At 27.6% G+C, this 68,318-nt stretch overlaps 1 protein-coding gene across 1 annotated transcript; it reads left to right on the top strand.

Moving 5' to 3' along the window:
- The first annotated feature begins 8,360 nt into the window (after window positions 1-8,360).
- LOC129958656 (uncharacterized) lies at window positions 8,361-30,533 on the top strand. The gene is made up of 3 exons (XM_056071271.1): window positions 8,361-8,520; window positions 21,533-21,616; window positions 29,644-30,533. Exons 1-3 carry the CDS (start codon window positions 8,475-8,477, stop codon window positions 29,802-29,804), a joined length of 291 nt encoding a protein of 96 aa, XP_055927246.1. The 5' UTR covers window positions 8,361-8,474; the 3' UTR covers window positions 29,805-30,533.
- The last annotated feature ends 37,785 nt before the right edge of the window (window positions 30,534-68,318 follow it).

Genomic DNA, 68,318 nt, shown 5'->3' with positions numbered 1-68,318 from the left:
ATCCCATATGTATTGAGAAAGAAAAACATAGGCAAAAGGATTTGTGAGCCTAATCATGCTTCAGCCATACTCCTGACAAATTCCATCTCGAAACAGACTCCTCCAAATAATCAGATAATGGCCCAGAAAAAATAGTCGTATATTTGGCAGACGTTAAAGCATCATCAAAGAAGAATGATTCAATTACTGCATTCTTCCATTTTCTGTCAAGAACATTCACCTACCAATGCACTTGGTCCTATATCGTATGCTAAAAGGATTTCCTAGCGACCAAATGTTACTATTATTTAAACTTCATCTCATAAAGATTTTCTTAGCAGAAAAAAGTTTGTATTAAGTTCTTTATGTCTGAAATACTCTAATATTGAAATATCAATATTTCAAATAAAATAAATTCCTGGAATGCAAAAAAAAAAAAAAAAAAAAAGACGAAGTAGTCGTTTTCCCAAAATTCAAAATCTTCATATTAAAATTCTTAAGCATATTTTGAGTTCATATTAAGTGTATAGAACTCTTATGATTAGCGTGTGTAAAAGTGGAAGATTGTAACTTCATATTTTTTCTTTTCAAACAATAAAAGATAAAGTCTTCTTAATTTATTATATAGTTTTTTTTTTTGTAATGTAATCCATCGTTTGGTAATCACATTAAATGTAACATAGAGTTCAGTAATTGGTTGAATTAAATATTTATTTTCAATTCTTAGAAATACCGTTGTTATGCGTATGAAAAATGCCATGAGATTTTTTTAAAAATTTGTTTAAAATGAAGTAATAAGTATACTTACCAGTAAACATTCTGAGGTATTCTTAATCTTCAGGGTCAGTAATGAGCATGCTTGTCATTTCCAGTTTCGCCGGAATGGACAGTAGTGAGCATGCTTATTATTTCCATTTTCGCCGGGAAGGGCATTAGTAAGTATATTTTTTTTCCAGAATTTCATAAATTAATAAAGTAACTGGAAAAAGTTTTGTATTTTCTTTTGCTAATATATCAGTGTGTCATAATAAATTTCAACAAAAATTTTTGGAGTTGTTCCTGAGTTACGGATAATAAAGCATTAAACAAAATTATTAAAATATGAGACATATTAATACCCTTCTAAATAAATAGTTAAATATCAAAATTCTATTCGAAGTATTGGTACTATCTCTTCATGCTAAATGATCGAAGGAAATCTAAACATAATATCAAGTTAATACATAATTTCCATTTGCGAGATTTTTTTTTTTGCATAATTTTTATTTGCCAGATTTTTTTTGTATAATTTTTGTTTTTCGAGATTTTTTTTGCATAATTTTTATTTGCGAGTTTTTTTTTTGCATAATTTTTATTTGCGAGATTTTTTTCCCGCATAATTTTTGTTTACGAGATTGTTGCATAATTTCCATTTGCCTTTTCTTTCAGTGATCCTTTAGAGGAATTTAGCTTTTAAAATCGTCTAAAAGAGCAATATTCAAAGTTTCAGAACTCTGTGATTTTAATCGTTGAGAAGTGGATTTTTTTTGTTTAAAATGTAAGTTTGGCAAAAATATTTTTTTAAAATATAATTTAATCAGCTTTACCGGACAATTTTAAGTACAAGACAATGGAACTTTTTTATTGCATGCGCTATGTAATCAAAACTTTTTGACTGAATATTTCTATTAAAATCGGAGGATAGCATAAAATTTTAATAACTTTTTTTTTCAAAAGTGCATTTATTGATTCAAACTTCATAAAATTAATTTTTTACTTCAATGAAAACATTTTTATAGTAGAAAGTCTATGTATACCTTCAACAGTTTAGAAATTAGCTGTTGTACCACGACTATAGTGATCGTCCTGTGTATTATTATTTTAATTTTTGTATTTTGACCGGGATATATTCTTATCCCTCGTCAGTTGACAGAAATATATCTTTTCATAACAAAGTTAATGTACATTTGAGCCTATGGATTCTAATTATTGACTACAGAATTATAAAAATTCATCTTTTACTGTTTTTGTTTATTTCATCTTTCCTGCTCTGCACTTAACTTAAACTCTACACTTAAAACCCGAAACTCCTTGCCAGAATCAGCAGAAAGCAGTAAATTATGTTCATCAACAAACTCATTATATTTTCATTACATCACACGAATATTAGAAGTTTCATCCCGAATTTGGGAAAAAATATTTTCAACAATCATTTGTAAATGTTCATAATCATTAGTGTCTCTACATTTTATTAAAATGCATGCTACAGAAATTCCGACTTTGAACTTATAAAATTACTATCTCATTTGTCATTTACATACATTTGCTTTGATTTTTTATAATTAATGTCTACCAACTTCATTTTTGTACTGAACTCGCCGCTTTTTGAATCAATTATTTGTTACAGAAGCACATAGTATGATGCACATGCTGAGTATATTTGAATATTTTTCATGCAGTGTCTTTATTGAAGTAGTTTTTAACTTTATATCAACTGTTTACTCTCAACGCAGTTTCACCAATGCACATGTTTTTGTTTCATAACGAACAGTCAGAGCTCAATAATGCGCTAATTGGCGAAAAACAACTTGGTAGAATCATGTAGAATCTTGGTAGAACAATTTTAACATATGTTTCAGGCAATGCTACCAAAAGGCAATAAATAGATTTTAATTTTCTATATCAAAGTATTAGAAAACTAATAAGGCTAATAAGCAATCTGTGAACATTTAATGCGATGATTAGATAATTATTTTAGCAATTATTATGCTGAAAGCAATATCAAGGAAAAGAGTTTGAGGAAAATTGTAATTGTCAATTGAAAGTACTAAAACGTGAATTTCTAATGAGTTTTATATTTTGTAGAACTGTATGAAGAAGTAAACAGAACTGTTATGAAGAATACGATTATGTCTGTATTTGAAAATTTCACTTTAGAAATCTTTAAAATTGTCTCATAATCCTGTTTTTGTTTTATGAAAATAAATTTCCGTGACTGCTTTTGTGAGGTTTTTGTAATTGGACGATATGGCCAGTCATGACTACTTTTTTTAAGGCTGCTACCATTATAACCCTTTCACATGTTATTAACACATCGAATCGCATAATTTTTTAAATTAGAAGGTGAGTTAAGATAGCAGTGATGCCCCAAATCGAATGTTTCATCAAATTAGAATATCGAAGAAATTTGACTATTTGCTTTGCCCACGACATAAATGGTGCAGCAAAGTCAATATTAGAAGCATAGTTTTTACTTTTGGCTAAAAGTTAATATTCTCCTTTCAAAAAAAATTCATCTTAGCCAAATTTCAGGAATGATTTAATATTGAATAGCAAATGTATTTTAAGGCATAGTCACTAACGTGACTATTTTAAGAGTTTAAAAACTTTCAGGACACTACGTGTTCATTTGCAAAAAAACCCCTCAAATTAGCTTAAATAATCTTCAAAAGAGATTAACGTTAGCAAAAATAGTTTTCATAATACTAACATTGTTAGACTATTTTTTAACAGGACGTTTTGAAATTTATAAAGTTATAGTAAATCACTTTATATATACGCCATGATTATTTTTCTTATGGTTATTACCATAATGGTCCCTTCACTTATAATGCAAACATCAAATTAAAGAATTTTATGGATTAACAGCTGAATTAATATAACAATAATGCCCCAAACAGGAAGTTTCTTCTAGTTAGAAGTTAACAGAAATTCAGCTGTCAGTGGAATAAATTTTTATTACAAACTCAGTGCTTTGAAAATTGCTGTCTAATCGTAAAAAATCCGCAGTGTCAAAATATCTTCTAAAAGAGTCCAATTTTTCAAATGTCTAATTTTAGGAATAGTATAATACTGAATTGCAATTGTATTTTAATTTTTGTGGTTAAGAACCTTTAAACTTTCACGGTACTGGATGTTTATTTACCAAATATTTAAGAAAATTCCATAGTGGCCGAAATATATTACAAAATAGAGTCATTTTTAACAAAATCCACTTTTTTAGGTGTAGAATATTATTCAGTTGGACTGTTGTCTTCTAACTTCACTCATTATGTTTGCTATCTCGACAAGAAATGCTTCTCTTCCAGATGAAGTCATAAAACCATTTGATGGCCTTCTATCTGCATTACCTTTAATTCCTGACACAGCAGTAGCCAAGAAAAAAGATTTAACACACTCGTACGAATTATTTACTGTTATCCCCAGGGACATCATCCCCGATGTTACACTGATATTGCGCACTGAGTAAGCGCTTTTAATCTGAAATAATGCTGAGCTTTGCGTCGGTCTGAATGTCATTTTTCGTGCCCTGATGGCATTCCCTAAAGGGTTTCCTTAATTTGCGATGTCTAAAGGCAAGGAATGTGGACGAAGGAAGTCACGCCCCTCGCTGGATGCACTTCCTCGGGAAGAATGCAACTCAATTTGGGTGAAGGAAACCGTCCAGAATGAAAGCCTGGATTAACTTCGTAAACTATATAGTTAGCTGTGTAGCCACTAACTACTTATTGCAGAGCTGGGTTTAAACTACAATGACATGGCTAACTCATTTAACTCGAGAATGAAAGAAAAAAATTGTTGTATAGAAACCCTCCTTTACTTCTTCGCAAATAAATCTAGTATCGGTGCTGTGACTGTAAATCTTCTTTCATTTTAGTTTTGCTTTTTTAAAGGGCGACCCTATTTTTGCATACTTTCATCAATTTGATATTTTTTGCATTCGAAAATTTAAAGTTTGTAACGATGTTATTTTGTTATCGATTTTTCATTCGTTCCTAGATGTATTAATTATCAGTTAATCGCTAATCGTCGTTAATCGAAATTTAATTAGTTCTAATTAAATTTCGAATCTATGTGAGTGGCGCCATCTGGTAATGAATTTGGAAAACAATAATTATAAAATTCAATAATAATAATGATGATGAATTATGAAATTCATCTGAGATTAAAAAGAAAAAAATAACAAAAATTAAAAATTAAAAAAATCCTGTCATTGATGAGCCAAAAAGTAAAAGTTATTAGGTTTACTGAAAAATAGAAATGGCAAAGAAAAAAATTGTAGAAAGCTGAGGAGTGGAAAAATGCATTCATCAAAATTATAATAAGTATCAAAAGAAAGATAATATGGCATAAAATGCTGATTGAAGTAATTTGTATATATGTTGTTCTGTTTTTATGGCAATTGTGACGTGTAAGAGCACAGTATATTTATCGCACTTTTGTTCCCAACTTGCTTTTCGTGAGACTAATTTGATCATATATGAGAGCAAATTTTAAAAACCTAATAGTTTTTATTTAAAAAAATTAAAAATAAAATTTTTTATGTTTATTTTAAATGAGTTATTTGTGATCATGGGGAAAACATTTAAAAAGAAAAAAAGATTACACAGTTTCAAATGTTCTTTTATCAAAAACATTTTTTTTTAAGCCTTGAAACTCTAGTCTAGTTAGGGTTGGATTTCATCCAAAATTTTGATTAAACCGAATTTTAATATTTCGTATTTGCAATTCAGTAAAACCTATACATAAATATAATCTGATTTTCGCAATTGAATAAAAAATTAATTTAAGAAAGATATAACAATAAGAAAACTTAATTTAAAAATAATCACTTACATATAAAGGGTGATTATGAGAAGATAAACTTGCTACATTATGCATATTCTTCATACTATCGAGTTTAGACAGAAATAAATTACAGTACTCTAATTATTTACGAAAAAAAAAAAAAGATGGCTCAGATTGTTCTTTTTAAAGCAATGCTAGTAAATTAGATTTGTCCTCAAGGGGAAAACTTTGAAACTTCACCAAATCTTGGATTAAAACTTATGCACCTAAGTTTTTTTTAATGTATACGAAAAGTAACAACCGAAATGCAATTAATATTGGTAAAAATATGCTACGTTAAATTTTACAATATTCAGAAATGAAAGGAAAAAATGGACAAAAGTTACAAGAGAAAAACATGTTGAAGAATAAGATTAATTGTTATTTTTAAAAAGAAAAAATATTTATCCTTATTATTTTAAATCCCAATAAATCCGTTCCAAAAGAAAACAAAAACCCTGCTTACTTCAAAAAAGTACGATTTATCTGAAAAAAAAAGGAAAAAAAAATGATTTGTCCATTTTCTCTGAAATGTAATTTAGTGACTTTCAAAATAAGTGAATACTTCAGCACTTTTTTGAGAATATGCATTTTGACTGAAATATTGAATAACGGAAATTTGGATCATCAAATTCACGATTCGGTCACGAGAGTCAGGAAAGAATTTGAGAGTTATTAATTTAAAAGTCACTATTTCAGCATAAAATGTACCTGTAGCAAGTAATATAATCAGCAGTAGATTATAAAATTTCACTCCCTCTTTGAGATATAGATATTTATACATGGTTTCTTGTAAAGGAATTTCTGTTCTCTCCTTTTTTTATAAGTATTTGAAACGACATATTGAATTACGAAATTTTGAATTATAGAATTCACGGTTAAGTTATATATTTTTTGATATTTGGAGAGGTATAAATTTCAAAAATAACTCTTTCAATGAAAGATAAACCGATAAATTGATTGGTATACGATTTGTAGAGATCAGTGATCTAGTTTCATACCTATAAAATTTCACTTTCCTTTTTAAATGTGGAGATTCATATTGATTTCTTTTGCGATCTAATCTCGACTTTCTATTCCTCGTTTCTTATACCTATTTTTTTCTTGATTCAGATGATTCTCATGTGATTTTCGACATTTCGTAGAGAAGTTTTATTTAAGTCAAAATTACATGGCATATCATCAGATATAACTGCACATTGTTTTAGACTATAACGCCACTGCCCTTTTCCTTTTACGAAATGCGTGATAAATTTCAGAATTAAATTGGTACTACGCATTCTATGTATATCATACAAACATGAATCGACTTCATCATATCTGAAAAAAAAACTGTAACAAAATTGTGGCAATTACATTCATGAATAATTATCAACTGCTTTAGAGATATAAATTTATCTTTTAAGACATTTTTTATTTATCTTTTATCTTATAAATTTATCGTTAAGAAAAATTATGTTTTTCGAAGATTTTGAAATTGCCGATAGTATCAAATAGGCGTAACTAAACAAATATCTCACTAAATTCGTAATCAATACTGAATTTTGAAATTTTGAAGATCAAAGTTTCAAACTTTATTTTGATATTTCTTTTTAAATAAAATTTGTCTTAATCCTAGAGGCATATTTTTCACTTTATTTCTGCTTGTATACAACATGTTTTGATTGCATAGATTCGAGTACATATTGAAAAATAATAATATTTCAAATTAGTACATTTCATTGTCTTAAGAACATAAAATATATTTTAGCTTTTAGTCAACTTGTTGAAATCGTAGGGGGAAAACGAAGAATCATTCCCTTGATTGTTTTTAATGCTGCTACCTTTGTAAAGCAGATAAAACTATCTGAATGATTACAACAATGAAATAAAATGAATATATTAGAAATGTCTGAATTTGTCTTAAAAAATCTTACTGATGATGGTAGAGCAAACCTTTTAGTATCTAAATAGATAATAAAATGATTCTTTTGTCTATAAATTTGGCGAAATAAAAAAAAACTTTTGTACGTTTTAAAATGTAATTTTATATTCAAAATTAAACCTTTAGTAATTTCAATATTATATAAAAAAGTTCTTATTAATCTTAGTATTATACGAAAAGATAAATCGTTAGTAATAGTAATATTATATGCAAAAATAAGCCCCTGAAATCGTAGTGTTATATACAAAAATAAATTTTTAGTGATCCTAGAGTTATATGCAAAATACTTCGTTAATCGCAACGTGATACACGAAATTTTTTTTGTAAATCATACCAAAGAAATCAAATGAATAAAAAATATTTTTAAAATAGTTTTTTCATGCAAATTCTACTGGATATAAACAAGGTTAACCTTCATTCTTTAATTGAATTGTTGTTCAATAAAATTCATTATATTATTAATAACACTCTCTGGCAAGAGTTTTATTGTACTCTTTGGTAATTAGTGTTATATGTAAAATAAACAAGCGAATATAAACTTCATGCCCTGCCATTCATATCAATATCGAAATGTATTGTTCTTTTTTTAATGCTCAACATTTGTGGACTATTATTATAGAAATAATCTTTTTTTCTGGTTATGAAATAAATTTCATTCTTAGTACTTAAATCAGAAAGCAATTTTGCTTTTAAAGAAAAATATTATCATTGCCGCTCTGTGTCATCTGTATTCCAACTTTACTCACGTTTTACCATAAACCTCAAAGCAGTTTCATCTACCTTTTCAACAGCTATCGGTCCAAAGACATAAGTTATATCCGTTACCTGAGTGATTATCAGCTCACGAATGCCTTTTGTAGATAAGGGCAACTTCTGTCAATAGCAAAGAGAACAACTCGAAATCCAGAGTTACCGTTTCCGTGTTGAGTGATTTTAACGAATTAAAATTTATTATTAAAATAATTTTTATTCGGATACGTTAAAGATGAAGATGTCAGCTGGATATGCGCTGCCCTTTGCTGCTATTCTAGGTAAAAAAAATCAATTCACTTTTTTAATATACTTTCTGATGTTTATAGGCGATAAATCAACGATTGCGACACGTGATGCTATTAAATGTTTTGCAATTTCTCTCTCCATAAACTCGACTATTTCTTTCCATAACCTTGGGAAGCTTCGACGCTGAAAAATATCTATTCGAATAATTTATTTGGCAAGTTTTATTATATGATAGATAGCAGGATATATTTACAAATTTGAAAAATGTTTGATAGTTTTACTAATGTTTTGCTCCCATATAATTTTTTTTGTTTCTGAATATTTTTATAAGCACTGTATAAGTTTTTATTATTTTTTTGACAAATTAGAATGGCATGATTTAACAAATAAAGTATTTTCAAATATTTATTTCTGTGAATTTTTGTTAAGGACACAATGTTGTTATAATTTTTAATGCTTTATAAAGTTGATGAATCAATTGTGCTTTTCGGTATTGAATCAAATGTGAATGTGGTTTTTATTTAAATGAATAACTAATTGAATCACACTATTGAAAAATTATCCATTTTCAGTTTTTAAAGATTTTAAATCATTTTCTTTTTCCACACAACACGAAAACTTTTCAAAGCTAGCTTGTATATGTCCAGTTTTTAAATGCTTTCAATTACCAATTTATGAAGAGATCAAATTGGCTCATAAATGTCTCTATAAACAAATTGTATACAACTAGTAACAAGAATACAAAATTGATAATGAAATATTTGATAGTGTTTATGCTCAAATTTTTTTCAGCATCTAATTCCTGCCACTGCATTAAGGTTAAAAATTATTTCTATGAACTAAATATCTTTTTAATTTCCAGATGACTGTTTAATTAATAAGATTATTTTCTTGGTTAGTTAAGTAACAAAATGATAAATGTAACCGTCAAATGTTATTTCTTTTATATACAGATATATAACATGGTTATTTTGATAGTTTGATTGTTGTAATGAATTAAAACAAAAAATGAAAAAAAAATCAGTTATTGTATTGAGAACACATAAGTAGATATAACTGGCATAAGAAACATTTAAAAAAAAATGTCATTAATTTTATTTCACTGGAATTTTCTTATTAGCTAAATAAATGTTAGTCAAAAATTAAATGAAATGATTATTCGCATTATGTTTTCAAATAATTTTATTAACTGAAAAAATTATATAAAGTAAAGAAAGATATCAGGAATAAAATAAAAAATTGGGATTCAATATTTTAATGAAACTAGATTTTATTTTGAGACTTTACAGATTAAGAAATCAACGATGTCATAAGTCTCACATTCTTTTTAATTTATTCAATATTGAACTACAAAATGATAAATATTTTTTTCTTTTAAAATTTTATCTCTTAAAATTTACGCCACTTTTTATTTCTTTAAAGTCATGTATAATCACTTCATATTCGATAATATCTCATATACATATCATATTTGAATACCTTAATTTAAACTGAACAGACTCTTTCAGCCTGTAATAAACATTAATCAAATTATTAATGTTTATTACAGAATTATTACATGGTTGAAAAAAACTGATGATCACTTTTTAAACTGATAATTATTTTCTAAATATTTTTGTTGATAAATGTAACATACCTTCTCTTTCTGTAGTTCAATTTTAAAATCATTCTTCAAATCCATATTATATTTTTTCAGTATAAAACTCGCTATGTTGCTCTGTAATCTTCTTAATTCTTGTCGAGTTTTCAAACTAATCTCTTCTTAAAGTTTTTCCCCTTCTCAGTGGAATATGTGAAACTTTGTAGAGTAGTTTTTCTTTTACAACAAGATAGTTTTTTTTTAACTGAATGCATTTCTAACGTTTCTTATTGCGCATTAAAAAAATATTTGTTAAAGAAAAGTACACACATCCTTTATATAAAAGAAATGAAAGTTTCAAAGATCTTTAGAACAATTTAAAAGAAAGAAACACTTTCATAATATTTTTAGCAATATAACAATAATAATTTGTAATTATATGTAATTTAGCAACATAATTTAATAATAACGTAAATTTTTAACAGCACTCATGATATGTTTTTTTAAAAACATTTATTAAAATAATGGACTAGTTTCTTATATGAATGATAAAAATTGAAAAAATATTTTTAAAGCTATTTAAATCCAAAAACGTATTTCATATAATTTTCAACAGGATATCAGATTTTTTTTACAGGAGTAGCAAATTTAACATTCAATGAAAAATTAATTTACGAGAAAAATTTGTTTTAAAAATGCTTCTATTTGAAAACATTTATCACATTTAAAATATGTAAACGTTTCGATGCATTTCGCAACGTTTTCAAATTCCATATGTTTTATTATTAAGATTGATTACTTTTCATTTGAGTCAGAACCATAAAAAAACAGAAACACCTGAAGCAATCTCATTTTTGTTTTCCATTTATTTCACAAATAAAATAATTTTCAGGATGAATCTTGCATAATGAAGGAAAAAAGTGAAATATTTCTATTAATGATCAAAATAAAAATTATTGAGTATCGCCTTTTCTCTTTGATTAATTAAGTGCAGACAAATGGTAAATGACTTTTTGCATAGGATTTTCATAATTCATTAATTATCTTTATTTCATTAAAAATATGATCTCGTGTTTGTGATATCAAAATTAATTATCAAATAGCTGTAAAAGTTCAAATGGATCTTCGAGTGAAATAAATCTCATTTACACGGTAGATTGATTTTTTATTCGATTTTTCAAACTGCTAATTATATTGAAATCGTAATTATCATCTAGTGGGTGCTTGTTACACTTTGTAGTAAAATTCGATAATCAAAAATAATAATTGAAAAAAGTGCGTAATTTATTTTCAAAGCCTGAATAATTTAATAAAACGATTTTTACATTCAAAGGCAAAGTATTTTTTTAAAATTTTAAAATACTTCGTTTATATGTATATCAGATTGACTTTTTTATGAATAGGGTTTAGTTGCTCATAATTATTTTTAGCCGAATGCTGAATTTCTTTATTTCTTTCCATTAGTTTTTATGTACATTACAAAGTTATCAAAATTTAGAGCACAAAAATATCAAAATTACTGTTTTCGATTATTATTGTTACGCAACATAAATTTTTCATATTTTTATAACCGAATGGAGATGTTCGTTATTTTTTAGATATAATTATGTAAATCGTTCCTTTTTTAAACTATTCAATATTACTAAATTGCATGACTTAAAAAATTAAAATAAGTTTGGTGAAATATATTAAGATATTTTTTGTTTTAGAACATTTCTATAAAATGGCAATAAAATTTATTTCCTGACATTTTCAATAAAAATTAAATCTATTTGTTTTGGCTATTTAGAGATTAAAGAAAAAACACAAATTTATGGCAGTTTTTTTATTCATATATCAAAATTATAAAAATTGGCTGCGCAGCAAAATTCGAATTTTTAACATGCATTATTACTGTTTCACAACATAAAATATTTCCTATAACAGACACTCAGTAATTCTCCATTGCGCCAGTTATGTTTTATTTTCAAAACGACAAGTAGAATTGTTAAAAGAAAAAATTCAAAACAACGTCCAAAATGTTTACATTGCATTACGAAAAAGTAGCACTCAGATTAGCAAGATAAACGCGTGCTAGGATATGAATCTCGAAGCATTAGCTTTCCATTGCACTCTCTTCTTACATTTTAAACATAATTTTAAGAAATGTTAAGTATTATCATTACGGTAGATATTCTAAACATAATCTAAAGAATGAACACGAAAGAACTTGTGCTCCCATATGAGTTTTTATCACTAAATCCTACACAAATATTTGAAAAGATATGGAAACATTGTACAATTGAGTTACTTTGAAAAACTCGAAGAATTTTTGTACATGAATGAGTTATTTAATTTCTAGAAATACTTCACAGTACTGTAAGTTTTCAGAAACAGAAATATTTTGCGCTTTTGGGTATGCGTCAGTCGATTATGACTTAACCAAATAAAGAAAGGACAGAAAGGTGATGGAGAAGGTGTTTAATATTTAGAATAGAATAAACCGAAACACTTTATTTTAATTTATCGATTTTCTGTAATTTAGAAAGTTTTAATATTACAAATTATTTCTTTTGTAGATAGATATTTATGTTTTGGAATTTAAGAAGTCCTCTTCTTGATCACTGCCTATTATCCTCTGAAGAGTAAAATCATCCAAACATCATAGACCTGATTTTATGAAAGTTATAATGCTTTTGTACAAAAAGACATGTTTTCAATTAAATCAGTTTTAGCGATTAAATATTTATCTTGAAAAATTTTATATCAATATGGACAACAGAAACTCTGATTTATATTTTCCATTGTTTTTACTAATGATAACTTTAACTTTCAAGAAATAAAGCATTAAATTTATGTACTAAATTTAAAGCATTAAATACTACTAATAAATTCTATTTGGCAGAAATGCCTAAGAATCAATACAGTAAATTGTGCCATTGCTATAGATACCAAAATATAATTTTAGAATCCATTGCACACTTACAGGAGAAGAAAATAAGTGACATCACAACACAGGGCTAGACAATGTGTCAGATGACATGCTCAGTTACGCATGCCATGTGACTGACGTCAGGCAAATTCATTTCATTATTGGAACAGCTTCCACTGTTGACAGAATATCAGATAATTATCCTTTTGTTCAAAAATTACTCATATACTAGTTACTTCCAAAAAGAAATACTACATAAACAGTTTAATGAAAGGTAATATTATTTTTATGTAATAATATTCCAACTGTTTTCACGGCCTTATTAGAGTTATTTCAATATATCACTTATGATCAATATTCATGTGGTTATCGCTTAAAATATTATTATAAATATATTATTTTAAGTAAATTCACAAATGATTATTCAATGAAGAAATGATATCAAACAACTGTACTATAGAAATTCTTAATTTTTTTAACAACATGTTTGATTAGTTTGAATTAAATATGGTCTGCAGGAAGTGTATGCATTGAAAGATATTGAATTAAAATTATATTCTGAACAATTTGTTAAATTCTTAGCTTAAATTAAAAGAACTTAGTTTGTTAGTGAGGAAAAGAACATAGAGCAGTTAAAAGGAAGTAAAATCTGAAAAAAAACACCTCCTTACTCTGTGTAATGATACACAATATTGGAAAATATTAACAGTTTTGCCTTTCTAAAATTAATTTTTAATAATTTGATAATTGATTAATTCAATAATTTATTCGTTAGATTTCTGGCTGAAAAAAACAAACAATTTTTTGTTGAAATTTTAATTAAAGGATGTAATTAAAATTTCATTACAAAAAAACCCCGGAAATTTCGTATAACTGTACTCAGAGCATAATTCTAACAAAATTATTAAATATTAAGAGGTTAAAATAAATTTTGAAAAAGTGTTTTTTCGCATACCCTTATATTTATTTATAAATAATAATACAACTGTCGTTAAAAAAACATCTCAGTGTAGGTTTAAAGAAAAACAAAGCGTGGACTTACTCAATGACGACTATCTTTCTTTAAATGTGTGGTTGCTCCCTCGAAGAAAACATCTCTTTTTCGTATTGGACAGCAGTGCCCTCTATAGCGGAATTCCTTTACTACTGTTTTGTTCACCGTAGAATTTCTAAAACCGCTCTGGTGTAAAAGTAACATAAAAGTTTCGCTGAATTCTATAAAATCACATTACACCCTAAGTGCTATTTAGATTGCAAGTGCCTTACATTTCTTGGAAACAAATGAAAAGCACTTTTTTTAAGAAAATTAAATTCATTGAAAAGACAGAAAAATGTACACACTATATTAGATTGATAATAAGAGTGCAAATGAAAACGATAAAAATAAACTCAGATTAGATGAAAGCTGGAAAAATAAAAAGGTTTTGGTTGCTTTTTTAATTAGAGATTCTCTAAAATCCTTTATAAATAAATACATTTGTGTATACGAATAAGAAAGCGAGGAATAATATTTTTAATGTCTCGAACATCTGCTTTGCAGTAAATGAAAGAATTGTAGGATTTAATTTTAAATTATGTGTTGTAACTAAATGACTTTATTATTATTCTTTTTTTTGATGATTTATGTTTTGATTTTTTATGTTTTTATTAAATCTACCATTTGCTTTGAGATGAAACAATTTATGAGAGAAATATGTGATGAAAAGACTATGAATTAAACTAACTGTTTGACACAGTTCTTTTTCTTGTTGAAACAGTTAGCATGCACAAAAGAGAAACTCTTCATTTGCCAAATCTTTCTTTATTTTTTTTCTATGCTGCATTTGTCCAAACTTCGTTATGTATTTGTGCGCCAAATTTGTATTTTGAATAGCTGCTTTGCTGTTATTATTTCACAAAAAAGATATATTAGAAACATTTTTAACTTTCGATTTCCTTTTTTTTTTCTTTAAATGCAACTTTTATTGAATGTATTTTTAAATGCATCTTTTATATGATTTTTAGTTACTAATATATATTTTAAACTTAGTTGAAGTTTTATGCATCATATAAACATTTTGAATTGATGCCATCTATATAATATTAAGACTAGAAGAAAACAACAATATTTCTTTTTCATCTAAAATGATGTAACCTTACTCTGTAAGTGTCATTAAGACGTGATAATGGAAATTAGATGAATATTTCCACGGATAGATTATATCAGATGAATTTACGGATGAATATTTTATGATTAATGGGGAAAGATCTTCGAAACTATCTTACCATAAAAGTGATTTTACATCAACATCGGGCAGGAATAGATAAGAAATAATATATGACATGATTGAATTTCTGAGATTAGGTTGTAAATAATTTATTGAAGTATTATGTTACTTAGTTATTCGAATTTATTGAGATGTAATATTATTGAGATGTAATATTATTGAGTTAATATAAATTTATCAAATTATTATTTGATTATTAGATATTTGTTGAAGCATTATATTATTGACTTATTAAATATTTATTGAAGTGATGTAATATTGTTGAATTACTAAACACTTACTGAATTATTAGATTGCTGATTTTTTTAAAAATTATTACTTATTAAACTATTGAAATATTTATTGCATATTTCGAGATTTTCTGAAACATTATACGATTGAATTATTAAAAATTATTAAAAATATTATTCGGTATCGAACTCCAAATTTATCGTTCAATAAAATTGATTTTAATACACCAGGTATGAACGTTCCAGAAGTAATAAATTAAATATTTGAATTAACGATTGTAGATTAGAAATAATTTATTAAACAGATTGTGCAGTTAAAACATTTAGTTGATTCTTAGATAAAGATCTATCCGACTCTAAACTATAACATTTGAATGCTATCCGAATCAGTTGGGCATAGATTCCTGTGCTCTCTCTTACTTGACGTGTCTCAAAGCACTTAAACTCAAGTTGGTATGAAACCCATGCAGAAGCTCAAACAGAGAGTGGAAAAGCGTGTTAATGACTTGTTCCATTCTATTTCCATGCAAAACTGCAGCAGTAACTTTCAAAACGGAATAACACATGCTGAAAGTCAGAAATAGTGCAATTGCCGTGAAACATCGTGTACAAGATCCTTCAGTTGACGTTAAGTGGTGTTAATTATTTGCTTCAAGTTGCCCATTGAAAGAAGGGACAGCTTAAAACGCTCGTTGAAAGCTCTTCCTTCTTTTAAGTGCAACGAAATTTAAATTTATGGATTTATTATGATCTAATATTATAAAATATTTTCTAATTAAGTTATCTGAAGAGGCTTCTGTGAAATTCTTTCTGATATATTTGGTAGAAGCAATGCTAGAAAGAGAAAAGAAGTTTTGAATTGAGAGAAAAGAAGTAAAGATTATTAGATTGAAGTAAATGGTATCTTGTTCAGTTAAAAATGAATGTGAACTCAGAAATATGAAACTTGTTCACCATTACGAAATTCATAATTTCTTGATTTGTATTGTATACCCAAGCTGTAAGAAATTTGTAAATAAAAATATTACCCTTTCCACTCTAAAGTAATATTGAAGCTATAGAATAATAAAAAAATATCTGTTAGTAATTGGAAAGCGTATGTAGATTCTTTCCTCTCTCCGCAATTTACTTTTTCTAATTTCATAAGGATTTAGGTATGATGGTTAAAAAGTGTGAAAGCGAATAAAATTAGCGAGATTTTTCAAACGAGGATGTCACAAATTTAGATTAATAAGTGGTCGAATTAAGGCGACTCTTGATTTTTTTAGCGAAATGAAGCTATCAAAAGATTTTTGATGTATCAGTTAATGAACCTGGCAATACATCTTAACTCCTATTAGGTATAATTTTCCTAGTATGAGTTATCTTTCTAACCAATTGTATTCATATTAGGAGGCATACTTTTCTTAGTATGAATTTATCTTTCTTAGTATCTTTCTATCTTCAGCTGCATTCAGAATTTATCTTTCTTAGTATCTTAGTATCTTTCTATCTTCAGCTGCATTCAGAATTTATCTTTCTTAGTATCTTAGTATCTTTCTATCTTCAGCTGCATTCATATTAGCCATAATTTGCCTAATCATTTCTATCTTCAATTGTAAGGGAATTAATTATGAGGAAATTTCCCATAACTAATTCCAATAATAATATAATATTCTAATAATTCCACTAATAATTTGGATAATTCACATTATTTCCAAATGCTTTGAACTGGATGGCCCATCTACGAACAGGGCTGAGAGTTTTTTCTCTCCTACAGATTATCCCTCGTCAGTTCAAATCCAATCAAAAGGGCTATAGTTATTTAGTTTATATGATAAAATAGACAAACGTTATATACATCGTATTTTAAAGTATTATTTTTAATTATATTTATGTATACATTATATATCATTTTATTGTAATCAATAGAGATCACAAATATATAATTTATTAACACTTAAAATAATCTTCTATTTTCTTGCTGATTTGTTATTGTATTTATTTGGTTTAAAATCTCATTTATTCCTTTCTCTCTTTTATTCTGTGAAATGTTTTCGGAAAGACCCTTTCTTATTTTCTTCTCAGTTAAGAGAAAGATTGGATTCACAAAATTTTTTAAATTCTATTTCGTTATCCTTAGGTCACGTGCTATTTGTAGTTATTGAGAGTTCAATTATTTGGGTTAGATTTTAATTTCTTGGTAGATGCGAAATCATGGATTCAAGCTATTTTGATTTAAATGTGTTATTGTTGCCATAGTTGGGTGCTTTTATGTGTTTTGTGTTATATTATTTTGATTACTTAAGAATTATTTATTATTTATATTTTCGTTACTTTTTAGGTTATTTTATACAATTAAGGGTTATTATTTGGATTTCTTATTGCGCAATTTCATGTATTCTTAGTTTTGAATTTCAGAATCCTAAAATATATTGTTGCATGTGTTGCTCTATATTCTTAGGAAAAAAATTATTAAATAACGATGAACTGAAAAAAAAGTTGATTTTATGCAGCTATTTGATAAAAATAAACGAAACATTTTTATGCAAATGTGGACTTTTTAATTGCCTTTTTTACTAATAGTGAATACTCTGAAACGGGAACATGTGCTGTTTGAATTCCCGTGATTCTTTTTGGGTCATCATAGATTTAGAAAATTTGTGTGAAGAACATTTGGGAGTTTTAATATGAATATTTAGAAGTATAAAAAAAGAAAGTATACAAGACATCTAGACTATTTTGCTGTTGACAACAAATAATTATCAAATTATTTTAAAGCAAATATATAAGAATAATTTGACAAATTGATATGCCTGAGTCAGTTAAATCCCCCCCCCCCCCGAAAAAAACCCGTTTTTCCTTTTATAGAGATTCTATTAATCAATATTATTTATATAAAGTTCATCATATGACATTGTAAAAATTAATATTAATAAAAAAAATATTTTTCAAAAATTATAACGAATGCTGTATTGATGCATATTATACTTGCAACTCATTAGTTAGAATTTACATTCAAAAAATTAATAAAGATATGCTTTTTGAACACTAAAAATAATTCAGGTATTCACATAATTTTTAAAATATCAACTCAAATTTTTATCTGAATTCTCAATTCAAAAAAAAAGTAGCAAGTTTTTTTTCTAGTCTCGTAATAAATGTTCTTTGAAAACTGCGTATCTTTTAATTCCTAATAACGCTAAAATCCTCAGAATAAAGAGTAATGAGAATTCTACATTATGATAATGGTTAACTGTTTTATTTCAATTATCTGCATTTCTGCCGCAGGTGGTTTCGGCATAACTTACAGAAAATTTAACTATGTCGAGTTATTTCTTCTTTGTGACTAATTTATTTTGCTTTATATTTTTAAATTTCAGCAGTGTTACTAAGTTTTTTGAAAATTTTCAGTAGAGAATTCATTATGGATTTTTTTTATGAAAGAAACTATTCAATTTTGTAGCTCATTGAACTTAAGATAGAACTGAATCGTTTTGCTTTCTTTTTTTTCCAGTTTTCCCTACAGAAGTACATAAATTTTTATAATGAAGTTTTGCTTTTCTAAGGAATTTTTGTAGATTTTTAATATTGGAATATTCTATTTTTATATGCTGTATATTTAACAGTATAAAGGTGAATGAACGCTTGAGCAATGGTAATTCAGGTATTATTTCATTGAAACATATTTGGAATGGTGCAAATATCAAAATCCTGCGATAATGAATTGAGAGGTATATAAGCATCTTTAGAACTTCTGATCATTTGATCTATTAACATTTTGAATCCGTTTGAGAAATAAGCATGCATTTAATTTTGAATTTAAAATTAAAAAAAAAAGAAAATTTAAAGATTATAAAGAAGAATTAACAGAATAAATCATACTTGTATGAGGGATTTCTGCAATATTTAGTTTAAAAAGTCTGCTCTCACTTCTTTTATATATTTACATTAGAAATGACAATAACACGTATTAGAAATACAACTTGCTTTTTAATATCGAGTTTAGTATCTCTTAGCATTGCTACTTAGTATTTTTTTAATATCGAGAAATGAGTAAAAAAAGTGCAAAAAGTAAAATATTTGACATTAACAGAGAAATAGGATTAAAATCATATCATAAAAGTGATAAATTTTATGATAGGTAAAGACCTTTTAATTTAAAAGTAATTTTTCTTTAGGAAAAAAAAGATGCCAAATTTTTGAAACGAAAGATCTGAAATTTTTTGTGTTTGCACATTAATTATGCGCGTTTTAAGATACTCAGTTTTAAGGGTTTACTATTGTAAAGTCTCGATCCAAAAACAGGTAGCGATATGATCAAATTTTTTTATTTACAGCTTTATTACATAAAAACAACTCTTTCTAATCTAGGTTAAATGAATGATGCTATTTACAACAAGAAAATTACACAAGAATAGTTCCTCGAACTATTTCGAAGGAAACAACTTTACAAGAACAGCGAACAGGCTGTTGGCGTCTTAGGCTACTCCGGGGGTAGCTCTCGGAATCCACCGAATTTTCTTCGGGTGGAATTCTACGCAGAAGTCCGATTCACACGAAGCTTCTCCTCCTTGGTTCACACGAAGCTCCTCTCCTTGGTTCACACGAAGCTTCTCTCCTTGGTTCACACGAAGCTTCTCTCCGTCTTCTTCCGAAAAATCTCACCTTTTATTTTCCTCTCAGACTCCCTGTTACCCAATCACCGTTCAGAACAACCTGAATCGTCTCTGGTCGCCCGTGGGAAAATGTCCATTGATGATTCACCCTCCACCATGGGAAAAATGCAGGACATCTGGAGTGTTTGACACTGTCGCCTTTCGAAGACACGATTTATTTGCCTGGGAAACGCACGTGTGGTTCCTTATCTGGATTAGCACTAAATGGCCAGATGACCGTACTTAAAAGGAGGGTCTTCCATTTGGCAATCTGGAGGCACTTAACACTGTGGGAGTTTCGTTGATGAAGAATGGCCCGGAATGTACATTATCGAGTGTGGGAAAAAGGAATGTCACAGTGGTCACCCAGGAAGAAGCTGATTCATTACACTATTCTTAAAAATGAATTCAAATCTTGAAAATTTGATGGAGTTATTTAATTTTGCTTAGTATATTAAGCAATGAATGACAAATGTATTTTTCAATGCTCGAAAATATTCATATCAAGTGTTATTTACCCCAAAGAAAAAAATTAAGCATTATTAGCGAAAAAATTGTTAGAGTAGTACAGTTCAAAGCATTTATCAGAATGAATTTCAATGAGTTGGCATTATAGACTTTTTAAAAGAATTCTCAGAGCTTGAATGCATAATTGGAATTAATTTTTAAAAACAAAACTTTAATTTCAATAAACGATCTAATTATATGTACTGAGATAAAGAATATTTCATTTTTAGCAGAAAAGAAACTAAAGAAATATATAAATAAATAATAAATAAACATTAATAATAAATAATAAAGAAACATAAAAGATAAAGAAATATGAAGATACATCCCTTCATATTTCACAAAAAATTTCATATTGAGTACAAAATTAATTATTATTAAATAATTTTTTGAAGGATTTTTTTCAACGGAATGTATGATACATATACCACCCTGAGTTTAAGCTTCTAAAATTTTTATTCAGGGCAAGAGAAATTGACAAAGTATTAAATGTATTCTGAATGAAAAGGAATACATTATTAATCTTATGTTCCTAGAAACAACAGTTATGAAATTAGTATTGGATGCTAAAAACTGTTTCAGTATATTAAATTAATTAGAGTGGCAAAAGGGTGTTATAACATTCTTTAACTAAATATGGTGAAACATTGTCACAGAAGTGATTTTTTTTTCAGTTTCGGGACAGAAACTGTCTAAAAGATTTTCCTATTAAACCTCTAATATTTAAACTTAAATATTATATCACTTAAGGTATAGAATTTCTTATTTAATTGTATTTATTTTGGGTATGCTTGGTATTTTTTAAAGATATATCTCATTATACTCATATCGCATTTCCAGTTTGAAAATGTTTTAAATGATACAGTTTATCACTAAATCTTTAGATACAATCTTTTTTCTTTACCTTATACAGTGGCTTCAATCTGTTTGGAATGGGCAGATGCACAACAGCGTGGTAGCTTCAACTTTGCCAAGAAGACTGGAGGAGAGAGGGAAGGTGAGTTTTTTTTTGCTTGCCAACTATTATTCTTATAAATAATTAAGATAACATCTCTTTCCTTTTTGCTAGAACGATTAGATCCGTGTATAGGTATTCTGTGTGGGAACCGATTTGTCTTCTTATACTTCCAACACGTTTCTCGGAAAATCACCCAGGAAAAGAGCTTCGACGTATTTTTGTTCCTTTTATTTTCAAATATCGCATTAGTTCCTCTGTTAATTCTTAAAGGAAATCTTAAAGGAGATAATTCTTAAAGGAGATTTTTGAAATGTTGCTGAACCGTATTAAACAGAAATGGCTTAACATGCATTCGTTTTAATGAAGGTTATTAGATGTCATGGTTGTAGTACATTAGTATATTGTAAAAAATTTTTCTATTGATGCTTTCTAGTGTATGAATTATAAGTGGTAGTAAAATTGTTTAAATTTTTATCAATGAGGTATGGTCACACTTAAATGTATTCACACATTTTCTCTAATCCACAAAGTGCAAACGGGGTGCGATTGAAGAAAAGATGCAGATTACATATCTTAGAACAAGATACATTGAGGTCCATATATAAAGTAACAATGATGAAGCATCAGATATTATGAATGTTTTTTTATTTTAAATATCTTGGAAGTTGTTAGTTGTTATCTTGAAAGTTATTTAATATTAGATCTTGGAAGTTGTTTTGAAAACACATTTTCATAAGTCGATGTCACTAAAATAGTACAAACTATAACCCCAATTTAAGATTAAAGCGACAAAATTTGATATTACAATTTTATTCGTATATTAAACACAAAATTTATTCACATATTACAAATACACGAATTTTTTTAATAAGTATTCTCAAATCTCTTTCGGAACAATTTCTTTTCTAACAAAGTAATGGAATTCGTTTCAAATCATTTTTTAAAATCATGCCTTTGTTCGGATAAAAAAAAGCACTTTGCTCTTTTATTTGGTAGCTTATGAAGTTGTTACAGAACATCTATACACTTTGATCACTGCTTGAAATTGTAGTATCCTGTAGTACCTCCAGTTCTCTGATAACGGTTGTTGAAGTCCTATTTATACCCTGAATTCGACGGCTTAATGGAAGCAATCAATTCAGCGATGCTTTTCAGAGGCAATAAAGCTGTGCTTTTACTGGTTATGTTCAATCAAAATATCAATAACCGAGCTTTTAGTATCTAAGAATTTCGGTATGTCGGTAAGAACCAGCATTTACAGTTATTTGTCTATCCCTAGAATTGGTCGTTTAATTTAAAGAGGTAGAAAATCCTGAGAATAAACGAAAAAAATACACATTTGTGATTTTTTTATCCTCATAGAGAAAAAAATTAACTAAAAAGAAATAATAAATAGTTATTCTAAATGTTATTTCTGTTTTTAGTATTGAGAATCAGAATTTATGTACGCTGATATATATAACGAAATGTACGGAGTCTATCCATGGATTCAGGTCTATTGCAAACAAGATAGTTCATCAGTAAGACAGATTTCGTTTAAATGGGCAATGAAAGAATTTTGCATATACTTAAGGATTTATTTTGTTTCCTTCTGGATAGCATAGCATAAAAACATGAATTTTTTTAAGGATGCTAGTTTTTGAATTATAGAATGATTTTTATATTAATATTCCATTCTCAAACTAGACATAATCTGTAATGGATGGGTTTAGCGTAACACGATATTTTTATGGTAACCCTTGAAAAAAGATGTAAATTTTGTATCTCTGTATTGTTTTGTCCCATCAGTTTCAACTCTAAGGTTCCTCTACCATCTGTGTATTCATCTTTACACCTTTAATATATATTATGAAACTTATTTGGTTTGGTGTGTAATACCTTGAAGTTTGCTCGATCTACATATGTTTTTGACACAAAACTCAAATCTCATGCTCACCAATAGAGTTTTCTCTACACCTGTAATATATATCAGGAAACCTATTTTGTTTGGTGTGTAATATCTTGAAATTTCTCCAATCTTTATCGAACATTCATATGTTTTTGCCACAAAACACAAAACTCATGTCCACCAATATAGTTTTTTTCTCGAATCTACTCAGTCTTGATTTGCCTTTTTTTCATTTAGAGACGAACAAGTTTCTTTAAATAAAATGTAAAGAATATGATTAAACAACTCAAAATAGTTTTGAATTGAAATTTTTAATTGAAAATTGATACACGAAAAGCTATATTTGTTAAATTAGAATTTCTTTGTAGAAATATTCCCCCCCTCTCCAACTGCAACTAAATAGTTAAAAAAACATTTGTTATAACTTTTTTTTATCAAGCTATAGTTATAGTTTTTTATATATAGTATGTTACAATATATAGAAAAGAGGCAAAAAAGAAACTCGTTACATAGTGTAAAACTAATTCTTTTCCTGATAAGAATTGTTGGTTAAAAGAAAAAAAAAGTTTAAACTACTCATGAGATAAACTATATATAAAAATAAGAAAATAACACATTAAAAGCGTATTTGTTGAGGACTTTCGAAGATGTGCCTTAGTTTTTTACAGGCAGAAACTTCTATAAATAAAAGCAGTTACAAGAATGTAGTATTGTGTTATGAGGCAATAATGACAGTTAAAAAGTACTTCTCCCTTCGATATAAAGACTAAGTTCTATTTTTTGATGTAGAATTCGTTTGAGATTATCAGCCTGGAAAGTTTTCTTCTCTTTTTCCAATTTAGACTTTCAATAAAGGCTTTGAAGTAATCCTTTGACCATTTAAAAAATCTCATTGCACCAAAAAGGTATTATCGAAGTCACATAATCTTTACATCGTGACTCTAAAAATCTGGAAAGATTATCTCACGAGAAATAAGACTTTTTAAGAAAGGCATTTCTTTCTGAATCTAAGGAAAATCAAAGCCCTAACTCCAGTGTAACTACTATAATAGTGATTCAAACCCCTTTTGAATCAAACTGGCTAATAAATGTAGAACTTTTACAATTGTAGTGAATTATTTTCTTAATTGCTTTAGGTAGAAAGGTATTAAAGAGATTTTACATTGTAAGAGCAGGATAAAAAGAGTAACATGAAGTTTATTTCAAGATAATTATATTTAGAAACACTATACATCCTTACCGTCCTAATAATATTGTGTATTGTGTAGGCGGAATAAAAAACAGACTTCTTAGTTTAAAAAAATAGTTTTTTCCCTCTCTTCTTCCCAGATATTACCTTAAATAGGAAAGACAGAGTAAATATTTTGTATTCTATTCAAGTTTCAATTCAACAATTTTATTCTCTATTCTATAGTTATTCATCAACAAACATTTACAATGTGTTGAATAATTTATTCCCGTTACACAACTTTTAGTAATTGTTATTCCTAAAGTTATGTTCCTAAAGTTCCTTATGAAACATTTATACTTTGCTGCGTGACACAATTTCCTTCCATGTTTTCAAGTTTTAGTGATTGTTGCTCATAAAGTGACGTATACATTAATAATGTTGTTGAGTAGTACAGTTTCGCTGTGTGCATTCAAGAAGAATTTTATTTAATACCATCGGATTTTTCTTTTATAAAGCGCAGTAAAAATGAATAATATCTGCTTATTATTATTCCTGAAAACAATATTTTTATCAATTAAAAATAAATTAATAATCTAAGACTGTAAAAAATTAGAAACTTTGCGGTATAATTCGAAATTAAATTATATCTATTCTGTAATAGGTTTTTCAAAAAGAAAAAAAAAATAACCTTTTCAGATAAGCAGGAAAATGAACATTAATAACGATTTTAAAAGATCGGACACCTTGATGAAAAGGAAATATTTTCACTATTAAGACAATTCCCTATAGGAAATCGATGGAAACATATTTTGTCACCTTACTTCCATTTTTTCCCAATTCTGACTAAGAATGCTCTATATTTCTTATCACTAGCATATCTTTAGGATTATAACAAAGCTAAAAATATATGAATATCAAAAATTAGATTGGAAATGTCAAAGAAATGCTTCTAATTTAAGTAAAAATTACGTAAAATGCTCATTATCTGAATTTCAGTTAGGAAAAGCTCAGGAATAATTTAATGATTTTGTTATGTCTCTTTCAAGCCACCAATAAGCTCGAAGCCACCGCCTTTAAGCTCGAAGAAAATAAGAATAGAAAAGGCAACCAAGGACAAGTAAAGCAAAATCATTGCTGAATATTAAATTTAGTTGCTTTATTGTAGGAAGTGCTCGTAGCTGATGCGACTCTTATGTTGATAAAATCTAATATGAAAAATAAGGAAACTGGGCAGATTTTGTTAAGTCACATATGGCAACTGAAGGGTAAAAAAAACTCCTTATCCAGGAGGAAATGTAAGACAAAACATATTACTCGAAAGTATTCAAAAGAAAATTCGTACTTTATTTTATTTGAGTGAAACACGATAGATAATCAGATGGAGCACAGAGTAATAATTATATTAATATTAAAATTTAATATCACAAAAGTTATTTAAACGCTTCTAATTAAGCAAAATATACTACCCTAAGTACTTTTGGAGCCTCATGGACATTTTTGATCCTTGTATTACAAAACTTCTAACTTCTTCACTGAGCCCATGGGACTTTTACTTGTCACACTAAACTTCATTAAGCAACTGAGCTTATTATTATTCATTGACTTGTTTTGTATGTTATATTCTCACTTAGCTCAATAATATCACTCTTAGAGCAGCATGGGCATTTCTGATCCTTGTGTCACAAAACTTCTAATTTTTTCACTGAACCCATGGACTTTTACTAAACTTCCTTAAACAACTGAGCTAATTATCATTCATTGGTTTGTTTTGTACGTTATATTCTTATTAAAATCAATAATATCTTTAAAACGAAATGCTGAATAATCTTCAGTGCTCATTGGATGATCATGAATTCTCCATGAATAAAAATAAAAAGGAAGAAAAACATATTATATTTTAGGATAAAAAAATATTTTCATGTGCATTTAATTTTGATGTAAAGTGAAAGACATAACAAGATACGAAGGTTCGAAATCATGAAAGTTTTAAATCGCATCTCTTGATAATACTGGTAAACAATATTTTGGTTCCCCACTAAGTAAGCTGTATTTTTTTATTTTAAGAGGTGCTAAAAAAGAATCTGACATTAGAAATATTCCATCCCCCACAGATTTTTAAAAGATTAAAAATCTTAAAAACCTAACATTTATTAAATATATCTATAATATAAACTTTGGCATTTTAGTATTAATAAAGGGTTAAATAAACAAATATAAATCTTAAAACTAATATAAAACAATGGAAATTGTTTGTGCATATTTTGAAACCATCGGTTTTTATTAATTGTTTTTAACGAAATTCTTCATCAATTCTAACTTTACATGTAAAAATGAAAGAATAACTTTCCTTTTAAGAATTTGAAGAACGTTTTTAATATTTTTTTACTTGCAATATATTGTTTGCCCTTTGGTCATTTATTTTTGATATAATGTTGATATTTTGTCAAGCTGTCTCATTCACACAGGAAATAAATAGCACTACTTCGTATAACTTAGTTGCGTACTTATGAGAATGACATTCACTTTAAAATCTGCACATATGTTCTAATTATAATGCGAACAACCGATAATATCTTCATAAGATTCTTTCATTATCCAAGAATATGTTTTTGGAACAGACTGTAGCCATATTCATTACAGAATAACAATACTTTCAAGCTATTTTTTAAGCCATCGAAGAACATTCGCTATTTTTCTTTTGACAATTTAAAACAGACATTAAACTGCTTATATTATTACAAAGATACAGATCGCCTTTTGTGAGAAAACACCCGAATATCGATTTCGGAAAATAGACATGTTAGTGTTTCTTTTTGTAGGAGACTTCAACCATAAAATTTATTAAAATTCTGTTTCTATTCTCCTTTTATATGTTCTATTGTTGTATTGAATAAAAAAGTATATTTGTAGATCAAGTGCATGTAAAAGAAAAATGCAATACATCTACAATTGCTATTCGATCGCCTATAAGGTCGATAACTTATAAATGAAATTCTTGAAGAGTGGAGAGTGATAGAACATTTTTACAAATATATTCATTTACAGTTCCTTGAAATTTATTCGAAATACTTAATGTTATTAGAGGAACAGAAATTTTGCTAATATTTAATTTTCAGTATAGTGTTCCAAATAAATTACATTAGTATAGAAAATCGTGTAAGTCTAATAGCGTTGTTCGTAAATTAAATAATGTTAAGCAATAAGCTTTTAAGCAGGCTTAATAATTCTTTATTACTTTTATGTTTATGAACCAAACAAAGCAATGATTTGCAAAATATAAAATGCAATCTAAATTCGGAAGCAGAGTATTAAGATAAAGAGCGAGAGAGCCTTAATGGACTTACTTATAAATAAGCCATTATTTCTAAATAAACAGAGCGCTAATACTACTAGCAAAGATAAATATAATTACTAACAACTGTAAAGAAATAAGTGCACTACGCAAAGCAGAAACGAACCAAGTGTATTTTGTTAGCTCTATTTTGAATTTTAAAGTGCTTAGTATAAGACATTAACTTTTAATGCGTAGAGAAATTCGAGATTTTACATTTTTAAACTCATTTATAAGTTAGATTTTTCTAAGCATCTTGTTTGTAGTTCTTTAATTTTTATCTTTTACAAATTATGTACAAATTTAAATTTATATATATAAAACCGGACTACAGTAAATATAAATAATATGAAACAGAAATATTTTCTTTGATCGAGGATGTGAATTTTATATTTATATTAAAAAAACTTGAATTTATAATGAACTTATTAAAATGAATAAATGCATTTTATTCATTTTATGGCATGATTTTAAATATATCTTTTATGGCGTGATTTTTGAATTTATTAAAAAACGAGTTCGTTACATCGTTATTTTTATAATAACTGATACATAACAAAGGATTGGTACAAAATGAATTATCCGAACATAAAAAAGATATATTTTCAAAATTATATAAGCTGGACCTTGTAATTTCACATTATGAAATATTTACAATCATTTCAAAAATAGCATTGCGTAGATTTAAATTAACCATAATAATTAATACAATAAAGATTTAAATCTATAATCAATGGAATAAATTCAGATTGATAGCCAAGAAAAAACTACAACATATGTCTTATATATGCTATATGTCATATAAAAAGAGAAATGAGAAAAAGTATTGACCTAGTCTTCTTTTTCTTGTAAAGCGAGAGGAATGTTTCGTTTAAAAATAAAGAAATATAGTACTTCTTTCCTCATGATTTATTCTACAAAAGTGGTGTGTATATATTAGAAAGGAAAATGAAAATTGTATTTGATTGGTTAATGATTATAATATTTAGTACACATTCTTTATAAAATTGCATCTTAAAAGTTGTTCAAAAATACTTCCAAATTTTGCAGATGCTAAAGTGTTCTGATTTTCAAGTTTAATGACGAGCTGTCTTCTATTTGAATAATAGAAAACAGTATGAATGCGTTTTATACTATTCAAAATGTTTTTAATTGAATCTTGAAGAGGCAAGAAGTAGGGACCAATACCAATTTACATTTGTTATTATTGTTTAATCCTTATAGTATATTACTTTACAAATAATCCATGATTTTTTTATTATTACTTACTACTTTATATTTCAGAATGATGCATTTGTTAATTCTGATTTATCTTACATATTTGCATTTATATCAAAATTAAATTATAAAATGTTACATACAACAAAAAAGGATGTAAAACCGACATTTATGACCATATACAACAATCGCAAATAATATACAACAATTTGAGAATAGATGTAGTTAACTTATGCAAATATTTTTCGCCACTGAAATGTTTTGAAATATTTCGACATACCAAATTTTGATACAATTCAGGCGATTGGTGTCTTTTGTCATTACTACTAATAAAATGTGTAAAATATAAGCAAAACAATAAATTACAAATGGGAATTTAGAGTCATTTTAATCCGTTATGAAAAATGTTATCATTAAATATTTTGTCAATTCCATTCTCAAAACATTTTTTTTTGCAGGTGATCTGACACCATCTGCCATCGCTGGAGTAAGCATTGCCTGTGTGGCTGGAGTTGCAGGCTTGTTTGTCACCGTATTCTTCTGCTACTATGTATACAGACAGCAGAAACAACATGATAGCAGTTTTAACAACTCTTTTGATCCTTCTCGGAAAATTTAGATAAAATGTCACTATTCACTTTGCATACTCCTAAACACATGTTTTGTCATCGAGTTTCTGTTTGAAGTTACATTGGAATCATATAAATCATGCCTTTATTTTATTTTATTATATGCATGTTACGAAGAAATTCCTCGTTGAATTTCATAGAACTTTTATCGTCAGTGAACATAGAGTTTTTATCGCCTTGAAGAAAAATTTTAGATATACATATTATGACTGATTTATAATGTTTTTCAATTCATAATTTTTTGAGTACATAATCATTTAGAATTTATGATACAATTTACTTAGTTACGTAAATGAAGACTCCACATTGAATTAAATTTTATTTACAATTATGATTGTTGTGCAGACAAATATTCATTATAATCTTTATGTAATTATTAATTATTATTCAGTTAATGTGACGATAAGTGTATTAGATGATATACTATGATAAAATTATAATGTTTTTCAATTCATTATTTTTTGAGTACATAGTTCTATAGAATTTATGATACGATTTGCTTAGATACATGTAAATGAAGACTCCACTTTGAATTAAATCTTGTTTACAAATATGATTGTAATACAGACAAATATTCATTGAAAATAGAGGGTTGAAATTCTCTTCAATGTTAATTCAATTTGTGAGACTTCATAATCTTTATGTAGTTATTAATTATTATTCAGTTAGCGTGATGATAAGTGTATTTGATTTAATAAATATTTGAATTACTTTTTAAATTTTGCAAATTTTATTTCCATAATTGCATCAACACATGCTGCATCAAGTATCATTAGCCTTTAAACTTTGAAATAAGCGTTTAAACTTCAATAATAATAAGCGTTTTCTTCACTTCTAACGAATAAAGAAAAACTAGAAGAGACAACTAGAATTTCCTAGTTTTTTCAAATGTTAAAAGATTAGAAAGAAATTGAATTACTGTAAAGAAATAAATTGGATAACTGTTCCTAAAGCTATTGGCGAGACTTAAAGCCTATTAAAGTCTAAATGCCTTTTTTATTTGAGTTTCAGAACCAAACGATTGTTTTCATTATGAAAGTTAAAAAAAAAATTCAATTTTTATTTCTAATCATTTTTGAGTTCAACTTTTGGAAACAAGTACAAAATAAAAATATATTAATTAGCTTCAAAACATGCTTAGAAAATTGGAAAAGAATTAGCTGTTCGACCTGCAAATGCTGGGAAGCACGCATAACTAAAGATTTTAAGCAAATTATTTGTTAAACAGCTTTTCATGGAAGACGCATTTTAATGATTTATTTCATGATGAGGTTAACACATAAAATATATTATCTTCAGCTATATTTATTTGATATGATTTCCAATTCTGAAGGGTTGCTGATAAATAAAATGGCCGTCTGAAAATGATTTCTTATGTAAATGTGTAAATCAGCGATCAATTAGCTTAATTATTTGTTATAAATAATACATAACTTAAAACATAAATTGTTTAAAAATTGAAGCAGACAAGAATGTTCGTAAAAAAACCCAACAAACAACAATCGAAAATGAATTGGTTTCTTTTTTTTCCACTTTAAGACAAAATAAAACTTAAAAAAAAAGCATAGCATAATGGCAGCACAAAAATGAAAAGCTAAAATATTAAGTTTCTATGTTTTAAAGATTGCCATAAATGAAAACGACGCATTATTCAACTTTCAGCCGTTGAGATATAATTTCCAATTTAAAATATAAAATAAAATGCATATAAAATGCTATAAAATATTATGGATAATTGATGTAAATAACTTTTTTAAAGGCAAAAACAACTTTGAAAACAATTTTTTAAAAAAGTTTCTGACATTTTTACACGTTTTTATTTAATTTGACTCTTTCTGTTTTTATAAAAATATCATTTTGCAATCGAATTTTTCGTCCATTTTCTGATGTAGTAGATCTTTCAAATTGTGTGCATTTATATATTTTCGGTGACAACTATACGACAATGGATTAATTAAATTAAATTTTGATCCACACGAACGCGCCATCTGGTAGTGAAATCGATAAAATATAGAATTCATCTCAGTTTTCCATTTCGATATTCCCAATATTTATGCTTTTATATTTATAATAATAAATTATAAATTAATGGCTATAAAATTGAAGATAATTGTAATGAAGATTTCTATTTCATAGTGTTCCAATGAAAGGATGTTTTTAAAACCTGATTTATTTCTTCATAGATTTATCGAATCATTAACGATTTGTAAAAAAGAAAAATTCAACAGAGAGCTTTGATAGGTTTAACTAATCAGATTTTAAAATGTAAAATATTTATTTCATATAATTGAAATTAAGATTGTTAAATCAAATTTGCAATTACTTACATTATATATGACACTTTTTGAAAATCCCAACAATAAGCAAGATATTATGTCTTCATTATAAAATGATTAATATAGTCATATAAAAGGTTTTAAAGTTGTAAATAAAAATGTGGTGCCCCAGAAGCATTTCAGCACATAGTCGAAACTATGATTTTATTTTGAGATATTTGAGGTAAAATTTTTTAAAACGTTTGTTTGGATAATATGCTAAGAAATGCCTACTTTGTATATAAATTAGAGCAGAACAGTCTACTAAAAGAGAACACGGATGTGGGCTCAAATTTAGCGCTCAATGCTTAGATGCTCATCATTTTAAATTTCAAGAAATATATACGATATTTTTAAATGAAAAATACAGGGTGCCCGAAAAGTATGACTACACTACGCTTTCAAATATTAATTACAGATATAGAAACAAAGATATTCAATGACAGTATATTATGTTCCATAAAAAAATATCAAACTATTTTTTTGCAATGTTTTACTGCGCGATTTTAGTGCGGGCATCATTAATCGCGCGACACATCGAGTCTATGCGGGATTTCTAGCCACATTCTATAAACATCCTGATTGGTCGCTGCAATTCGACATCTGTGTCACGAATTAGTGATTGGTATAGAATGTTTTTCACATATACCTATAAGAAGAAGTCAAAAGGTGCTATTTCTATGTAGATGGCGGACTCTCTCTCTCCAATCATCGCCCGGGGAAATTTTCACCCTTCCAAATTTCAACGTGATGGTGCTCTACTTTGCTGGAAAATAATATTGGGTTGAAAGTCCTCTAGTAAGGAAATGCGAAAATTTCAAGCAAATCAAGGTAATTTTCCCGAGTGGTCAGTTACTCCGGAAAAGAAAAAAATCTCAATGATTCTATCCAGCAGTAAACCGCACCACACGTTTGCTTTAGGGCTGTTTCTTGCTTCCACCTGTGCGAAATGAGGATTTTCTAAATCCTGTATTCGAGCATTGTGTCGGTTAACAATATCTGATATGTGAAACGTTGCTTCTGAAAACCTTCAATTATTTCGTAATGTTTTGATTTATTACAATGATTTGTAATATTTGATTAGGATGAATATTAATTTTTAAAACTCCTCCAATTTTTGTAATATTTCTAATGCAAATGTGAAATTCATGTAGTATATGTTATTTGTTTAATGCAATGTAATGCTTTACATTTCATTAAAAAGAAACTTTAATCTTTTATTTAAGGAACTTAAAAATCTAAAGGTGAAAATCATCATTTGTTTATTTTTGAAAATGTAGCAATACTTTTCGGACACCCTGTATATTACCTCTTTGCTGTAGGAAGTATCTCCTTAATCGTATTTGGTACTTTTGTCTACCTACTGCATTTTCTTGTCCTATACTATCTTTGTTTTAAACAGACTTTATGCCTAAAGCCATTTTACAAAAACAATAAGACAATTCATCTTTTTTCAGTACACTTTTTGGGATAATGTTAGTGCTATAAAAATAATATTTCAATCTCCTAACGTCAGATATTTTTTTTCTTATTTTGTTATTTAATAAAAAATGAAGAAACAATAAATAAAGAAATGTACATTGAACAAACTATTTTATTCAAACCAATTTTAAAATTCCAATTTCACTTGCTATTCAAATGAATTAGGAAAATATCTGAAAGTGTAATATTTAGAAATTGAGTGAGAAAAACTGAATACAAATTAAACAATTTATTTGAGGTTGTCCTTTAAGGTTATTGCTACAATTTCTAGTTATTACTTTCTAAATTAATTTTAAAAAGGAAAATAGTAGAGAACTAAGAAAAGCCTGCTATAAATAACGTTAAAAGTCTTTTCTCGGCACTAAAATGTTTTAGTAATTTAATAAAATTTTAATTATTTAAAAAAAGAATTTAATAATATGAAATAAAAATACCTATATGTCTAAATCAAGTATTTTATTAATACATTTTTTTACTTGAAGAATATAATAAAATATGTTATTTACGACCGTTTTTGAAAACAGTAAAACTCAAAATTGAATATCAGATTTTGTTCATTCTTTCATATTTAATATAATTTGAAAATTCTGACGGAAAGTATTTTCTTTAGCATCTTTTATTAAATGAAATTCTTATTTAAAAGATTATTTTTTTAGTATGTAAATAATATTTCCCTGTGAATTAAGCAATTTTGAAAGAATATTTCAATATGATGTCAAAATAAAATTCAAAAATAAAAAAGTATTCTAAAATTTTAAGGCTCATATTATTCAATTTGTATACTAAGAAATTTTACGAAGAAATTGTAGAATAATGTATAGAAATCTTTAATTTAAAATGGTGTAAACATGTTTATATGACTCCCAAGTTTACTGAATTAATGAACTCGCGTCGATTCGAAAAATATTAAGATATAAAAAATACACAAAAATGAAATTTGAAGGAAATACTAATACAAAGAAATAGTTCTTTAGAAATACATACATTCTTTGAAGAGAATGAAATAAAAGTACTTATTTACAAACCAGAATTTCCAAACACAAAAATCATATTTTAATTTCTGCTATATGCGCCATATTTGCTTTTATTAAAAATTCTCTTGTCGACTTTTGCGACATAAAAGAGATTACGCCATGCATTTTGCATATGAAAGAAGCATTTTAAGTGGTAAGAGAATAAGAAATAAATATTGAAGATACGAAACTTGAAGACTCACAGTATTTCAGAAAATATTTAGGTGATGCCTTTATTTTGCATATCTAAGAATTTTGAATATGAAATATTTCATATGTTTCTCTTCCGAAGATTTGTTTGCAGTTGTTAACGTTTCGAATATATATGATTTTATTTTAGCTTATAAACATTTTATTGTACTATTCGAGATAAACGCAAACATTTAAAATAAAAGTCTGCGAGTCTGAGATCATATTTTTATCTGCAATGACTTATGATAAAATTGCAAATACGGATCTTAGCTTAAATCTTTAATGCTGTCACTTAGGATACTTAAGAGGGAGGAAAAAATCTAACTAAAAGACATATGAAACTATCGTTTCAGTTTATATGAAGATGAACTGCTGGAGAAAGAACAAGGATTTAATCAATAATGAAGAAAATTAATTTATTTTACGTAATAACATTTATTTTAAATAATTTTTCTATATGTAAATTCAAAGTTAACATTTTCATAGATGATCATTTCAAATGAAAATAATCATATGATTACAAAAAGGGAGAAATTCTTAGCATATTGCCTTTCTACGCTCTGAATCTTTTGAAAACTTACGGCTCATATATAACCTCAAACAAAAAGGTTATATAAGAGGACATTAATTCCAGTGAAATCCTTTAAAGATATCAAAAAATACAATTGGGAATTTTATTATAAAATGAAGAAAAACCTATAATTAGATCTTTGAGAATAATGAAACAAATATTAACATTGGTTTTGTATCAGAATAACATGAAAAGTGTGAAGAAATCCATAATTTTATCGTCATTTAAGTGAATAGAGTGTTGGCTCAAATTCGTCGTTGTAATCTGACTATGATTCAAACTTTCGAGGTCCGTCATAAAATTGCCTTCCAGCTACTTTGAAGCGGGGACGTTAATTTAACAAAATTATACGAAATTCTGTAAATTAATTTGGCAATTTTCTTCCATATTCTAACTTTTGATACATGAATTTAAATTACTGAATGCAAGAATTCTATTTTATGAATGTACTTTTATTTCGATCCGTATTTATTAAGCACATATGGAATGTCTGAGAATTCTGTGCAACTATTTAACTCGTAAATAAATATGAAAGACTAAGATGCAGTTTTCAAAGTTAGAATATTGAAATTAGATGTAAGATCTAGCGACAGAATATATTGAGTAAATAGAAGGTTTAGTACTAAATAGCATTCGATCCTTTTCAGAACTTTTCGCATAGCATTCTTCATAAACTTCAATTAAAAGTATTGGATTCGTAGAATTTCATAAGGATGAATAATTGAAATCCTATAAAGATGACAGTTTTTTTTTGAGGGAAAGAATCAATACTTTTTTCTTATGTCAGACATGAATTTCAGTTCAAATCACAAATTCGTGAGCTGTCTCCAAGCACCTTGTCAGGGAAAAGTTCTCCGATGCACAAAAGCAATAGCACAATTCTCCAGCTCATCGCTATTCCTGACCAGAGCAATGGCTAGTTTCATACATGTACACCTCGATCTATACAAAGACATTTATTATTATTCCCCCCTTTATGTATGACGACAAACGTTCATATTTTCTTGCTGCTCTCCACGAAATTCTGCTGGCCTTCAAAGACCCTCGCTTCATGTGAAGCACGTACCAATAAAAAATTCAAGCAGTTAAAGGAATAAGGATGGGGTAAAAATTCTGAAGGAAAACACGGTTCAGACTGTGAATGTGGGTTCCGACGCAGGTCCTGTTCGGATATAGGACATATATATATATATATATAAAAGGACTTGATATTTTTTGAGAAATAGGACAAATGAAATGCGATCTGTAAGAAGGAAAGGGGAAAGATTTTGTTGGTGTTCTTTTGAGTGATGTCAGTCAAAGCCTACAAGAGTTCTCAGATTCCTGCCCTATGATTGATGTGCCGTTTATGTCTTGTAACGTTTTTTAAATACAGTGAACTACAAAGGAATATTTCCTGGAATTTTCTATTTATAATAATATAAGAAAAATAGGGTAAGAGTTAACCATCTTGTTAGTATGAAATAGTATGAGCTACTAATTTCTTTAAACCAAGTAATTAATCAAAATAAATTTCTCATATCTTTTTTTGAGAATTAAGACTAATAAAATGTTCTCGGTTTTGAAAGAAAAGAGAAAGATTTTATTGGTGTTCTTTTGAATGGCATCAGTCTAAACTTGCAAGTTTTCAACACTTGTCTGAAGATGGAAGTGCCGTTAATTTTTGTAAATTACTATAAACCGCCTACTTCAAAATTCAGTTTTATTGAATTACTAGCTCTAATTAATTAAAATCAGTTTCTCATATCTATCTTTTTTGTTGAGAATTAAGACTGATAAAATGTTCTCGGTTGAGAAAGAAAAGAGAAAGAATTTATTGGCATTCTTTTGAATGACATCAGTCTAAACCTTCAAGAGTTTCAATACTTGTCTTATGATGGATGCGTCGTTAATTTTTTCAACTTTCTATAAATTACCTTCTTCAAAATAAAATTTTGAATTACCATCTCTAATGTTATAAAAAAGTTAGCATATAGTATGAGCTCATTGATTGATTTGAGAATACAAAATAATTTAAATCAATATTTTCTTTAACCCAAGTCAGTAATTAAAATCATTTAAAGTTCTTTCTCTTATTTTTTTCAAATCATTAATTCGTTGTAAGTAGAAGGGAAATTATTCTTGGAATGTTGATCCAAATATTTCTGTTTTAATACACCAAGAGTTAAAAAAAAAAAAAACTCTAGTGTGCGTTGTGATTTTTTTTTTTTTTTGCTTTAAGCGTTTTTTTGCTTTAAGCGTTAAAGGCAACTCTAATATGCGTTACTGTGCTTTCTTTTCAATCAAACAGTTAATTAATGAAAATTAAATTCTTTCTTGGCTTTTTTAGATAATTAATTAATTATTTTTTGAGATGAAGTTACTTTTGGAATGTTGATCCAAATATTCCTACGATAGGGGAATAAAAAAAATTACTATAATGAAAAAAAAAAAAAATTAGAAAAGAACTTTTATTATCCATTCATTTTAATACCATTCTCTATAAATTTAAACATAAGGGGGTTAGAAATTAATATAATTTATTTTAAATTAAAGTCCTACCTATTTTCATGAATATTTATATCGAATTTTTATTTTATTTCAGCAATTTCTCTTGAATTTGCTGCTATTTTGAATTTTAGATATCATTGATTTTTGTAAATTTGAATATTTATTTTTAATTAACTGAAAATTATTCTTATTTCCTTTGTAAACTTCATCTGTTTGATTGTCTTTTTAGTGTGTCATAAAATGACTTATCGAAACAATTAATAACATTTATATGGTTACTTATGCCTCAGTGGGGACTTGGGCAGCATTTGATAATTTATCGTTAAAATTAGCGAAAGAAAGAAAACATAGAAATTTCAAGAAACATTTCATTAGCTTAAACACGAGATAGAGGTTGGTGTTTAGGTATGGTGGAGTGGTAAGGAGAGCACTTAGGATCCGTCTGCTATTCTTGATAACGTAAAACTTGGCGAGTATCAAACTGTGTCTTCTTAATGATTGTGCATTAAAATCTTGTTTAATCAATATTGATTTACAAGAAGAAGAAATTAGAATATTAAAGTATTTATTTAGAAGAATAATAAAACATTAGTTAATAAATCTTTTTTATTTTTTAATTTTTTAAAATTCTTTTTTAAAGCTAAGGAGTATTACGGAAAAATGTTTGGAAAGATAATCAAAGAGCTTAAAAGAAGGCTTAAAGAAAATCTTTTTACTTTCTGTTATGCCAAGTATAGAAAGAGAAAATACGATAATCTACACAAAAACTTGAGCTCATGGTTTTCACGAATTTTTACGTTTTAGAATATTTGAATTTGAAAAACAACTTTAGAATTACATATATGTTTCTACTTGTGAGCTCAAAATTGCCACAATTTAGAAATTTTGTATGTGGTCTTTATGCTAAAATTATGGATTTCTTGTAAAATTTGAGAAAAATCCATCTTGGAGTAGCCTGTCTATTTCTTCGACTCTTAGCATGCAAACGCGACAATTCAGCAATGCAAAGAGTCAGATAGTAAAAATATGACATATAGTTTTAATGTTGAGGTTGTTTGTGTTTATTTCCATTCTAGAGAACCGGAAAAAAATTTGCTTCAAAAATTCAACAACCTAGATGGATAAAATTTGGTATGTGATCCTGAAACCAAATGTGATTATTTGTGTGAACCCAATAGGCGGCAGAGAAGTGGTTCAAATGCATACTTGATTACACTCATTACACTATGAAACTTTAAAAAATAACGTATCATATTATTATGCCTATTAGAAGGTCGAGCAGAAAACATTCACACTTGTTTTGGTTAAACTTATAAGTTGAATAATGTGAATCATGAGAGCCTCACAGCTTAGATTACCGCTCTGAGTAGCTTAGATTAATTAGCAGCGCCTTGATTTCTTAAAGACTGAGATGATGTTTCTTGTATATGTGCATGTTTTTTATATGCATTGCATTCATTTTTGCACGAATTCAAATGTTATAAATTTTGCAAATCAATCTATCTTCTCATTTTTAATCATTTGGCTTTCGGCAATGTCCTTATCAGACATTCCGCAGATTATCGAATTCAGTAAAGAAATGGAGATAACATACTTCTTGAAAATGCATTTATCATTTATTTAATCGAAATTCAATCATTAGTTTTAAGTTAAGAAAAATACATCTTTCCAACTTTTGAGGAAGAAATAAGACTCGAGGCATTCATTACTAATCCAATCTAAATATTTAATGGAAAGAACAGAAATTTAATCAATGGAAAACTAGTTTTGTATTTTGTCTATTTGATGGAAAATAAACTCTTCATCAAATCCACAGAAGTAAGAATTTCTCTGATAAATTCACGACGCCGGTTGTTTTTTAGTTAGTTTACCGGCATTAAACAAATCGGTATTTTCAAGGATATTATCTTCTAGACTAAAATTTCACTTTACCATCTACAAAAAAATAATAAGAAGAAAAAATAAAGATTAAAAAGAATGACAGATCTTGTTTTTCTACATATATTATTTATCACATTTTGTATTATATTAATACCTACTTGTCTTACTATCTTATAATGCTATTTATTCATGTTATTTTTTATATGATTATATATTATTATACTCATGGCGTATTACATGATAAACCACTTAACTGTTTTATTTTCTTTACTATCTAATACGATGACACCTTCTATTTTAGGAATATTTTCTTATTTTGATTCAAATGGAAATTCATTGAATACTTGACTTATCTATGTATTCGGAGTAATTTTAATATTGAATTATAATCTTTATGAATGGTTTATTTTTTGCTTACAATTATCAAATTTCGATAAATCGATGTACGTATGGCACTCGGGCAAAACAGTTAAGCGGTTAAACTCAAATTTTAACAAATTGTTTATGCTATTGATAATGTTTTATAATAATAAAAATGTGATAATCCCTAACAAAATAAGAAAAACTCCACTTAGGGCAAAGATTATATAAGCAGTTGGCCATATGAAATGATTCCCAATCAGTTTTAAAAATAAAGATGAACGTCACATGTTTACCAAGCAAATTCTATACATTCTAGTGATATTAAACTATAATGCAAACAAAAATAAGATATTAATATTTGATTGCTGATTTACTGTCAGCATACGAAAGTCAAATATTTATCACAGAGATATAATCTAGCAAGCCGTGAGCTCTTATATATAGAATGCGCCCAAATAAAAGAAGATTGTGGTTCTAGTAATCTTTCTTGTTATTGCAGTGTATGTGAGGAGAATGTGTTTATGAGTATCGCTGAATGAGGAAGAAAAAAGACAAAACATGTCATAGATTCCTTCGCGTGCGCTCAGTGCGCTGCAATATCGCCAGAAGATGCTATTTCGGAACATACAGTAGAATGAAGAATGTGTATGAGATTGATACAATTTTCATACAAACTCAATTATTGTAGGGTAATAGAATGCCAGCCCCTACCTCAGGAAGATCACCTGAACTCGATGGGACAATGGCAAATAATTGTTTCGTTTGGGACACTATTTGTCACAGCCTTGACAATGTTGTCTCAATTGTTCGCATTAAGGCAATACTGGGGCAACAGCGGAAAGGCTCAATAGGTGACCTCATGTAGACGCACCTTGAGTGTATGCCACGAAATGAGTTGAGTGTATGATTGTGTATGTGAAGAGAAAATGGTTTGTGGCGATGAGTCATTGAGTGAAAAAGAAGCGACAAAACAAGTAATGCAGTGTCATAGATTTCTTCAAACATCAACAGCACGCGTTGATTTTCCATTGTTGGAAATATGGCCAAAAATTACTTTTAAAAAAATTGCTAAAATCCTGGAAAAGTTTGCTTGATTATTAAATTTGTACCATCAAAAAGACAATTTTTTAAATTTTGAAATGTTGAATAATTTACTTTTGTGCAATAAGATATTTGGAAGTTATCGTAGACCCCCCCCCCAAAAAAAACTGAGCATAATTAATTAAGATTCTAATTAAAATTAAAAAAAATCGTTCCGAGGTGCACATTTCCACCCTACAAAGTATACTGTATTGCTGTAGGTCTGTATAAAGCAGTCAGGCCTGTATAAAGCAAATATACATATTCATCTTTATTCTTATTAGTATATATATTATTCCTTATTTAAATAGTGTTTAAGTAATTAAAAGCTTTTGTGAAAAAAATATAGTTTATATATAAGACTAACTAAAATAAGTTCCTTTTTATTTTAATGATTAGATTTTATAATTATGATTATTATAACATTGGGGATAAATAGTTAAAGTAGAATTAATAATATCTTTAACCAAAACAAAATATGCACATTTTAAGTACAACAGCAAAAAAAATAATATTTAAAGCTTCCTAAAAGATATATTTTATAATTCAAGTAGTTTCAGTATTATTTAGATAAACATAATTAAAGAAAACTTTTAACAAAAAATATTTGCCTATCTTTGGAATCGCCCATTTTATTTTTCAATTATTATGTTGACAAGTAGACAAATATAATTTCAAAAAATTGTTTTTGGTTCCAGATGCATTCGTTAAATTCTCGAAATTATGGTTTTTAATGTTCACAATTGTTTCCTTTTGCATATGGGTAAATAAAAGTGAGATTTAAACAAATTAGGTACATAAGCTTGCTCGGGAAACTATTTTTATTATAAACAAACTAAATTGAAACTTAAATCTAAATAAAAAACAGAGCTCAAAGCTGTATAATCTAAAAGAATACAAAACCCTATCGTCATAAAACTATCAAAACAAGCGCATTATGCCATAAATAATTACTGAATGTTTTCTTAAAAAATTATCTATTTCTCTTCATAAATTTATCTATTTATGTTTATAAGCGACATTATGTCGTAAATAATTATTAAGTGTTTTCTTATTTTCCTTTTAAAGTGGTTTAATTATAAAGCATTAAACGCGGTAACTAAAAATGAACAGTGGTTTTAAAAAGAAGGTGTAAAAATATACATATACCCAAAGGATTATTCTAATGCAACTAAGGTACTCAAAATACTATTTAAATGCTTTAAAAAACTTTTCTGTGTGTAATGTATTTGGAATGAAAAGAAAAAAAAAAATAACGAATAGTTAAATGCGAATAATTTTTGCACACTGAATTAAAACAAATAGTTTGTTCTAGTATGTACTTCTTCCTTAACTGAAACAAGATTAAATGTTAGTTTTTATAATCCTTTTTCTTATTTCAGAGGGATTTAATTAATAATTCAGCGGAGTTTTTAGTTCTTTAAAACTAAAGTATAGCAATTTTTCTTAGATTAAATGCTTACAAACTTTTGGGGTGCTTTTAATAGAATTTACACAGGGGGAATTCCATTTGTTTGTTGAATTTTTTTTATTTACTCTTGGCTTAAAAAGAATGTTTGCTATTGATTAGCATTCATATAATTCTATCTACGGTTTGTATAAAATCTTATGTATTATGAATATTTATAGATTTCAGTCATAAAATATAGATTAATTCTTTAATGCTATCAATATTAATTTTAATCGGTTTTTCTAACCTTTTTTATGTTTATAAGATGGAATTTTATAATCAATTTTTCATTTATTTTCTGTTCTTGAATCTTTGAAATTTTGTACGATTGTATACTCATGATGATAATACACTATTTTAAGATTTTCAGTTTATTTGATTAATATATTTAGATTTTGACTCTATGATAGGGGCGCCATCCGGTTGTTTGTATTTTGTATGTAAATGTAAATAGTAAAAATGTATTTTAAAAATTTGTTATATAAATTTATTTAGAAGACATAATGAATGAATCAGATGCATAATTCTCATTAATGTTTCCAGAATTAAATAAAGGTTCTTCAATGACCATTTTAAAGGTCTGAATTTAACGTAGACCTTTTAGATGGCTCCATAATGCTTTCATTTTCCCGTATTCGAAATATACTAATAGATGAAATATAATTGAAAAGAATTTAATGAATCTCCATGTTTAGAATTCGCCCGAAGAAGTTGTTTTTTGTTATCCTATCTGTCTGCTTGTGAACACCATAATTAAAAAAATAAAATGAGCTATATTAATAAAATTTGGCTTGTATTCTTTACTCTAAAATATTTTGAAATTTTTAAAATATTTTGTCTGTTCATTTTCAAGTGAGTACTCTAATGAAATAAAACTCGCAATCAGTTAGATGAGCATAATTCTATATATTACCAGATTATTAATTGATATGAAAATTTGTAACGAATCCTTCAAAAGCTGATTATTTATTCATCAATCCGTGTGTTTATAAATGAAACGTCTCAAATTAGAGAGTCAAAAATGGTACAAGTTAAATGGATGAATGTCAGTAATTAATCCTCGCCACAATATTATATAGCCTGGTATCAAATTTTTGGGTTAAATCCTCCAAAGGCTTGATTGTCTATCACTTGTCTATTCTAGTGTATCTGAATGCGATAACTCGAAAAGACTAAAAGCTTTTCGAGTTATCGCATATACTGAAGGTCATATACTGAATGAAGGTCATATACTGTATATGGCCTTTAGATTAAAATGCTGAATTTGTGTTACATTTTTTGCTATAGATTGGTAATTAGGAAGGGGTCATAAATGATAGTCTATTCTCTTCCCTAGTGTAGTGGCTCAAACACAGAAAGAGTCATATATTCGTATAAGTACCCTAAAAAGTTAAAAGTAGAATAATCACACTTTTTATCATTCTATTCAACATAAAAGCATAATTTGCCAACCATTATCTTTGATTTTTTACGATTCCTTTTAGTTCTGATACGTTTTTTTATATAATATGTCATTAAATTATTCTAAAATAATTGATTAAATAAATCATATTTCAATGGAAATAAATACGAATTGAAAATAGTCTAAGGTACCGCTAAAATAAATATACTGAAATTCGACTGCCAAATCTATAAATTCTTTAAATCACTGTGCATTGTTTTGATTAATATTTGAAACAAATGTTGACAAATGGAAAATAGTCAGCATTTTAATGATGCATAATGTTCAATATATATCATCTATAAATTTAATAATTTTTAAAAAAATGAAGGGAATGAAATATCAACAACGACATTTGAGTTTTGTATTTTCTGTTAAACAATCGCTACTGAAAGGAAGGCTCAAAGAACATTCAACGTTCAGGCAGCAATATAGATATAAATTGGCATTTTGTTGTGTAACTGAAGGCTTTTCCTTTGGGCAATGGTGATATATTTCCTTCCCTGCGGTATCCAACTGTTAATGACAAGGGTGTCCCCCAAAAGTAATTTCTTTTCATAGAGCTTAAGAGAAGAAAAAGCGTAGAAGGCTTAGACCATTCGTTACTGGAAATATAGGTTAGTTTGAGAGATACAGTTGAAGAGTAAAAAAGGATTTTTTTTTTTCCGTATCGGATGAACTTATTTGGGTATTGTTTCTTAAATCGATATTTTTTGAAAATAATAAAGGAAAATTATAAAAGTGGTTGGGTTACTGGTTTTTTTATTGACTTTTCCAGACAACCAGTAGTTAACTCACAATAAAGGCTTATTATTTCAAAATTACCAGAATTTTAACTTAAAAATTCAAAACAAAGATTTATTACTCAACAAATATCATTAGTTCAGTATAAATTCAAAAAAAAGTTTACCACTCCAGAAATATTAATAGTTGGCAATGGTGATATATTTTTAGTTTAACAAATGCAGGAAAAAAGGTTGCTTCTCAAAAAATATGAGCGGGTCAAATTCATTTAATAACAAAGATTTGCAATTCCTACTTAATAAAAGGTTTAACTAAATCCAAAATAAAGATTTAATATTCAAAAGTATTAGTAGTCTAAAAAAATAAAAATAAAAGTTCACTACTTCAAAAAATATCAGTAGATTAATTAAAATACAAAATTAAAAAATATCAGGGGTTTAACTTAAATTAATTTCAAGGTTTTCTTTTAACTTAACAGTATCAATCATTTAATTTAAATTCAAAATAAAGTTTTGCTACTTCAAAAATATTATTAGTTTAACAAGTTTAAAGCAAAGATTTACTGCTTAAAGATTATTGCATTTTAACTTAAAAATTTAAAACAAATGTTTATTTGTGTAAAAATATCAGTAGTTTGATGTAAGTAGAAAACAAAAATTTGCTGCTCAAAAAACTCAAACAGATTAGTTTAAATTCAGAAAAAAATTTAGCCATGAATTCTTTTTTTCAGTCAAATCTCAAAAATAAAAGCAAGAAAAACAACCCTTATAAGAGTTTTAATTTTCACACAAATGATGGGAAATTTAATAATTTCAGAGTGAAAAGAATTTTTTTTAATTAATTGCTCCAATTCGATTATTGGATAAAAGTTTCTTTGAAAAAACTTAGAGCAAGTCAGAGAAGAATATATTGGGAATAAAGCTTAAACTGTTGCATTTAACTAGGGAAAAAAAGCAGGTATGGGATGAAAAAATTTCTAGAAAATTAATTTTTGGATGTTAATTACCGAAAAAATTATTAAAAAATTACATCACTACAATTTTATCATAAATTTAATTTGCACACATTTTGTATATTTAATAGGAAAGTAATGTTATTTGTATGAATTTATAAAGCATATTTTAGATTTTAAATAATAATTGGCTTTATATCAATTCCATCCATGAAAGAATAAACCGTTGTTTATATTGAATTATCTTCTAATCAGATAAGTTATTCTATATTAGACGCAAGAGAGTAAATAAAACCTGTGATTCCAAGTTAAAATCATGTTATTAGCTTACTGATGTTTGTCTATCCTCTTGCTACTTCTTCGTCATATCTCTCTGTTTCCTGTTTTTTTTCATACTCTCCCATCAATATTTTTCTCAGTTGTACGTATACATGTATATTATTTTGAGCTTTGAGCAGGAGCGCTTTTTACTTTTAGTTTTTGCTGCGGTGGGGAGAAATGACTTCCTGAGGTTGAGTTAAAAACAAATTGTTTCTGTCATGCTTGTGTTGTCTATACATTAATAAAAACAAAAACAATGGGGCATTTTAGATTTTGTGGAAAAGTATACATCGCTCATTTTGGTATGAAATTTGAAGATGAGAAGATACTGAAACCTGAAATCAAAGGTATTCTAAGGGAAAGATTGATTAATCCATAAAAGCTTTCATTTCCACCGCTCCATAGAAAATTAGGCTCTATAAATCAAATTTGTAAAGAAATTTTACTAGAAGGAAAGTGCTTCAAATGCCTTTGTGAATTTTTCAAAGGCGTATTTGAAACAAAGTGAAGGGAAAGGATTTGTAATATCTGATATCAGGTAATTGATGAATGATTAAAATTTTGAGCTCATAATAATAATAATATAAAAAAAATGGGAGAAAAACTTAAAAATGTTTCAAACTAGTAATAAAAAGCTTTTTTCGAAGAAAAGTTGGTAAATTTCAAGATATAATATGTGGATAATATGAGAAGAATGGAATGTGAGATGCTATATGAACTTAAAGGCTCCTTTTTTCCTTTTTACACCTGCATTATTAATCTGAAAATTTAGATACAATCTGCATAGAGCAAGATTAAAGATTTCACCAAGACGCAAAGAAAACGGCAAGGCGATATCGGAAAAGGTGAAATAGCAGCATGATTATTGACTATTGCCGAAAACTGTTAAATGATACTTTCATGTAAGTTCACAAAAATGAGAAATGAAAATAAAAAGCAATCCAGAAGAAGATAAAATTCTACCATAAGGAATTTTACACTTTTTCATGAAAACATTTGCCGCTTAACTCATGAGAGAGCTAGGATATAAAAACAAAGTATGCACTTAAGAGATCATTAAATAAAAATAAAAATGCTAAAACATTTTGTTCTGAGTTATTTCCTACAAAATTAAAAAAAAATAGTGATAAGGAAAAAAAAAATCAATTTCCAGTTTTTGAATCACTATTTAAAGTAATAATAGAAATAAAAAAAGAGCGATCAAAATTAAAGCAATTTCCAAAAAATATTTTTTTTGCTGATCTGTGTATTTTATTTCATAATAACATCAAACTTTATTTCATTATAAATATTAATTTTTTCATTGAAAAAAGCTACAGAAACTGAGAATGGAGTTTTGAAGAAGCAAGGAAATTCAAATTTTCAAACTCCACTACTATATGACTACTATGAGCAAGTACATAAAACATATCAACATAAAAAAAAAGCGAAAAACTTTTTTCCCTTCTAAACTTTTTTTAATGTTATTTTTACATCACATATATTAAAACCTTATAGGGATTTTATTTATCTCTTTTAATTGTTTTTGAATTGAATCTTTTATCTATTTTAAAATTTAAATTCATTTTACTAATCTATGCGACACTTAAACAACTACAGCTAAATAAGCAAACAAATACTTAATGCGAAATACGAAGAAATGCAGCAAAAAATAAATAAACAAAAAATGCAAATGATGTTAAAATAAATACTTGTATTTACATTAATATTAATAAAATCTATTCAAGCTGGAAAAGAAATAAAATCAAACAAATCATAAACAAAGTTATTAAGCTTTGAATTATTAAAAAAATAAGCATTTAATCAAAAAACTCTAAGTCAGATAATTTTCTCGTTCTGAGTTTTATTTAAGAATTGTGAGAAGATTTAGGAGATTAAATAAAATGAAGAAATCCTTCTTTTGAATTCAATCCAACATTATAATAGATATTCAAAATATTTCGGCACATCAACAAAAGATTAATTTACTTTCTTGTTCGAATTCACATTGTTGAAAAGATAATGAACATATTGTGTAGACAGATGTCTCCTAAAGGGTGTGATTTTCATTTCAATTTTAACTTTGAATTTCGAAACAATCAGTAATTAATTTTTTCAGTGTATCCGAAGATCAACAAGAAAGTGGTATTTTACATATATGATTCTGTATCAAGATATAAATCTTTGTTTAAGCGAAATGCCGAAAAATAATTTATTTAATATCTTCCAAAATCTTTGATTATTAGTAAAAATGTGGTGATCCTATTTTTTTTCTCTGTAAAGACCCTAAGATAATAATGAAATAAAATAAATAAATTCTAGTTATTTTTCAATGAAACTGTTAAATTCATCCACTAATACTATGGTATTTTTTTGTGCAGACGATATCTGGATTTTGTTCTACAGTAAGGGATTAAATTGGATACTTAAATTTTCACTTTAAATAGAGTGCTTTTGTTGGAAGCCAGTGTTTAATTAATTCGAAATACAGAATATATGCATCGTATAAAGGTGGTGTTGTATTTTCTTTGACGTTAGAGTCAAAGGTCATCAAAGTTATTTATACCTCCTTTGAGAGATATAAATAAACTTTCTAAGCCAGCATTGATTATTTTCTTATTTTTAGGACATTCTTAATACATCACAGCAATTGTGTAATCACCTGGTTAGAATATGGGAAATCTTCATTTAACTTAAGGGAAATTTCTGTGTACAGAAATTTGTAAAAACTTCAGTTTTGTATTTTGTAAGAGATAGTCATCAGTTTTATCAAATTAAATACCTTTTTGTAAACAACTATCAGTTCAATGCATTTGTCTCCGATCAAAATTTACTGAATCATAATTGAAGTCAAGTATTTAGGGCACTCTGTGTAACATTTGATGCAAAGATTTGAAACTTGAAAACTCACAGTTTATAATTATTTAATGGGGGTATATTGGTAATTGTTGGCAAATTAGAAATTTAATGGTGGTAGCCGTATAATTTCGGCTGACATAACATAAATATGTGCTTGAAACATTTATAAATTTTGAGTCGTATACAAGCTTTTGCTGGCAATATTGAACTGTAAATACCTAAAGCATCATCTGTTATATTGAAAATACATTTGGAATGGTCTATTAACTTTAAGAATCTCTTCTGCGATTCAGTAACAAATGCCACTATTTGGTTCCTTCATCAATGGAATCAAATCGTTTGAGCATTTCTGTTAAACACTGTAATATCCGTTACATCACAATTTCGCTATATCCAGATGTTCCTTCGGAATGTGTCTTAGTTTGGGACATCATTACTACACAGCTTCGAATCGCAGACTAATACACGATGATTTACAATGCATCATGGCATCTTTGCTTAGATTTGGTTGGACATGCCCATTTATTAGGAGGTTATTTAGGATTAGAACTAACTTATAGTATAAACTAAAGACTGTCAATCCATTTTATATTATGCATACAACTAAGTTGCAGCTATAAAATTTCCAACTATTTCTTTTTACACACAATTCAGTGACACTAGTTTTGAAATGGTTTTACATTTAAACTATATTAAATTAAAAATGTTTTCTAATCCAGATAGGGCATTAACGCGCTGGAAATTTTAATTCGATTTGCTTTTTTTTCAGTCTTTTTATTATATTTTTCAATGTGTAATATATGCGTTTTATAGTTGTTATATACATGTTTATAATTGTTATATGGCAGAGAAATTTATTCCAATTTTGATGATAAATCTTTTTTTTCCATTTATCTTTCTAAATAAATATAATCTTGTCATTTTTGTATTATAGATAAGTAAGCTGGGCTATAACGTAACTCATTTTAAGAGTCTCCTTTTTAAAATGAGCTTTTCTGTCACTAATGAAGCCCAGTTCGTGCTGACATAATGTCCGCAACTAAAGCTTTTAAACTATCTAACCTTTCACATGTCATGTCTTAGTTCATCTCGTATCAGCATTCTTTTGAAACACAGTCAAAGTCAATTGTGGAGCCACATTGATTTGCTGAACGGTTTCGCTATTCATCTAAATATGCTCTTTTATCAAAGAGCTCTTAATATCTTTTCGTTCAATTTCTTTCCGTTTGTAAAAAAGAAGAAATTGATCAGCAGAAAAAGAAACATCAGTATTATAAATATTTATTTAGGAATTTAAAATCATTATTTGAGAGTTTTAATTCAAACGCTTTAAAAATAATATTGTTCATAAGTAATTATAGTAAAATCTACGGGAAGTGATTCTTGGGGGGGGGGAGGTATTGAAGAAAATTTTATATTGCAAAATAATTATTTATTGCATTTTGCTGTTTATTGCATCATAAAAATTAGTGTAATTAGGAATAGAAGATTAATTAGAAAATGAAAATAAAATTATTTTTATAAAGCTATCATTTTAATCACACGAATAATCATTACTAATTGCATTAAAAAGAGTAACTGCTTTAAAAATCATAAAAAACATTTTAATAAATAAATTATTAGAATAAGATTACAATACTTGATTTTTGTTTTATTTTTTTACATATTTTATTGCAAATTCGTTATAATATCACTACTGAGTTCTTTTGCTAATTCGGAAAAAATAAATAAGATAATAAAAAGAGATTAGTTTCTCTTAACTAATGCAAGATCTAACGCAATTATTATTACTTTTTTATAATTTTACATCATTTTTACTTTTCTACTTTACTTACAAAATTTTGGTAAGGACATTAAAATTTTCAGAACCGTAATAACATTTGAATGTAATTCATGCAAATTATCTTTAAATAAATTTTGTTATATTATGAGCCCGGATGGCAAAAATCAGAAACAAATTTTGTTTCATTAAATAAATCATTGGAATCGTATTTAAGTCTTTTCAATATTTGAAGATAATTTTCAATTAGCTTGTGATTATTATCAAAATTATATTAAAAAAAACATACGTTGTCTCATGCTCATGATAAGTTTTGAATCATTTTTTAAAAGAAATAGTGACATATTTGATTGTGTCTAGAACTGCAGTGTCGGTTCCATGTGTTTGTAAACATAGAAAAATGCTCGAATTTGTTTTGGATTTGCGGATATGAAACGTGTATAAATTATATAATAACATTCAAATGTTCGTTGTCAGATTCGAAAACTTTCCGCTCATTTCTGCGTTTGTTTAGACAAAATAGGAGTGCGAGGAAAGATGGCGGAGGCCTGTTGGTAAGATTTCTCCTTCGAAACCGGAAGATTTTCAGGTTCGAAATCCTATTCCCCCGAAGAACTGTTTGGAAGCGGGCCTGGTGCAGACCAAATCCGTCAGGGCCTAGAGATGTCCTGCTGGTGTGGTGAGGCAGCTTGGAGGGGGGATGCCAACTCATGTGTTGTCTTCATCATCTGACCACTGTTCATAATTACTAGGTATACCTCAAAATAGCCCTGGTGCGGCTTCAAAACTGTGCGTTAATATAGCGGAACTGAAAAAATAGAAGAAGGAGGAGATGCCTACATTTAACAATAACTTGAACTCTGATTAACTTAGGAGGCACAAAAATAATGGATAACTTGCAATATTGCAGGAAAAGAGAGTAATTCACAATAAAATACTTTAGAGCAATTTTTATTTACTATAAGAAGTCTAAACATAAAACATAATATTTATGTTCTGAATTTTTTGCTAATTTCCCTTTTTCACAAAATAATAATTTTTTTAATGATAAAACATTTTTTTGTTATTTGTTATTGAATTTTATGATAACATTTTGAGTTAACAACGGTAGATAATCTCGTTCAAATTTAATGATAATATGTAAAGTTTTCCTCGAGTCACTCTTAAAAGTTTATTATTATTATTATTTTTGCAGCTTGAATTAGCCATATAAGAAATCAATGCGCAAGTTTAAGTTAAAATAAAATTGTACGGTCAAAAATTATACAATTCTCACTCGAAAAAAACACACACAACGAAAACTAAATGGCGAATTATCTAATGGGGGAAATCAAGGCCAAAGAATGGCGAAGAATTTTGGAAATATGTTCATCCTTTCCTCTTTCACCCCTAAGAGAGGTAAAATCATCGAAAAGTGGTAGTTTCGGAGTACTGAAACGAACAGTATGTATATTCGAATTAAAATAAAGAAGACACTTTTCTTTTGCAAAATCTGTAAATGGTGTGAAGTTTTTCGCTTTTGCAATGTTAGGATACTCCTTTTTATAAGAATTTTTCCTGTTTATTAGAATTTGTCGGTCAATTATATTCCCCCGTTCAATGAAGGACTTTCAATGCACTATTTATTTGTAGAAGAATTATTTTATATGGCTCTTCAATATTTATTCTAGAATGCATATTGTCTTTTCTTTTGCGAAATCTGTCAATGGTGTGGAGTTTTTTGCTTTTGCAATGTTAGGATACTCCTTTTTATAAGAATTTGTCGGTCAATTATATTCACACGTTCAATAAAGGACTTTCAATGCACTATTTATTTGTAGAAGAATTATTTTAAATGGCTCTTCAATATTTATTCTAGAATATATATTGTCTTTTTTATATTAATCAAATGAGAAGTCCTGAAAGCTTAGAAAAATGAAAGATAAAATTTTAATTTAACTTAATAAGGGTTAAACACTTCTTTTCGTTGGGAGCCAAATTTAGTTTATTCTAATTAAATTCCGTTCTGAAGTTGCATTAGAGATATTTTGGGACGAATTTTGTAGCTTCGGTACCGAGTCTTTTCTTCTTATTAAGTCTACTCATAAATCTCATTACCATTTATTCTTATATCCCATTTACGTCAAAAATTTAAGAAAATTATCAAATACATACATGCGGCGAAAATTCTGCAACAGCGTTATTTAGCAAACCAAAAATTAATCTTGTTAACGTTTAAATAACGAATTTCATATGAATGCCATTATCAGATATTTCTTTGCAAATACGATTTATGTCAGAATTGTAAGAAAATTATCAAAGAGACTCTCACAATAGAGATTGAAAAACTATTTAAAAAGTAATGCTAGTGTTAAAAATGTATTTTTTATATGAAATAACAGGCGTCACAATTTAGATGTCAAAGAAAAAATATGATTTAAAATTTGTTTAGTATTTTGATCTGTATTTAATTATCTTTGCCAAACATTTTTATTCAGTTTTTTCAGATCTTTTCAGAGAAATAAAAGGCTGAGCATAAAACAATTTTAAATTTTTTTATTACAATACAGCATTTATCATTTTTAATGTAATTAGTTTTTAAGCAAAAACAGTTGAAATATTTAACTGGTATTTTTTGCAACTAAATGCACAATTTTTTTAAGCCTACGATAATTTGAAGCATAATTGTGCTATGTTTCTTGGGAAAAAATACTTAGCAAAGAATCTATAAAAAATTGGCAAAGTTTTTATTAAAAAATATAGTAGAGTCTTTTTTACCAAACATAAAAAGAAAATGAAAAATAGCAAGAGAAACTTCCTAAGAAATGCGTAAATAATCTTGTAATTCCCTAGAATAATTTTCAGGAATCAGATTGTCCCTCTGAATAGTTTTTTTGTCTAAAGATTATTAAGATTATGTAGCATATACTCAAAACAAAAATTAGGGTATTTCTAGCTATATTTTTATTTTTTTATATGCTATTTTTTAATATCAGTAGAATCTAAGGAATGAATATATGAATTAATTATCTGGTATTTTTTGCAAAGGAATGAACGTTTTTTTGATTATTAGAGTTGAAACACAATTGTATTATGTTTTCTATATAAAAAATAAAAATGGATCAAAAGTAGGAAATTTATTTTTCTACTAAGAAATTTGGAGTTTTCCCCCTCTAAATATAAAAGGAAAACTATCTTTTTTAAGTAGCAAGATTTACTAGCTAAGAAATGGTTAGATAATCTTATAATTCCCTAGAATAAATTTCAAGAATCAGATTTTCTCACTGAATTCTTTTTTGCATAAAGATTATGCAGCATATACTCAAAACAAAAGTTAGGGTATTTCATGCTGCATTTCTGTTTATTTATATTCTACTTTTTATATCAGTAGAATCTAAGGAAAGAATATATCAATTATTTATCTGGCATTTTTTGCAAAAGAATGAACGTTTTTTTAATTCTGATAGCATGAAACATAATGGTATTATGTTTTTTGGAGAAAAAATAAAAATAGATCAAAAATAGAGAATTTATATTTTTACTAAAAAATTTGGAGTTTCTTTTCATCGAAATATTAAAAAAAATTAATTTTTTAAAAATGGCAAGATGTTGTGGCTGAAAAATGGGCAAATAATCTTATAATTTCTTAGAATAAATTGTAAGAATCAACTCTTCCTGTCCAATCCTTTTTTTATATGAAGGCTGTCAAGTATATGTACATGCCAAACAAAAATAAGGGCGTTTGATACAAAGGAAGAAAGGGACTAAAGCTTTTCCCTGCTGTGGAAACAAGAATTTCTGTTTTTCTAAAAACAGAAAAAGCTTACAAAGACAACATTAGGAATTCTGTTTTCTTTGGGCCCTTTGGGACTCCGATTTCGCTGCATGCGTGTGCAGAGGTCTTACTTTTATACATGGCTTTGCAGAGTAAGCAGCCTTCGCCTTGCCCCCACGCGTATTTCAGATTACTACGCCAACAGACAATTTGTATTTCTTTAGTTTATATCATTGTTATGTTTATGTCAGATTTCCCTGGAGTTAAGGAATTTAATCCATCATCGTGCTGTAGACAAAAACAAATATTCATCCCGACATTGCAGATATTTTTTGCAACTTTTAGGCAACTTGGGACATTTTTTTCAATAGTTATTCATGATTTGTAATTATGAGTTATAAAATGCAGACACTAATTTTTTTACTCAATACTTTTTTAACTGTCAGACGAATTTCCTAACTTAAAAATGGCAGATATTTTTTTGCAACTTTTTAGGCAACCTGGGACATTTTTTTTTCTCAATAGTTATTCACGATTCATAATTATGTGATATAAAATGCACACACTAATTTCTTTACGCAAAACTTTTTTATTGGCCGAAGAATTTCTTAAATTAGGAATTTTATCAAATTTTGCAATGTTTGTGTCACACTGGTATTTTAAATTTTTTGTAAGTAATTTTTTTATTTGCTATTAATGGAGCATAATGATATGGTTTGTTGAAATAAGCTTATATTCTACAAGTATGAAATTTGGTATAATTTAATGTTTAAAAGTAAATTGAAATTCGAAATTTGAAATTTCCTAATTAAAATTATTTTATCATACTTATCTGGACATCAATTTTTGATATATTTGGAGGTTTTCATTTTAGAAATCACAAAAAATGCTCTCAACTCGACGTTCTCCTGTAGTTGCACACATTTTTTTTAATTTAATCTCACGATATAGTCAAGGAAATTGAGTAGAAATTTTGGAATATAATATGAATTATATTTTCATTTTAGGAACTTGTGGAAATACTCTCAACTCGACATTCTTTTGTAGTTACACAATATGTTGCGTTTTAAGTTTAGCTTCGCGATGTAGTAAAGGAAATCGAGTAGAAATTTTGGAATGTATTACGAGGTAAGTTTTAATTTCAGAAACAAGTGGAAATGCTCTCAACACACTTTTCTTTTTTAACTACACAATATGTTAAATTTTGTATTTAGCTTTGTGGTGTAGTAAAGAAAATCGAGTAGAAATTTTGGAATATATTATGGTGTATGCGTTAATTTTAGAAACTAGCAGAAATGCTCTCTACACTATTTTATTGTTTCATTACACAATATGTTGAGTTTTGTGTTTATCTTCGTGATGTAGTAAAGGAAATCGAGAAGAAATTTTGGAACATACAAAGCATTTGGAGCGTTATTAATACAGAGTTTGCCGGACAATATTTATTTCAGGTTTTTATTACAAATACACCATTTAAATAAAACATTAAACATTTAAATTCATTATGGTGATAAATTTGCAAGTATTTCAACTAATGGTGAAACTTTATTCGTAATTAAGGAACAGGACTTAAGGAACAGGACTACACAAGCTTTTTTGAATGAATTTTTCATTGCACTAGTATTGCCGATTTCCCCCCCCCCCAAATTCTCAGTGTACTGATGCACATTAGAGTAATCATCAGCATGTAATGCCATTTTGCTGGGTTGGTATGGAAATATGAAGCGTGGGTGTCGACTTAGGTTCCGTTCTCATCATTTGATCAAGATTCAAAATGATGATGAAATAAAATTATATTCTCTCCTTAAACGAGACGTCTCACGAAATTAAAGATTGAATCTTTCAAGTCAAGATAAGTTTTTCGGTAAAACAGCAACAATAATAATTATAGATTAAGGTAAATATCGGCGTAATTATGAAAGCCAATGGTGTAAAATTCAATAATGTAATCGGGGGCGTGTTCTTCTCTAGCCTTTTACATATACATGCACGATATAATGCATTTTGTGTTTAACTTCGTAATATAATAAAGCAAATCGAATCTGAAATCTTGGACCATTTTCATTTTACTTATTCATTTCAATTCAGTTCAGTTCAGTTATATTAAAGCCCCTTTTTTAAAGTAACATTAGGGCTATTTTGGGACGGATCTCATAATTTTGAAACTCAGCTCAGATGATTAGGACCGCACCTGCGCTGGCACCCTCTTTCCAAACTTTCGCACCACCCCAATGAGAGTTTAACTTATTGCATCTAAAACTTTATGAAATCTGAAAAGTTGGATTCAAAACTACATACCAAATTTCATTTATCTACCATGATGCATTTCAGAGTTAATAAACGTTTCCATATATGAGAATAAATAGATTTCTCTGGTAAGAGTTTTGTACAAACTTTAATACTGAACATTAATACTGAACTTTAATACTTTTGGTGGAAAACCAAATACAGCATTCCATTTGTCAACTCATTCCATTTTTGAATAATTGGATTCACAGACAAAACTCCCAAACCTTGTTTTCTGGATTCAGAGAGTTTGAAATATCTAATATATGAAGATTTATCAAAGTCTGGGAATGGACTTTTTTGATAACTGCAATATTTTCATATAAAGAACTTCTCGTATTAGAAGTAAAAAACTCTTAACATCTTAAACAAACATTTATTGCATTTCTTCTACACGCTGAAATATCAAGAGACGACATCATTTCCTATTGCATTTAATTATAAAACATATCCGGTTTAATTTTGCACTTTGCATGGATACAGCATAGTGTAATTAATAAGGTATCGGAGCAAGAATTTTATTTTTATAAACTTATCAGCAGTAAAGAAAAAATAAAGAAAATTTTTCGGGAGCATGTTCAATATAATTTTGATAAATTTTGTTGTCTAAAAGGAAAATTAAGCTCGATAAATGGGATTTCCATTTATTTAAAATAAAGAAAATTTTTGTTTACTTTAATCTTAAAATCTAATGTCTTTTCTTTCAGTTATTTGAAATAAAATATATATTTGTATATTTAATCTAGGAATCTAAGGGTTTTCTTTAAATTATTGAAAATAAGAATATTTTTGAGTACCAAATCTCAAAATGCTCTGATTTTTTTTCAATTATTTAAAATAAAGCATAAATTTATGTATTCTGAAAATCTATCGACTCTTTTATCAATTATTTGAAGTAAAATATAGTTTTGAATTGTAATCTGAAAATGAATTATTTCTTCTTTCAATTATTTAAAAAAAGTATCATTTTGACAATCTAATCTCAAAATCAATTGGTATTTTTTAAACAATTATTTAATATCAAGTCAGAGTTTCTAATAGCGCTTCTAAATCTAATAGTACATTTATATTTTTGATTTGTTCAAAATATGATTCTTCCATTAATGGAGATTTATAAATTCTTATGGTATTTTAAATAAGGTTTAATTCCTGTTATCCGCATTTCAATTCCGATGTCAAATTTTTGTTGTTTTAAAAATGGAAGTAACCTGTTTGAATTTCATTTTTTAAGACGAATATATATTCCTATATTATTAAAAAAAAGATTCAATTTCGAATATCCAAATTTCCGTATTTTAAAATATGTCACACTTCAATTTCGAAAGCAGAAGTAATTTGTCAGAAATGTTTTAAAATACGTACTGAGTGTTTAAATTTATTACAAATTATTTTTTAAGTACATTATTTTAGAAGAAAGTCTTCTTATTCTGAAGATTATTTTGTTTCAATTATTTCGTATCTTCTGTTCCAATTGCTTTATAATATGGAATAGAGCAATTTTTTTTGTTTTATCCATGCTTTTTGAAGATAACATAGTTATTGATTAATAAAGGATGATAAGAAAATAGCTTACATTTTACCACCAGCAATAAAAAAAAAAAACTTTGTCAGTTTCGGAAATTAAAATAGATTTAAAAACTAAAAATAAGAATGTTTTAAGCGATTGACTAATATTTTATGGACCTTTTTGTCTCAAAATTGTTTAGCAGTTATATTTGTTTTTTAAACATTTATGATTTGTCTTTTGCATAAAAAGGTTCATCAATGTGTATTACGCAGATTTTAGTTACCTGATCTTGTTCTTTGTAACTTTTGATAACGTTTTTTTCCCAAGTGGGTTTTTCATTCGAAAATTTTCATTGTAACTGCTCAGGTTTCATTAATACTGTTAATTACAATCTAGAAGTCCTTTCAAACAATTGCACCTGTCATTTTATTTAGATTGGTTGAAACAAAGGGGTGGCTGGGATTCATATATCTGTAAAGTTTTTTATTACTTACCCAATATATTGCTCGGTAATGGATAACAATGCCTTATTCAACGGGGAAAAACGAAGCTTAAAAACACATTATTTGCAGTAATCGACAACACACACGCAAACAAAAACGTTATTAATTAACAGTCAAAATACAACAGTGCTGTCAGATCAGTCAGAGAGCTCGCTGCACGATCAATACACCAAAGAGAGAATAAAAAAATTTGTGAATGCCTCCGCTTATATAAACTTCATGACAGGATATAAAATTTTACAGGATCTTTGGTTCTCAGCTCCTAATAGAGATATCGTCCGATATCTTGAGGGCGACAGTGACCTAGTGGTAAGCTCTCGGCTTCGGAATCAGAGGGTTTCAACTTCGAAATCCGATTCCACCGAACAAGCATCGGTCTGGTTTAGTTTGTATGTGTGTGTGTGCCATCCTTGTCATCTGACCGCAGTTCAAAATCTTGAATTTTCAAGTACGTTCATTTTTGTCGTCAAAGTCAACAAATTCCTTTCCAAGACACCAAATGGTCACAAAATTTGTCGTCAAATAGGGGGTCACTGATCGGGCACCCATTGAAAATATCTATAAACAGCTCTTTTTCATGGGATTAATTGCAAAGGGAAACAATATAAAACTTAATGTGTATATGTGTGAATGTATGTTTGATACAGCATCATTTTCTAAATGGTTGAAGCGATTTTAATAAAACTTGATTCACATTTTCTTTACTAGCACTCTAACAATATTGGTGGCTAAATCACCTACAACCCACACCTTTACGAAAGTGTGAAAGATATAGTTAACACATTCACCATTTGTCTTGTAAATTGATTAATACGTTTCCTTATGCGTAACTAAAAATATGGCACTACTCAATCTTCAAAAAAAAAAAAAAATCAAAAAATCCTTAAAACCACAGACGTAATTTTTCGAAAGTAATAGAAGCATCTTGAATGCTTGGGAATCTTCTCGATTTTCCAGGAACGTTTTGGAAATTTCTCTGTTTTCAAGAAATTTGGATGAAGGTTGTCACATATCTGGGGTTTAAAGTCCCTAAATCCCTCCTAAAATAGCCGTAGTTTTTCTTTCAAACTAAACGTTATTATAACAACTGAACTAAACATCATAATTTGCGTTTGTGCAAATTATCAAAACACTAAATCAGATAGGAACTGAAACTTCAAATATAATAATGGTGCATAATAGATTTTATATTAGCAAAACGTTTTAAATAAGAAAAATATATTTTTTTGAAACTCGAATATCAATGTTTTCCGCTTGTGTTTTGCTCTGTTTTCTAAAATTTTACAAGTATTTTTGTTTTATATTACTCCTGCAGATAAACTGTTGCTGTGAAAGATTTTATTCATCCGAGAGAAGAAGGGAATAATAATTAAGATATTACTAAATTTACATACATTTGAGAAAACCAAGTGAATGTTTCCGCTAATATAGAAGCATTCACTAGTATGCGAATGTTTATATAAGTAGAAAAATATAAATATATGGAAGGAATTTTGAAAATTGCATCAACTTTTATCGCAATTAAATAATTATTCGTTATTTATTGGAATTAAATAAATTTTTGTATTCATTTATCTATTTTGTTCTTTATATAGTTAATTTATATTTTCAGTTTATTGGTCTACTGATAGAAAATATGAAATACAGTATACTATATATTTAAAGGAAAAACAATAATTAAAATATTCAGTGAATTGGAAGGAGCCTTCACTTATATTTGAGAATGCTTCAGCTAATATATAAGCATTCACTAGTAATTGAATGCTTATATAAGTTGAAAGCAGTTAATATATGGAAGTAATTTTGAAAACTGCATCAGCTTTTATAGTAGTTTTTCTGACTTAAATAAATTTTTTTTTAAAAATTCATTTATTTACTTTGTTTTTAATTTGAAGTATTATTGAAAAAAAAGAGGTTTTTATATATTTATAGCTGCTGATTAAACCCGCATAATTTGTTTCCTTATCTATTTGAAAAATAATACATTTCTTATACTTTTTTTAGTAAAAAAGAAAAAAAAAAAGAAACATTTAAAAGCAAAAAAGCAGAGAAATTTAAGCAGTATTATTTGAGCACAGATTAATTACATTAAAGGAAACTCAAGGCAAAACAAAATGCGAGAACCAATAAGCTTTTTAATGTAATGAGGAAAAGAAACAGTAAATCTGGCTTTTAATTTATAATAGATATTGTGGCTTTTTGTAACAAATGAATGCGAATTAATGTATTAATTTAATTAACCACAAAGAAATACGATAGCCTATTTTGTACTTATAAAAACCTGGCATTAATGAATAAAAAATCTACCATTAAGGCAAAATAAAAACAAGCAATTAATAAAAGAACATTTTTTTAGAAGTGAGGAACTGCATACCTAGATGAAGAAAACATTTTATTTAAAGAGTTCTAATTATTTCTGCGTAATTAAAAAAATTGAAACATCAATGAAAAAGCTCTAATTTCTAGAAATGAAATATTTGATAAGAGCGTAGATTTTTGCTATTTGTGTGTAGAAAATAATTTCTAGATTGATGTCGCGATTAAAGAATGCAGATTATTTTTGAGGGTTTTTTTTATGTTCATATTTTTGGTATCATATTAATGATAGAGATAGATGTTTTCTTCAAAAGAATAAACTTGGACAACAAATTTTATTTTTGAGAAAATGCAACTTCTTACTTGTTTTTAATAAAGTTTGTTTGTCTATTAAAAATAAAACAGAATGTTTTAAATAACAGTTTCTATTCATCAGTTTAATTTCGAAAATGTTGCGCGTATTAATTTCTGTGAAATGCATATTTTTTTGAAAACTTTGGAATAACGAGCCATTGAGTTTTTTTCTGCTAAAATGAATAAATATTTATAAATAAAATTCATAATAAAGCAAAATATTTTCAATAATGGAAATTTTTTCATTAATTCCTCAATGAGATGGAAATGAAAAATTGACGTGAGAGTTCATGATAATAAATTAAAAGAAAACGCTCAAAGTTTCCGATTTTATGAAGAAGTGTGTATTCAGAACTTTAATAATAAAAACATAAAACAAATTTATGACAGCCAGTTTCAAAATTTGAGAATGAAATGAATAATCCGATTTTTTTCCATAAATATTACATATTTCTGAATGCTGATAATGATGGTTCTAATCTTACTTGATCTGATATATCTAACGAAGTCCTTGAGTGTAGAAGTCCTAATGAAGAAATGTGGCATCTTTTGTTGGTCATAGTGCCTGCTTGGTATCTCAGGAAGAAATCCAATTTATGCAGGTAGGGTGTCTTCCTAGCAGACTTTTAGTGAAATAGCATATATTAGTATTTCGCTAAGAGGAAAACCTCCACTAACTATAACGTAAGTAGAAAGAAATTTACTGTTGAATCGATTAGTTTTTCAATTGTGAATGTTAAGAGCATAGTCAGAGGAATGGATTCGAAATCCTCTTCCAAGATGTATGTACATGCCTGCCGTAACTCACTAGATCAGTGTTGCACCTCCCACTGGAGTGGCACCTAGTAATTGAGGATGAGAAGCTTGAGGCATAGTGGTTGGTTCTCGCCACCCTGGTGGGTACAGAAAAAGGTGAGGGTCGGCTCCTCCCATCAAAGACAGGATGTATTTCCCAAGGGAAAGGTTGCACCGTGGCCGGTGATAACCCTTTGGATTTAACCACATCTCTCGCCAGAGTTGCTGTTGCGTTGGTCCGGTCATTCAAGTTTTTCCGTGTGCCTTCGGGCGGTCAGAATAGCCGATTTAAGGTAAGATCGTTGTTGTTCAGTGCCTAATATTAATTGCAAAAACTGCAATTAATAGTTATACTAACTGCAAATATATTCTGCTTGAAAAAAAGAGATTTCCTAGCTACTAATTGTTATTAGGTTTTAGTAGTTCATATCCCACCTTGGGGCACCAAGATTTAGTGGATGAGAGATTGTGGATAAATAAGCAAGCTATCGCTTACTTATCCAGCAAAAATACTTTTTACTTTAAAAATTTAAATTTGAAAGAATAATAGAATATATGAAACATTCTTGCTCGACTTTGGCATTCCTTTGAGTGGCAGCACCAATGCAATTCTCCTCAATTTGATTATAAAATAGGGCCACGTGGAATCCTTTGAATTTTAGATAAAGGACATTTCAAGACTGACTAGAGAAGCCGTATAATTTTTCTTTTTAAAAGAAATCTTATCTCAGCATAAGTTTTATTTTTAAAAGAAAACTTTTAAGGCTTCTTTTGTCAAAAAAGATGTAGATCATAAATTCGTTTGAATGCTGATGCTAATGCACGTTTTCCCAGCTTGAGCTTAAACTGGATCTTGTGAAAACCGTCTGGATTTTAGCAAAAAATATTTGACGACAGACTACAGAAACCGGCTAAGGTTTCTTTCCAAAATAAAAATAAACGATCAATCACAAAATTATAATTCTTTATGACCAAAAATGATAAAGCAAGAATTTTCAATTTGAAAATATCTTAGATAAAAGAGAATGGTTCCTTAATTATAATCTTTAGGTATTAAGTTCTTTGAGCTGAACAGTAATAGATAGCAGTACAAAATATTTTAAATATATCTCGCTTTTAATTATTATTTACATAGCCGATGGGGAATGATTTCATATTTTCGCTTTCTTAAGAAGTCAAAAGAAATTATCATAAGTTCCCACCTGGCGAGTCTACTTCAATTTTCTTGCAATTCCGTACACTTAAAGACCAATTAGACAGATTTAGCCAATTCGATAGACTTTTATCTTTCCATCCTTGTGATATGAATTCAAAATTAGAATCACGTTTAGTCCAGAATTCAGATTTCTTCCGATTATTCTTTGAATTGAAATATTAGCAATAAGACTTTTCATGATTAGCCAGATCTTTAACTACTTCCATGCACTATAACAGGAGAGTCTCAAGTGGGATTATAAGAATGAATTTGGAATGAAATGATAGCCTGGAAGAAAGATCAAAGGCTTCTTTGTAAAAAGCCTTTAAGTCTTCGAAAATCTTTAGAAGTGATGAAATAATTGATAATAATTGATTTGAGTACCTCCTCAATTACTATAATACCAAATGTGCATAATTGCATTCATTTTATTAGTATTCAGTATTCTTTGATTCGAATAATCTGTAATTAATGCATGCGTAAGCTATTCAGGATTGTCAGTAAATAAATTTATTCGCATTTAGTAAGTTAAACTTACTACAGGAAGAAATCAATATGTTAAGTTTCTCAGATAATCTTGCACTAGGCTTAATTTTGAAATATATTATAGTTACAAGCGCTTTTCACAGTGCTAATAATCGTTGATCATATGAATTTGACAAAATTTCATTAAAACTGTTTTTAAACCCATAATGTTATTAGTGTGTTAAAGAAAGTAGATTTATTTCAGTTATATTTTTAATGTATAATTTAATAATAAAATATAATAAAATCTGTAAATGAGCTTTTGCAAATTCACTACCAGATGGTGCCACTAGTATGGAGCCGGAATTTAATTACATAAACCACTGAATTGATTATAAAATTCTGAAAAAATCAAAATAGTGTGTTTTTATTGAGAATTTACAAGCATTTAAAATTTCAAAACTCTAACAAGCAAAGAAATGAGTGGAAAAAAATTACAAAATTCCATCTTTACAGACATGAAACAAGCATTTTACGTATTTAATTTCTAAGAAGAGTAGAGTAAAGTGAAGCAAAGGTTACTAAATACATAAGCATCTGTACAAAGGAATGCCTATTTGTGAAAATGCTTTGTATAGTTTAAAATATGGATAAAAGGATTTTCTAAGTCACTTATTGACAATGCCTTTTCTATAAAACATTTATCAGATTATCAATCGCACTAGAGAAGTGGACAAAAGAGGTTATTCAAAAGAGTGTGACTATTTACGACAGACGTTACTCGATTCAAAATAATCCTGTAAAAGTAATTTCCGAATTGCAGTAAAAATTATCTTACTTTAAAGATTACTTTTTATAAATTTAGCTCTAATCCATTTTAGAAAAAAAAAAGTAATAAAGGATTGCTTTGTTGCCCCGTTTCCAAATCTGAGGTAATTGGATATTAGCACTTGGCGAACTTGGATATAGGTAACATATATTTGCCCCATACTGTTTCCATTTACCTCTAATCTATAAGTTAAAATGTTTTGCATTCCTTAGTCTTCAAACTATCGCTTCAGAATTAATAGCATCATTAAAAGTAAAAAGAGAAAGAAAAATGAACGATTATAATTGAAAAATAAACAAATAAATAAAAAATAAAAAACTCAATTTTTTTTTAACAACAACAACAAAAAACTATTCAAGAAGATTCGTCTAATTCTAGCGCTATGGATGATGAAAGGTCCACCATTCACGTTGAAAGCGATGGTAAACATGCCAATGATATATCAGTATTTTTAAAATTAACTGCGGCAGTATATGAGACGATTGTGTGCTGAGGAGGATATGAGGATTAAAAATATTTTGGAAAAGGTGTTGAAATTATGAACTATAACATAAAGCTCATTTGCTTGGGAATGTTAGAAGAGGCTAATAAGAAGATACAATTTCCTACAGAAATATAAAGAATCTGAAAGAATTTAGGACATCCCATACTCTAAATAGATGTCTGTAGAACATATATTCTTCAGGATGCATATGATTTCTGATTTACCTTAACTATAAAGACTGTTAACTTATGTCATTCGTATTATTAAATGAAGTTTTCTGAATAATGCTTGTGTTTTATTTGCTTAGGATAATTTATCTCAGTATCTTATGGTTCAGTTTTGAAGTATTAAGTATTTTTCTGTTGTCATAGCGCATTGTTTTTCAGCACTAAATTTAATTTTTTTCATTCTATATAATAGATTATTTTAAATATTCTGCTGTTTAATTTAATTTGATTAATAACTAAGCTAACGAAATTAATTTTCATTTAAGAAAATTTAACTAACACACATAACAACTTACACTTACTGGATATTTCTGGACATGGTACGATAAATTGAGAGCTTTCCATGAATTCGATTATTTACTGAAGTTATAATCAAAAGTTTTATTTTTGTTGTTTCACATTCATACACAGATACATACATGCACACACAATGCATGAAAAAGGATTAAATAATTAGATTATTTCAAATCAGTTGTTTTGGTCACCTTCTGTTATTTTTTCTCAATTATTTGTTTTTAAATTCATATTCACATGCCTTTCTTAATACAAGACATTTTATTACTGTACGTTTTTTCTTTATTGTACTACTTTTCTTTCATTATTTTTTTTCTCTGATTGATAGAAGTATAAATCATAGAAAATGTTACAAATTTACTCTGTCTGCGAAAATTACTCTCTATAAGAAGTTTTAGCAAAAAGATTTCTGTTAAATAAAATTTGCTAATGTTTGATTATATTTAGAAATGCATCTATTTATTTCTCTCGTATTCAAAATAAAATGTAGATGAGGGCAAGTGGGTAGTACTGAAAGTAAATTAAATGTTTATAGACACCTATTAGGCAAACGTAAACTATATTTCTCATTGTAACAAAAAATCATTTATTGATTATGTTTTAACGATTTTTTTTCTGACTGAAAAACATCCTGCTCACTTTTTTTTGTTGAAAAATTGTTATTGTAAAGAGATAAAAGTATTTTTTACCTTCATGAACAATGTTAGTATTTTGTCTTAAGCTTAACATCTTAAGCTTAATAATCTTTTATATAGAACAAGGGTTATACTTAAAGGAATTTTTGAGGCATAAATAACGTATGCTGATGTGGGCGCTATGTTACAGCTTAGAAAGAAGAGTGCATAATTTAACGTAAACGCTTCATCTTAAGATTCGATTCTTATGAGAACAGCGGGCGATGGGAAGTCTTTGAATGCTTGGAAATTAAAAACATCAGCACATTCTTGAACAGAGCAATTAACCTCATCAGGATCCTTAATTACTGCAGAGTTTCAGGATGTGGGCGGACATCATCAGGAAAGAATGGGGATTTTGTGCATCGGTGTGTGAAAGTGATTTCGTTTTAAGCTAAAGAGATGTCTTACTACACCAAAAAGCACAAACGAAAACGTGGTAAGGGCTAATCTGTTATCATGCAAATTTTGTTATCTTTTCCTTTTTATTTCAGGAATTTTCTCGAAAATGAGTTCATTCCAGCAGGTTACCTTTGGCATTTTTCTGCTTACTTAATAGCAACACAGGTCAGGTGATGTGCTTTCCGTCATGAGTCTTATCCTTCCTAGCGTATTACTAATTTCATTTTACGAAAGAACTCGGGCTAGCCACCTTTGTTTGGATTGTAATTCTTCACTGGATAGATTGAATTCCAGCCCATTTCGAAGAAATTCCTCAATTAAAAGAAATTTGAAATACGTGGTAGAAAACTTTAGCATACATTGAAATCCAAAAGTCAATATTCCCATGATTTTATTAATAATGTTTTAACAATTAAAGAACATGCAGGCAAATAGAAGCGAACAGAACAATTCATGTGCAAATATTTAATGTGTGAGTATTTCTCTTGTCCATTAACACAGTTTACATATTTTTATAAACACTACGCATATTCTGTGGATAAGCATTCACATTTAATGTAATATTTTCCCTTTCTTCAGTTGTGTAGGAATATTTAAAACAGCGTGCATATGTAAAATACTATGGGGATATAAAGAAACTCTAGAAAAACATATCACAGGAAATACATTAATTTGTAAAGAAAAGAGATTTGACCTTAAAACTCTTCTTTGTGCAGCTTCATATTTTGTTTGAAAAACTTAGAGATAATAAAAGGAAAAAAATTAAGGAGTGACGCTCTAGCAGGAAATCTTTAGCATGCTAAAATATCAGTCTTATTCAGAAAAATTATTCTGATTTTATAAGACGTCATATAGATGTCATTAAGCATACTAGTTTCAACACAGGCTTTCGTATCTCGATGATTACTTTTGATAAGTAACCAGGGAAATTTTTATCATTCCAGACATTTGGGATATTAACGATTAAAGAAAATGAAGTTCAAGACTGAGAAGAATACGAAAGGTTTCTTTTAGGAATTGATATTGATAATTAGCATTATAATAAAAGAAAACCTGTATCTATGAAATATTTCTTTGTTCAATTTCATATCTTACTTGAAAGATGAAATCTATGAAGGAAAAATCAATTAACAAAGATACATTGGTGAAAAAAACCTTAGTTTATTTAATATTCTAAAAATATAATATTCATTTTGTGATATTCAGAATAAATCTTAAGGAAAAATTAATTAACAAAGGTACAGAACAGGTGAGAAAATCCCTTAGTTTATTTAATATGCTAAAAATACAATTTTTATTTTGTGATATTCAGAATAAATCTTAAGGAAAAATCAATTAACAAAGATGCAGAACTGGTGAAAAAACCCCTTAGTTTATTTAATATGCTAAAAATATAATTTTCATTTTGTGATATTCAGAATAAATCTTTAACTGTAATTTATCTAAAACCGGCGTAACTTGTCAACTTAATAACTAGTATTTTTCCAAAAGATGTTTCTGAAAGGC

The sequence above is a fragment of the Argiope bruennichi genome, chromosome X1, assembly GCF_947563725.1.
Source record: "Argiope bruennichi chromosome X1, qqArgBrue1.1, whole genome shotgun sequence".
NCBI classification, from domain to species: domain Eukaryota; kingdom Metazoa; phylum Arthropoda; class Arachnida; order Araneae; family Araneidae; genus Argiope; species Argiope bruennichi.
The sequence above is the reverse complement of the archived record's forward strand: the minus strand, read 5'-3'. Positions and strand labels throughout refer to the sequence as shown.

What these genes read in the sequence shown, in the direction of transcription:
- LOC129958656 (XM_056071271.1), top strand. Translation starts at nt 8,475, where the DNA reads ATGAAGATGTCAGCTGGATATGCGCTGCCCTTTGCTGCTATTCTAG. An exon ending in GCCCTTTGCTGCTATTCTAG is followed by an intron (nt 8,521 to 21,532) that starts GTAAAAAAAATC and finishes TACCTTATACAG; the next exon opens with TGGCTTCAATCTGTTTGGAA. An exon ending in GACTGGAGGAGAGAGGGAAG is followed by an intron (nt 21,617 to 29,643) that starts GTGAGTTTTTTT and finishes TTTTTTTTGCAG; the next exon opens with GTGATCTGACACCATCTGCC.